Consider the following 72,089-nt stretch of genomic DNA (forward strand, 5'->3'; position numbering starts at 1 on the left):
TGTGCTCGATTTTATACCTGTCCGCAACGGGTGTGGCTGAAATAGCCGAATCCACTCATTTCAAGGGGCTTCCACACACACTCAAAAAATTTGGGGTCACTTAGAAATGTCCTTGTTTTTGAAAAAGCTATTTTTTTGTTATTAAAATAACAAATGGATCAGAAATACAGTGTAGACATCATTAACGTTGGAAATGACGATTGTAGCTAGAAACGGCTGATTTTGAATGGAATATCTACATAGGCGTAGAGGCCCATTATCACCAACCATCACTCCTGTGTTCTAATGGCACGTTGTGTTAGCTAATCCAATTGATCATTTTAAAAGGCTAATTGGTCATTAGAAAACCCTTTTGCAATTATGTTAGCACAGCTGAAAACTGTTCTGATTAAAGAAGCAATAAAACTGGCCTTCTTTAGACTAGTTGAGTATCTGGAGCATCAGCATGTAGGTTCCACTGGCTGTTCTTTTGCCCATCTTAATATTTTATTTTTATTGGCCAGTCTGAGATATATTTCTCTTTGCAACTCTGCCTAGAAGGCCAGCATCCCGGAGCTTAAATTTAAAGGTTGACAGTCTGCGTCTCTCATATGGATCGGCAGACCATTCCATAAGAAAGGAGCTCTATAGGAAAGAGCCATTCCTCCAGTTGTTTGCTTAGAAATTGTAGGAACAATGAGGCCTGCATCTATAACCGTAGAGTACGTGTATGTACGGCAGGACCAAATCTTAGCAAGTCAATGAAATGCTTTGTAAGTTAACAGGAAAACCATGAAATCAGCCTTAGCCATAACTGGAAGCCAGCGTAGATGCTAGTACTGGAGTAATATGACCACATTTGAGATTCTAGTCAAGATTTAGCAGGTGCATTTTGCACTGGCTTTAGTGCCTTATCCAGGTTTTAGAGTATTACAATCCATTATGATTTACACAAGTGTCCAAGGGAGCAGGCTAGGGCCTGGGTGACATGACTGAATCCTGTTAGACTGGTAACAATTACCCAGAGAATAAGTGACCCTGAAATCAGTCAGTGATTGAAGGCAAAAAAAAAAAAAAAAGCGTTGCCAGTGTATTTAGCAGTCGCAGGAATCGTTTCCCAGCTGAGTCTGAATCAGGCCTTGATGTATGCTGCCACCTGCTGGTCCACTAGATTACTACTTGGTGGAACCTTGATCTACCTACACTTCTGTTACTGGCAGCATAAGAAGTCATGATTGAAATTGAACATTCATGAGAGCTGTATGTAAGCTGTGCATGACAAGCAAAGTAGAAAGCAAGCAAAGTATTTATTCCACAAACATATATACAAAAATACACATGTATAACATTTGAGAGTTAACATTTAATGTGAAATGACAACTAAAATGTATAAAAACAATCCTTGATTTTCTCCATGTCCAGTTATGATGCGCAGCCACAGCACAGCACTTGATCATACTGTCCACTGTAGCTGAGGAGGATAAAGAGAAAACAATGAGTAACAGGCTAAATAAAGTGCAGGAGACATTAGATGCTCTGTGCTGCTTGCTTAAATCAAAATACTGCATACCATCATAGGTACCCTCATGGAAAGTTGTGCCTGTGTTGTCAGTGCACATGTACCAGTTATGCAGGGTTTTGCAGAGTCCAGTCTAGGGCTGGGTGATATGGCCGAAAAATCTGATTTAAATGTTTTTTTTTTACTTGTAGGCAATTCACTAGAGACTTACTAAATAAGCTCTCTTGTACAATTAAAGCTCAAATACAAGGCCTTTCAGACAGCAATAATCTAATGAATTCAAGGTGTGTGAAATTAAGCTAAATAAGCCTCACTAATCAATTTATTCTATCAAATTAGTTTAACCTGCTTTTTTGCAATAATCACTGATGTGGCTTTCAAGTCTATGAAAACACCCAGTTACAAATTTAAAAACAAAACCACGCATAATGCACATTCACTAATAATGACTAATTTATTGTAGCAGGCATAGAAAATTAACATGTCGCAATCTCAAGTACACGTGCTAGTTAGTAGCCAGCTAAACTTTATATTTCAAGTTTAACCAACTTGGATCTGTTTGCTAGCTAACGAGGCAGAACAGTTGAATTGTTATGAACACACGTCTCCAACGGAACAGCATGCTAGACTGTCCACTTTGTTCAGATGTAAAAATCAAGAGGCCTACCTTATTTCTCAGAATGAGAACGTGTTGCCAAATCCTTACAGTAGTGTTATGCTTATTGCACATTTATAAAACAGACTATACAGTATAACAGTCAGACTAAAATGCTGCTAGCGGTACAGCAATGTGACAAACTGAGCATTACATTTCCAGAATCAATGTTCATTGATACTCCTGTTTTAGTAATGTGTGCTCTGCGCGCAATTTGAGTAGTTGAGACAAACACGTATTGTTAGAAAGAAAATGTTCTATTACAGTAAAATAATGTCTCAATCTGTTTCGGTGTCCATGACCGATTGTTGGACCAAATCTCACGCAAATAGCGAATTGAAACCACTTGTCAGAGGGGAAGAGGTAACCTCTCAATTTTGTTAGTGTGAGTTGCAGGGGGAGGGGCTTGGTGTGTAAACAAAGGAAGAGGCGAAGCGAGAGGTTTCACTCGCCAAAATAAGCCCAATGCGTTTCTATGGGCTTATTTTGGACCTAAGCTTGTCACGTGCCTTTGGGACAACGGCTTTCATTGTTAGGGCGGAGACATGATCATCTCGTCATTATATACAGAACTCTGGTGTAAATGGGAAGGTGCACAGCACAGGAGTGAAGGCGGCGAGACCAAAAATACGAGAAGCCAATATAAAATGCATGAACATGAATTCAAAGAAACCTTGATTCTTGCGATACAGGCATTTTGGATATTGAGCAAAAACAAATTCAATATGTCGCCCAGCTCTAGTCCCGTCTGCCAGTCATCCTGCCAACCACAGGAATGCCTGGAATATTTGTGCCAGGCCGCAGGCGGGCAGTGCAGGTTCCGTTATATGACCATGCCGTTTATTGTTCTGCCCCTTTAGTACATCCTGACAAAGTGAGCTTCCTGTTGATTTCATTAGATTTGGCGTTGCCCACACGGTACCGTGTTGAGAATAAAGTCGAGAACTCCATATACCCTGGAAATCATTTACGACTTCCTGAGGTCATTACACTACGATAGCGAATTCGCAATAGATGCAGTGCTTGCCATTTTTACTCAACTCGGAGATGCTCCCTCTGACTCAAAAAAAGGACAAATTCAGTGGATGAAAGGAGAAGGGTGAGGAGTGTCACTTACTCGATGACGGTGCAGACAGAGCAGCAGGATCTGGAGCAGCTGGCACACTGCTGGATGCAGGAGGGGCAGGCTGGGCGGTCACACTGGGAGCACGGCCTCCTGGTGCCCTGGGCCTTCTGACACACACAGCACCCCACTGGAGCCAACGCTGAACCTGAGACAACCACACACAGACCATTCTGGAAATGTGTCAAACTATCCCAATTGTGGGCAAGTGTCAGTCTCATGTACTAAAGCACAGGTGTCAAACGCATTACAGAGAGCCAAGTATCTGTGGGTTCACACTCCCCTGTAAGGTCACAGATGAGCCTGAAAATCAGATCAACTGGTTGTATATAGGGCCGGGACAATACCAGTATCGCGGCAAGGAAACAAAACACAAAGTGGATTTAACTTCTTTAGGAAAAACAGCCCTAATGTTGAAACAAACATGTCATCCAGAGTTGCAAAAACTTATTTTACAACCCATGGCAAAATATTTACATACAGAACGTTTTTAAAGGACCCGGTCATCGGCGGTGTTCATTTTTTACATCCCAGAAAATGTTGCGATACTGGTATTGTCCCGGCCCTAGTTTAAGTCTTATTGGACACATTTTATTTTTTTAAACGCAACCAGCAGTTTGACACCCCTGTACTAAACAGTAATAATTTCCTGAAATGAAGTTGGAATGGCAATTCCAAGTTTGATAGTGGTTTCCCTTAAGCCCATTCTCAGATGTGGGTGAAAGGTTGCAGTTTACATGAGAAGCTCATTACCTTGAACAGGTGTAGTTCTCTGTAGTTTGCCATCCTGCCCAATCAGGGTCTGTCCCCTCAGGAGTGTCTGGCTCACATCAGGTTTCATACCTGACCCCGATGGCTGTATTGCTGAGCACTTCTCTGCATCTATATTCCAGATTTTCCCCATGACAGCTTTGGTACCATTGAAGAGCATGTCCTTTGTCTTTTCTGGAAGAGAGGTGCCGAGAGAGTAGTAACACATATTAGCGGTTTATTATTTTTATTTAACCTCTTGGGTAGGGGGCAGTATTTTCACGTCCGGATAAAAAAACGTTCCCGATTTAATCTGGTTATTACACCTGCCCAGAAACTAGAATATGCATATAAATTGTTTGATTTGGATAGAAAACACCCTAAAGTTTCTAAAATTGTTTGAATGGTGTCTGAGTATAACAGAACTCATATGGCAGGCCAAAACCTGAGAAGATTCTATACAGGAAGTGCCCTCTGACCATTTCTTGGCCTTCCATAGCCTCTTTATCGAAAACAGAGGATCTCTGCTGTAACGTGGCATTTTCTAAGGCTCCCATAGGCTCTCAGAAGGCGCCAGAACGGGGAATGATGACTCTGCAGTCCCTGGCTGAAAAACAGTAGCGCATTTGGGAAGTGGTCGATCTGAGCACAATAACACGGGAGCGTGCGTGCACGTGTAGACACCGTTTTCTTCTTTCAGTCTTTGAACGAAAACAACGTGTCCCGGTCGGAATATTATCGCTATTTTACGAGAAAAATCGCATAAAAATGGATTTTAAACAGCGTTTGACATGCTTCAAAGTACGGTAATGGAATATTTTGAAATTTGTCGTCACGACATGCGTCCGTGCGTCACCGTTCGGATAGGGACCTGAACGCACGGACAAAACAGAGGATATTTGAACATAACTATGGATTATTTTGAACCAAAACAACATTTGTGGTTGAAGTAGAAGTCCTGGGAGTGCATTCTGACGAAGAACAGCAAAGGTAATCCAATTTTTCTTATAGTAATTCTGAGTTTAGTGAACGCCAAACATGGTGGGTGTCAAATTAGCTAGCCCGTGATGGCGAGATATCTACTCAGAATATTGCAAAATGTGCTTTTGCCAAAAAGCCATTTTAAAATCTGACACCGCGATTGCATAAAGGAGTTCTGTATCTATAATTCTTAAAATAATTATGTTTTTTGTGAACGTTTATCGTGAGTAATTTAGTAAATTCACCGGAAGTTTTCGGTATGTTTGCTAGTTCTGAACGTCACATGCTAATGTAAAAAGCTGGTTTTTGATATAAATATGAACTTGATTGAACAAAACATGCATGTATTGTATAACATAATGTCCAAGGAGTGTCATCTGATGAAGATCAAAGGTTAGTGCTGCATTTAGCTGTGGTTTTGGTTTTTGTGACATTATATGCTAGCTTGAAAAATGGGTGTGTGATTATTTCTGGCTGGGTACTCTCCTGACATAATCTAATGTTTTGCTTTCGTTGTAAAGCCTTTTTGAAATCGGACAATGTGGTTAGATTAACAAGAGTCTTGTCTTTAAAAACGGTGTAAAATAGTCATATGTTGAGAAATTGAAGTAATAGCATTTCTAAGGTTTTTGAATAACGCGACGGGATTACACTGGCTGTTACGTAGGTGGGACGATTTGGTGCCACCTATCCTAGAGAGGTTAAGAGCAGTTGAACAAGCTAGTAATAGTGGTTGCAACAATTTCAGTGGAGGGCTTGGGAAAGCTGCTGCAGGGGGTGCTGAGATGTTGGCCGAGGTAGGGATAGCCAGGTGGAAAGCATGGCCAGCCGTAGAAGAAGGCTTACTGAAATTCGATTATCGTGGATTTATTGGTGGCGAAGGTGTTTCCTAGCCTCAGTGCAATGGACAGCTGAGGTGCGCTTATTCTCCATGGACTTTAGTGTCACAAAACATTTTGCAATTAGTGCTGCAGGAAACAAATTTCTATTTGAAAAAGCTAGCCTTTGCTTTCCTAACTGACTGTGTATATTGGTTCCTGACTTCCCTGAAAAGTTGCATATCGCGGGGACTATTAGAAGCTAGTGCAGTGGGCCACAGGATGTTTATGTGCTGGTCAAAGCAGTCAAGTCTGGAGAGAACCAAGGGCTATATCTGTTCTTAGTTCTACATTTTTTGAAAGGGGCATGCTTATTTAAGATGGTGAGGAAGGCACTTTTGAAGAACAACGAGGCATCCTCTCACGGGATGAGGTCAATATCCTTCCAGGATACCCGGGCCAGGTCGATTAGAAAGTGTTTTAGGGAGCGTTTGACAGTGATGAGGGGTGGTTGTTTGACCGCAGACCTATAACAGACACAAGCAATGAGGCAGTGATCGCTGAAATCCTGGTTGAAATCAGCAGAGGTGTATTTAGAGGGCAATTTGGTCAGGAGGATATCTATGACGGTGCCCATGTTTACGGATTTGGGGTTGTACCTGGTAGGTTCCTTGATAATTTGTGTGAGGTTGAGGGCATCTAGCTTAGATTGTAGGACGGCCAGGGTGTTAAGCATATCCCAGCTTAGGTCACCTAACAGTACGAACTCTGAAGATAGATGGGGGCAATCAATTCACATATGGTGTCCAGGGCACAGCTGGGAGCTGAGGGGGGTTCTATAACAAGCAGCAACAGTGAGGGACTTATTTCTGGAGAGATGGATTTTTTAAAGTAGTAGCTCTAACGGTTTGGGCATAGACCTGGATAGTAGGACAGAACTCTGCAGGCTAACTACGCCCCCCTTCAGCAGTTCTTATGTTTCACTGAGACGTGGCTGAACGAAGAAACTGACAATATAGAGCTGGCGGGATTTTCCAAGCACCGGCAGAAGAGAGATGCTACCTCTGGTAAGACGAGGGGTGGGGGTGTGTCTTTGTCAATAACAGCTGGTGCGCAATGTCTAATATTAAAGAAGTCTCAAGGTATTTCTCGCATGAGGTAGAGTACCTTATGATAAGCTATCGACCACATTATTCGTAGCCGTCTATGTTTTACCACCACAAAGCGAAGCTGGCACTAAGACCGCTCTCAACCAACTCTAAGGCCATAAAGCAAAGAAGAAAATGTTCACCCAGAAGCGGTTTCACCAAATTTTTACCAGCATGTCACATGCAACCAGGGGAAAAAAAATAATCCTAGACCACCTTTACTCCACAGAGATGCATACAAAATTCTCCCTCCATTTGGAAAATCTGACCATAATTCCATCCTCCCGATTCCTGCTTACAAGCAAAAACTAAAGCAAGAAGTACCAGCGACTTGCTCAATACGGAAGTGGTCAGATGACGCGGATGCTACACTACAGGACTGTTTTGCTAGCACAGACTGGAATACGTTCCGGGATTCATCCAATGGCATTGAGGAATAAACCACCCCAGTCAGTCACCAGCTTCATCAATAAGTGCATCGATGACGTCGTCCCCACATTGACTGTACATACATATCCCAACCAGAAGCCATGGATTACAGGCAACATCCGCATCAAGCTAAAGGCTACAGCTGCCGCTTTCAAGGAGCGGGACGAACCATCAAACAAGCAAAGCATCAATACAGGATTAAGACTGAATCCTACTACACCGGCTCTGACGTTCATCGGATGTGGCAGGGCTTGAAAACTATTACGGATTACAAAAGGGAAACCCAGATGCGAGCTGCCCAGTGACGTGAGACTACCAGACAAGCTAAATGCCTTTTATGCTCGCTTTGAGGCAAGCAACACTGAAACATGCACGAGCGCACCAGCTGTTCTGGATGACTGTGATAATTCTCTCGGTAGCCGATGTGAACAAAACCTTTAAAACAGGTAAACATTCAAAGCCGCTGGGCCAGACTGATTACCAGGACGTGTACTCAAAGCATGCGAACCAACTGTCAAGTGTCTTCAATGACATTTTCATCCTCTCCCTGACCGAGTCTGAAATACCTACATGTTTGAAGCGGACCACCCGAGTCCCTGTGCCCAAGGAAGCAAAGGTAACCTGCCTAAATGATTACCGCCCCGTGGCACTCCAGTCAGCCATGAAGTGCTTTGAAAGGCTGGTCATGGCTCATAACAGCATCCTCCCGGACACCCTAGACCCACTCCAATTCGCATACTGCCCCAACAGATGACGCAATCTCAATCGCACTCCACACTGCCCTTTCCCACCTGGACAAAAGGAACACCTATCTGAGAATGCTGCTCATTGACTACAGCTCAGTGTTCAACACCATAGTGCATAGAAAGCTCACCACTAAGCTAAGGACCCTGGGACTAATCACCTCCCTCTGCAACTGGATCCTGGACTTCCTGACGGGAAGCCCCCAGGTGGAAAGAGTAAGCAACATCTGCCACTCTGATCCTCAACACTGGGGCCCCACAGGGGTGTGTACTTAGTCCCCTCCTGTAGTCCCCTCCTCCTGTATTCCCTGTTCACCCACAACTGCGTGGCCAAACACGACTCCAACACCATCATTAAGTTTGCTGACGACACAGTGGTAGGCCTGATCACCAACAACGATGAGACGGCCTATAAGGAGGTGGTCAGAGAACTGGCAGTGTGGTGCCAGGACAACAACCTCTCCCTCAATGTGAGCAAGACAAAGGAGCGGATCATGGACTACAGGAAAAGGCGGGCCGAACAGGCCCCCATTAACATTGACGGGCTGCAGTGGAGCAGGTTGAGAGCTTCAAGTTCCTTGGTGTCGACGTCACTGAAATGTCATGGTCCAAACATACCAAGATAGTCGTGAAGAGGGCACGACAAAACCTTCTCCCCCCTCAGGAAACGGAAAAGATTTGGTATGGGGCCCCAGATCCTCAAAAAGGTTCTACAGCTGCACCATCGAGAGCATCCTGACTAGAGGTCGACCGATTATGATTTTTCAACGCCGATGCCGATTATTGGGGGGGGGGGCAAAAAAGCCGATACCGATTAAATCGGCCGATTTTATATTTCTTTGTAATAATGACAATTACAATACTGAATGAACACTAACTTAATATAATACATCAATAAAATCAATTTAGCCTCAAATAAATGAAACATGTTCAATTTGGTTTAAATAATGCAAAAACAAGGTGGAGAAGAAAGTAAAAGTGCAGTATGTGCCATGTAAAAAAAGCTAACGTTTAAGTTCCTTTCTCAGAACATGAGAACCTATGAAAGCTGGTGGTTCCTTTTAACATGAGTCTTCAATATTCCCAGGTAAGAAGTTTTAGGTTGTAGTTATTATACGACTATTTCTCTCTATACGATTTGTATTTCATATACCTTTGACTATTGGATGTTCTTATAGGCACTTTAGTATTGTCAGTGTAACAGTATAGCTTCCGTCCCTCTCCTTGCTCCTACCTGGGCTCGAACCAGGAACACATCGACAACAGCCACCCTCAAAGCAGCGTTACCCATGCAGAGCAAGGGAAACGACTACTCCAAGTCTCAGAGCGAGTGACGTTTGAAACGCTATTAGCGTGCACCCGCTAACTAGCTAGCCATTTCACATCAGTTACACCAGCCTAATCTTGGGAGTTGACAGGCTTGAAGTCATAAACAGCGCAATGCATTGCGAAGGGCTGCTGGCAAACGCACGAAAGTGCTGTTTTGAATGAATGCTTACGAGCCTGCTGGTGCCAACCACCGCTCAGTCAGACTGCTCTACCAAATCATAGACTTAATGATAATATAATAACACACAGAAATACGAGCCTTAGGTCATTAATATGGTCGAATCCGGAAACTCTCGAAAACAATTTTTTTATTTTTTCAGTGAAATACGGAACCGTTCTGCATTTTATCTAACGGGTGGCATCCCTAAGTCTAAATATTCCTGTTACATTGCACAACTTTCAATGTCATAATTACGTACAATTCTGGCAAATTAGTTCGCAACGAGCAAGGCGGCCCAAACTGTTGCATATACCATGACTCTGCGTGCAATGAACGCAAGAGAACTGACAATTTCACCTGGTTAATATTGCCCGCTAACCTGGATTTCTTTTAGCTAAATATGAAGGTTTAAAAATATACTTCTGTGTATTGATTTTAAGAAAGGCATAGATGTTTATGGTTAGGTACAGTCGTGCAACGATTGGCCCAAACTGCTGCATGTACCCTGACTGTTGCAGAGGTGACACATTTTCCCTAGTTAAAATAAATTAATGTTAGCAGGCAATATTAACTAAATATGCAGGTTTAAAAATATATACTTGTGTATTGATTTTAAGAAAGACATTGATGTTTATGGTTAGGTACACTTTGGAGCAACGACAGTCTTTTTTCGCGAATGCGCACCGATTATATGCAACGCAGGACAGGCTAGATAAACTAGTAATAGCAACCATGTGTAGTTAACTAGTGATTATGATTGATTGTTTTTTATAAGATAAGTTTAATGCTAGCTAGCAACTTACCGTGGCTTCTTACGGCATTCGCATAACAGGCAGGCTCCTCGTGGAGTGCAATGTAAAGCAGGTGGTTAGAGTGTTGGACTAGTTAACCGTAAGGTTGCAAGATTGAATCCTCAAGCTGACAAGGTAAAAATGTCGTTCTGCCCCTGAACAAGGCAGTTAACCCAACGTTCCTAGGCCGTCATTGAAAATAAGAATGTGTTTAACCGACTTGCCTAGTTTAAAAAATAAATTTAACATTTTTTAAACCGGTGGCCAAAAATACCGATTACCGATTGTTATGGAAACTTGAAATCGGCCCTGATTAATTTGCCATTCCGATTAATTGGTCGACCTCTAATCCTGACCTGTTGCATCATTGCCTGGTATGGCAACTGCTCGGCATCTGACCGTATGGCACTACAGAGGGTAGTGCGTACGGCCCAGTACATCACTGGGGCCAAGCTTCCTGCCATCCAGGACCTATATACTAGGCGGTGTCAGGAAAGCCCATACAATTGTCAGAGACTCCAGTCACCCAAGTCTTAGACTGTTCTCTGCTACCGCACGGCAAGCGGTACCGGAGTGCCAAGTCCAGGACCAAAAGGCTCCTCAAAAGATTCTACCCCCAAGCCATTAGACTGCAGAACAATTCATAATTTACATTACACAGCTGCTTCTCGTTGTTTATTTGTTACCTATGCATAGTCACTTCACCCCCACCTACATGTACAGATTACCTCAACTAGCCTGTACCCCTGCACACTGACTCAGTACCGGTGCCCCCTGTATATATCCTAGTTATTGTTATTACTACTTTTTATTTTAGCCTACTTGGTAAATATTTTCTTTTTGAACTGCACTGTTGGTTAAGGGCTTGTAAGTAAGCATTTCACGGTAAAGTCTAGACTTGTTGTATTCGGTGCATTTGGCAAATAAAGTTTGATAGGTGTAGACAAACGTTGACAGGACTTACTGAAGAGCTCTGACTCAACGTGGCACCATCATATGATGCCACCTTTTCAACAAGTCAGTTCGTCAAATCTCTGCCCTGCTAGAGCTTCCCCGGTCAACTGTAAGTGCAGTTATTGTGAAGTGGAAACACCTAAAGAGCAACAACTCAGTCGCGAAGTGGTAGGCCACGCAAGCACACAGAACAGGAGCGCTGAGGGCTGAAGTGCGTAAAAGTAGTCGGTCCTCAGTTTCACTCACTACCGAGTTCCATGCAGCTTCTGGAAGCAACGTTAAGACAATAACTGTTGGTCGGGAGCTTCATGAAATTGGTTTCCATGGCCGAGCAGCCGCATAAGCCTAAGATCACCATGCACAATGCCAAGCGTCGGCTGGAGTGGTGTAAAGCTTGCCGCCATTGGACTCTGGAGCAGTGGAAACGCGTTCTCACCATCTGGCAGTCCGATGGACAAATCTGAGTCTGTATTTATTATGGATCCCCATTAGCTGCTGCCAAGGAAGCAGCTATTGTTCCTGCGGTCCAACAAAATTAAGGCGGTCCATCAAAATTAAGGCAGTTAATAATCTTAAAAACATTCTAATACATTCACAACACTGTACCCTCAGGCCCCTACTCCACCACAGACAGTACAAAAATCCATGTGTACGTGTATAGTTTACGTTATCATGTGTATGCATGTCTCTGTTGCGTCAGTCCCCACTGTTCCATAAGGCGTTTTTAAATCTAAATTTTACTGTTTGCATCAGTTACTTGATGTGGAATAGAGTTCCATGTAGTCATAGCTCTGAGGTACTGTGTGCCTCCCATAGTCTGTTCTGGACTGAAGAGACCTCTTGTGGGGTATGCATGGGTGTCCGAGCTGTGCGCCAGTAGTTCAAAACAGACAGTGCAGTGCTTTCAACATGTCAATACAAGTAGTGATTAAGTCAATCTCTCCTCCACTTTAACCAGGAGAGACTGACATTCATATTAATATTAGCTCTGTGTACATCCAAGGTCCAGCCATGCTGCCCTGTTCTGAGACAATAGCAATTTTCCTAAATCCTTTGTGGCACCTGACCACACGACTGAACAGTAGTCCAGGTGCGACAAAACTAGGGCCGGTAGGACCTGCCTTGTTGATAGTGCTGTTAAGGTAGAGCAGTCCTTTATTAAGGACAGACTTGTCCCCATCTTAGCTACTGTTGTATCAACATGTTGACAATGACAATCCAGGATTACTCCAAGCAGTTTAGCCTCCCCAATTTGCTAAATTTCCAAATGTATTACAAGATGTAGTTAAGGTTTAAGTAAATGATTTGTCCCAAATACAATGCTTTTAGTTTTAAAAATATTTAGGACCAACTTATTCCTTGCCGCCCACTCTGAAACTAACTGCAACTCTTTGTTGAGTGTTGCAGTCATTTCAGTCGCTGACATGTAGAGCTTTTAGTCATCCGCATACATAGACACACTGGCTTTACTCAAAGCCTGTGGCATGTCATTAGTAGAGATTGAAACAAGTAATGGGCTTAGACAGCTGCCCTAGGGAATTCCTGATTATACCTGGACTATCAGGGAGGCTTCCATTAAAGAACACCTTCTGTTCTGTTAGACAGGTAACTCTTTATCCACAATATAGCAGGGGATGTAAAGTAGAGGTCAACCGATTAATCGGCATGGCCGATTTCAGGTTGTCATAGTCGGCAATCTGCATTTTTTGGACACCGATTACATTGCAATCCACGAGGAGACTGCGTGGCAGGCTGACCACCTGTTACTCGAGTGCAGCAAGGAACCAAGGTAAGTTGCTAGCTAGCATTAAACATCTTATATGAATAATTTTTTTTTTTTTTTTTAAATCACTAGTTAACTACACATGGTTGATGATATTACTAGTTTAACTAGCTTGTCCTGCGTTGCATATAATCAATGCAGTGCCTGTTCATTTATCGTCGAATCACAGCCTACTTCAACTTTGCCAAACGGGTGATGATTTAACAAAAGCGCATTCGCGAAGAAAGCACAATCATTGCACCAATGTACCTAACCATAAACATCAATGCCTTTCTTAAAAGCAATACACAAGTATATATATTTTTTAACTTCCATATTTAGTTAAGAAATTCATGTTAGCAGGCAATATTACCTAGGGAAATTGTGCCACTCCTCTTGCGTTCAGTGCAAGCAGAGTCTGGGTATATGCAGCAGTTTGGGCCACCTGGCTCATTGAACTGTGTGAAGACCATTTCTTCCTTACAAAGACTAATTAATTTTACAGAATTTGACATAATTATAACATTGAAGGTTGTGCAATATTTAGACTTATGGATACCACCCGTTTGATAAAATATGGAATGATTCCGTATTTCATTGAAAGAATAAACATTTTGTTTTCGAAATGATAGGTCATTAATATGGCCAAATCCGGAAACTAAGGCTCGTATTTCTGTGTGTTTATTATATTATAATTAAGTCTATGATTTGATATAGCAGTCTGACTGAGCGGTGGTAGGCAGCAGCAGGCTCATAAGCATTCATTCAAACAGCACTTTCCTGCGTTTGCCAGCAGCTCTTCGCAATGCTTGAAGCACAGCGCTGTTTATGACTTCAAGCCCATCAACTCCCGAAATTAGGCTGGCAATACTATAGTGCCTATAAGAACATCCAAAAGTATATGAAATACAAATGGTATAGAGAAATAGTCCTAAAATAACTACAACCTAAAACTTTTTACCTGGTAATATTGAAGACTCATGTTAAAAGGAACCACCAGCTTTCATATGTTCTCATGTTCTGAGCAAGGAACTTAATAGTTTGATTTTTTTTTACATGGCACAGGTTGCACTTTTACTTTCTCCAACACTGTTTTTGCATTATTTAAACATTAAATTATTTATTTGAGACTAAATTAATTTTATTTATGTATTATATTAAGTTAAAATAAAAATAAAGTGTTCATTCAGTATTGTTGTAATTGTCATTATTACAAATATATAAAAAATAAATAAAAAGACGATTAATCGGTATGGGCTTTTTTGGGTACTCCAATAATCGGTATCGGCGTTAAAAAATCATTAAAAATAATAATTAAACATAAAAAAATTTTTTTTAAAGTGTAAAGCCATAACACAAGTTTCCAGCAGCAGACTATGATCGATAATGTCAAAAGCCGCACTGAAGTCTAACTAAGCAGCTTCCACACTTTTTGTTTGACCGATGCCAGGAGAAGGTTCTGCCGGAATGCATAGTGCCCACTGTAAAGTTTGGTGGTGGTGGGGGGGGGGGGGCAACTTCATATTAATGCCCATGACATTGAATGAGATTTGACGAGCGGGTGACCACATACTGTTGGTCATTCTGTGTAACGGTCTTCTGACTAGGTGACAGAATACGACACCATAGTTAACTAGCTGCCAGGAAGCATGGCCAAATTCAAACGTCCCTCGTATTAGCTAGCTAACTACAGTACTGTGGCGCATGGGACATTCACCTAACGTTGTCTAGATTAAAGATTCACCCAGCTATTTGTTAGACTTGTTACTAGGTAGTGGCTACCTAGAAATAGCCACCAAAGGCATAAACTGCATGAAATGCCTGTCGTGGGTGGATTAGCTATATAGCTAACGTTACTATCAAGTAGCTAATCACTGGAAATGAATATTTGGCGTAGTTAACAGTGTGTAATCTAGCTAATCTAGCTAATACAGTTTTATCTGGTACAAACTAGCTAAACAACAGCAAACAGCGTAGGGCCAGCTAGCTAGCATTGCTAAGTTAGCGAATAGCTGAATAATTGGTTAGCTAGCCAGCAAACATTACCGTAGACCTCTTGTCTGTACGTGTTCCCAAATACGCCGTGATGATTCAACTCCTTTTGTCCAACGTGAATTTTATACTGTGATGAGAATGACTCAGCGAAAGGATACGCTCTTTTAGTCATTTCTGCAAAGAACAAGCGTCCAAAGTTGCTTGCTTCAACACAGAGAGGAAAAAAATACAGTTCTTATAGCCAGCTACCTCAGCGGAAAATACACTAGCGCGCTAACTAACCAATCCGATCTTGGACCTCTTTATCACATGACACTGAGCGTTTTCTCACTCAAGTGTCTCAAACCACAATCGCAAGTTTATGAATGTTAGTGATGCATTCTGTTACAATGTTTAAGAAAACTCACGTTTTAATATCACTACTAGCTACATACTATCATTCCTCAATGCCTAAAATGTAAAAATACCAAGTTATGTAGCTATCATATACGTTTTATTTTAAAGCTTCCAGTGAGGCAGCATCTCATTTACTCATGCTTTGTTAGGTCTTGCTTATGAAATTGTAGCTAGCAAAGACAAATCAAATTCCACATTAGCCTACTACAAAATGACTTGCATTAACAAGGATGACAATTATTTATCACACTCCTAAACGTGTGCAAACAAACAGCTGGTTGATACAAAATATGTGTAGTCTGCTGGTGTGATAAATGAGTAAAGACCGAAACAGTAGATGTAAGGCAGGTAAGGTTACACAGGAGGAAAAGTTATTGGATGTGTTTTTATCTTTCATGTTTGTTGTGTGGCACAAGGTAAGATTTACTCCTGGGTCAGTAATAGGACTTTCTGGCCGACATCATCACAAGGCAACTTACTGATGAGAAGCACTGCATAGATAGATGTAAAGTTACCAACATTAGCAGTCAACATTGTTTCAAAGCTACACAAATCTGTTGGCATAAGTTTTTTTTACCTAATATTAGACAGTTTGGGGGTTGCAAACATATGTCACATCATGCCACATCTTTGCGCATCCATCTTGGGGAGAGAGGAGGTAAACTCTCTAGAACATCTGGATCATGCACTCTCTGGACTTTCCTACACCGACCCACTTAACTGTAGAGAGAAATGACAAAGGACATTTCAAAAAACATGAACACATCCCCAAAACATTCGCACTAGACTTGTATCATCCTTGCAGAACTGGGTACTAGTTATGATATAGACAATAGTGCCCCCTACTGGCACATTTAAGCCATGTCCCTGGTACTCAGTTGGCTCTTCAGTTTCCTATATAGGGGTCAGTAATAGTATGCTGGACTATGGTATGGTTAAAACTGGGTCATGTTCAGTAGACATGCAACTGAAGAAAATGTTTTGAAATGGAGTGAAATGGAGGAGGTACTACTACTACAACCTATAGGCCTACATGTCCAATATGAAGGCTTTATTTTGTTATCAGTTTGGGTCAGCAGGAACACCCTGTATCCTAAATGTAACTTACTGGGTACTCCAATGTGGCTCTCCACAAAGCGGATGTAGTTCTGAGCCTTCTGGGGGAGATTATTCCACTTCCTGGCTGCAGACGTGTCACTCTTCCAGCCGGGGAAGGTCTCATACTCTACCTCCACTTTGTGCAACAGCTCCATGTCAGCTATGTGAGTGAAGGATGAAGATCATTATAAATCAGAGGAGAAATTAAATGTTTTTGTATAGATAATACTTCATGAATTCTATAAATGTCTATTTTACAGGGTAGGCCTAGTTTGGTACAGTACTTTTGAATCGAATTTAGAGAGCATACCTGGGAAATGGGGAATTCTTTTGCCATTGATTTTGTAGGCCATTCCTACTTTGATCTCATCCAGCACATCAAGGATGTCAAGTTTTGTCAAAGCAATTCTTTAAGGAAACAATGTTATTTGTTTAACACATTTCAGGAAAGAGATGAAAACTACTACATGAGTTACATTCAGAGTAGCAGTCACAGACAGATACAGCACATTGAACAAGGCAGATAAAGAAATAACAAATAAAATAACTTGCCTTTCGTGAACTAACACTCGCCCTTGACTTTTTTCTCCCCTACTAGCACTGACTTTGCTGATAGTTACTTTATTTAGGAAACATATACTTACTATGACTGAGATATGTGATTGTCCCACCTAGCTATCTTAAGATGAATGCACTAACTGTAAGTCTCACTGGATAAGAGTGTCTGCTAAATGACTAACATGTAGAATGTGAATGTAGTAAAGAGTAGGGTCAGATATTCAAAAAGAGTTAAGATTTGGCCGCCTGCTTTTCAGTCATATCCACTCACGCAGTGAAGCCATTGATCATGTGAGCGTATCTCAGGATGACCAGGTCCAGCCAGCCACAGCGACGTTTCCTGCCTGTGGTCACGCCCACCTCATGACCCCTTGTCTGCAGCAGCTCACCTGTTGCCTGCACAAAACACACTCCGTTATTTAGAATAGATCATTTGATTGATCAACAGTCAAATACTTCAGTGTTGTCCACTTATTGACACCAATCTTAATAGTTTTTATTACAAAAAAGTATTAAAAATAAACACTTGTGCGGTGGGGGAGATCTTTGTCGGCTATACTCAGCCTTGTCTTAGGGCAGTTAGTTAGTGGTCTGTTGATACAATGTTGGTGGTGTGGGGGCTGTGCTTTGGCAAAGTGGGTGGGGTAACATCCTGCTTGGTTGGCCCTGTCCAGAGGTAACTTTGGACGGAGCCACATTATCAGTCCCCAGTATCTATTCTGTAATAGTCTATCTGCAGGGGGCTAGGGTCAGTCTGTCCCATCTGTTTTAATTATCCTGTCTGATATGGTGTTCTGTGTGATCATAGGTATGCTCCCTCTATTTCTCTCTTTCTCTCTCTCCTCTCTTTCTCTCTCTCCTCTCTCTCTGTATCCCCTCCAGGAGGACCTGAGCCCTAGGACCATGCCTCAGAACTATCTGGCCTGACAACTCCTGGCTGTCCCCGTCCTCAGTCCACCTGGTTGTGCTGCTGATCTAGTTCATGCGGTTCTGCCTAGGGCTATGAAACCCTGACCTGTTCACCGACCTCTGAGTGCTCGGCTATGAAAAGCCAACTGACATTTACTCCTGACCTGTTGCACCCTCTATAACCACTGTGATTATTATTTGACCCTGCCGGTCATCTATGAACATTTGAACATCTTGAAGAACGATCTGGCCTTAATGACCATGTACCTTTACAAAAGGTTTCTATCTAGTTTTTCCTAGCCACTGTGCTTCTACATCTGCATTGCTTGCTCTTTGGGGTTTTAGACTGGGTATCTGTATAAGAGCTTTAAAAAATAAATGTGATTGATTTAATAAAAAGCTTAGTAAACCAATACATTTACAGTTGGAGTGAGGGATCAAGCTGAAACATGTTGACCAGAAACCCCATGGACAGTTCTCATGTTAGGTTACATAACCCCAGACCAGACAGTATATCTATCTTGAACCCTGACTCTAGCCTAAATTTAGGCTTTGAACATGTGATCAGCATGAGAGCTAAAGAGTGTTGTAACAGGCCTCTCACACAATCTGACAGCTGGCAACAGAGGCAGCGCCTTTTGATACCAGGCTTCCTACATGTGTGAGAGTCATATGATCTTAAACACTAGGCTTACTATACATATCCAACTCAACTTGTACCTCAAAAGAAAACAACATTTCCAAACAAACTGTATATATCAAACTACTAACCCTTCCTGTATGTAAATGCACTACACCTTCTTCACCTTCATGGCACAGGTGATAGTGCACTCTCTCACTCAAGGTCACCGGTTCAAGTCTTGCTATGGCTGTTCATCTTTAACATTGCAATAGAATCTCATTGAGAGAGTCAAGAATGTCCATATAGATGAATGAGCTCTTACATTGAGTTGTTCTGTTGGGAAGGCACCAATTCCCACCCTGGTGGTGTAGGCCTTTGATACACCATACACTTCACCAATATTCAGAGGAGGGATGCCAAGACCAGTGCATGCCCCACCAACGGTGCAGTTTGATGAGGTCACAAAAGGATATGTGCCTAAAGGGAAGAGAGAAAGTGGGAAATAAACATACATAGAGATGAGTTGTCCATTTAACCATCACACTTTCTTGTCCATCTTATCATTGGCACGATCCTCAATGTAAGATCAAAACGTTATTTGTTTGTGAATAAAGGCCCACGTTGGAGCTTAGGAGTGTGCGGGCTCTATTTATTTTTTATAACAGTCCGCAATGGGACCATAACATTTCTTACCAAAGTCAATGTCGAGGAGGGCAGCGTTGGCCCCTTCCACCAGAATTTTCTTTGGGGGTCCATGAAGAGCCTCGTACATGTAGTAGACTCCATCCCGAACCATCGGCCGCAACCTCTCTCCATACTCCTGCACAATACAAGACAACAAGAAGTCTCATAGATCTAATATATCTGTAGCCCATGACTATTCATTCAGTGGGGATTTACCATATACCTTCAGTTTTTTCAGCTGACTTTCAGTATCAACTGTCAGGGATGAGTACATGGACTGGTACTGTTCGACAAGGTTCTTGAATCTGAAAGAAACCCCCAAATCATCTCAATCTCTATTACCTTTCACTTTAGTGGGTCAATTTAGTTCAAGAGTAAAGTCTTGAGACAGCTACAACCATATACTGTTGGACTCTCAAAATGTTTATTGTATGTCAGGTTTAGATGATTATATTGTGTTTGTCTGTCAGTAAGCATACTTGGTAGAGAACTCCTTGAAGTCTCCCAGCAGGTCACAGACACGCAGTCCTATGCGAGATGCCTTGCTGGCATAGGTGGGTCCAATGCCTTTCTTGGTTGTTCCAATTCTGTCATGAGAAAAACACACCTGTTTTAGTTGAGGGGATTACAAAGTAGCATTTGCAATTTTCCATCAGCTGTGAAAGTGATTGACTGAAGTCCTGGGATTTCTATTGACAGTGGGCCATTGTACTCTCTACCGTTATGTAAGCAACCATTGCCTTCCCTTACATCTTTCCCTCTGTTGCTTGTCTCTGGGTCTCCTGAATTCCATCCACAACCTGATGGAAATCAAACACTGTTGAAAGATAAAAGCAAAATAAATGTCATCCTTTCTCTAACCACAATACACAAATATACACTGAGTATACCAAACATTAGGAACACCTTCTAATATTGAGTTGCAAAATACAGAAATCATCCCTGTATGATTAATTTTGTATTTTTCAAAATTCAGCATCGTATGATGCAAAATGCATCATATGGGGATGATTTCTGTATTTTTTTAAGTTATATATCTTGGAAACTTGATTGGTGACAAGCAAAACATTTTGCTTGTCACCCTCTGAATGGCACACAAACATGATCCATGTCGCAATTGTCTCAAGGCTTAAAAATCCTTCTTTAACCTGTCTCCTCCCCTTTATCTACATTGATTGAAGTGGATTCAACAAGTGACATCAATAAGGGATCATATCTTTTACCTGGATTCACCTAGTCAGTCTATCTCATGGAAAGAGCAGGTGTTCTTAATGTTTTGTGAACTTAGTACATTATGCAGATAAAAATATCACATATTCTGTATACATCTTCGCTTCATTTGTGAAACCAGAAAAATACACACATACCAAGGTGAGCTCTGTCAGAGACTATTAGTCTCTTCTCCCAGCCTTTGAGACCTGGTCAGAGAATGGAGAAAAAAAGTACTGTAATGGTTTCCACGTCACTTGACAACTACAGCATTGACTGTTATTCTAAAAATATTTAATTTACCTTTCTTCTCATTGTTCTCTGCCTCCTCAAACAAACCTGGTAGGTGTATGACTACGCCATTACCTACAAGGGAACATATGCTAGATAAGAACATACTGACCATTGCCAACTGGAATTAGTGGAAATGGGGATAAAGAGTAGAGAAACACTCACCAATGACACATATACTTTTGGGGTTGATAATTCCACTGGGGAGAAGGTGGAAGTCATACTCTTTGCCTTCCACAACCACTGTGTGGCCTGCATTGTTACCGCCCTAGAAGATCAAAACAAGATTGTGTTTAGCAAACCTCCAACTGTCACCAAAGTCAAGCAGCTTGATTTCACCAAAGGACAGTTATTGGTTTGATTTATGGCTGTTTTGCGTAAAGGGTGAGCAGAACATGGACATAAAACTGTCAGGACATACACTGGCCATACATCCAGAGCAAATGTAGAATCTTATTTTAGTCAGTGTGTAATAGAGTCTAAGCCCCCTCCTTGTCACCAAGCTACCCCCTACCAACTATTTTAACAGACTTGGCTGCCAGACCCTACACTCCATGCACCCCGGCTAAAACCTGGCCTTCTAAATGTCAAGTCACACTGGGAATGTGACCCTGCACCAGCCCAGTGGGTGGGGCTGGCTGAAGAAGTACGCAGAGTGCACAGTGCTGTGACCTACTGTCAATGGAGAGTACAACACAACAATTGTGTAATGGACTTTACACTGTTAGTCTCCCAATAAATGATTTATGAGCAAGTTTTGTTTTTCTTTGCCGGTCAAAGAGAAACTTTGATCTTAAGAAACTTTGCCTAAGTGTCATTATTGACATCATCTTCATTAAGGTGGTCAAGCTCTATATAGTAGAATAGTTTATGACACCCTCTTTATGATATCAATAACCCTTTGTAATTCTATGAGTATTGATCTAATTGTGCTCTAATGCTTCCCTCCCCCAGCAGTACTGTGTGAATTTAGCTTTTTGCCATATGTTGGTACTTCGGTCTATTTGAGCATTTTACTGTATAGGTCTTCAGATAGATACAATTTAGTGATGTGTGAGGTATGAATCCCCAGTTGAGAGAATATGCTTGTAATGATCATGTTGTAAGAAGAGACAAATAACCAGTCAGTAGCATTCCAATTTGAAAAGTTTAATTTAAACTCCAGTCAAGTCAATAAATACAAATTCAGTTGAAATTGAAGAACGGGTAATAGTCCACCAAGGAATTTTTTAATTCTTAAAACAATTCAATCTAAACTAATTTCCTGCAATGATAAAATAGAAAACAAAATGGAACTTTATTGATCCTAAATTCCCTTATAACCTCGAGGACATCACATAACAGAACATTTAGGGAAAAAAATGTTCTATTTCAACCATTTTCCAATGCCTGCCCCACACCTGTCAAACTGTAGTACAATAGGCTACAGTGACAGTCACTGATTCCGATGTGTTGGAACACGATTTGCTAAAGACGCACCATGAATTTTACAGTAACCATGCTTATAATTCAATGACATGATGATATAACTTTTGTCAGTTCAAGTATGTGAACGTTGCATTAATATCGTATCATAATACACACGATATTACCTGACATCTGCAAACAAGGTCAGACTCAGTCGCCAATAAATCGACGACTTTTCCTTTGCCTTCATCTCCCCATTGCGCACCGAGCACTACTGTCACTTTGTTCCCTGTGTCGTTCCGTGGCCGCTTCAGCCCTTGGGTTGGGTTGGAGGGTGGATTTGTATAACTCTTGTGGTCTTTTGCTGACCAGCTAAACGACATGATGTTGCTTATGCTGTCCGTCTGAAACAGACTACAATGTTTCCAAGAGTAGCATTGCCATATCAATGTCTCCGTGATGTCAGGACGCACGGACCGCAGTAGGCATTACTATTAGTCCAAACAGTTGTTTCTATTGGACACATTCAGGTAGGTCCCTCCCCGTTTCGTTCTGTTAGCTTCCGTTCAAGAAACGTTTTGCAACAGATTCGGCGTAATGAATTCCCCCCGATCTCTCAAGTCCACATGTCAATATAAAACTTGTTTGATGCCAATAAAAATAAAGGCAAATATAATTATTCCGTTGGTGGGCAGTTAGACACTTTTTGGGCAGTTAGGTAGACTACAATGCTTATATGAAATTCATAACTGGCACTCTAATCTTTCGAAATGGTAGGATCAATTGTAGACCTAAATTGGCACTCCACATGAAAAAGGTTGCCGACCCCGGCTTTACGAAGCCACACTTGTGGAACGGCGCGTAGGCCCACAGTGTACCATGACACAGTCATTGTCTCCTGAGCTTCCCACCAACATTGTCTCATTGTACTGCTTTCAGAGATGTTCATCATAATGTGTGTGCACAACTCATTTTTGCATTTGCCCTTCTGCATTATTCACACGAAAAAGACATATATGTGTTATTTTGCCGATTTTAATATTTTCTTTTTATTGGCCAGTCTGAGATATGGCTTTTTCTTTGCAACTCTGCCTAGAAGGCCACCATCCCAGAGTCATCTCTTCGCTGATGACGTTAAGACTGGTGTTTTGCGGATACTATTTAATGAAGCTGCCAGGTAAGCTAGTTGAGAACAAGTTCTCATTTACAACTGCGACCTGGCCAAGATAAAGCAAAGCAGTGCGACAGAAACAACAACACAACAACAACATGGAATAAACAAGCATACAGTCAGTAACATAATAGAAAAAAAGAAAGTCTATATACAATGTGTGCAAATGGCATGAGGAGGTAAGGCAATAAATAGGCCATAGTAGCAAAGTAATTACAATTTAGCAGATTAACTCTGGAGTGATAGATGAGCAGATGATGATGAGCAGATGATGGTGTGTAAGTAGTGATACTGGTGTGCAAAAGACCAGCAAAGTAAATAAAAACAATATGGGGATGAGGTAGGTAGATTGGGTGGGCTATTTACAGATGGACTATGTACAGCTGCAGCGATCGGTTAGCTGCTCAGATAGCTGATGTTTAAAGTTAGTGAGGGAAAAGTAAGTCTCCAGCTTCAGCGATTTTTGCAATTCGTTCCAGTCACTGGCAGCAGAGAATTGGAAGGAAAGGCGGCCAAAGTAGGTGTTGGCTTTGGGGATGACCAGTGAGATATACCTGCTGGAACGTGTGCTACGGGTGGGTGTTGTTATCGTGACCAGTGAGCTGAGATAAGGCGGAGCTTTACCTAGCATAGACTTAAAGATGACCTGGAGCCAGTGGGTCTGGTGACAAATATGTAGCGAGGGCCAGCCGACTAGAGCATACAGGTCGCAGTAGTGGGTGGTATAAGGCGCTTTGGTAACAAAACGGATGGCACTGTGATAGACTACATCCAATTTGCTGAGCAGAGTATTGGAAGCTATTTTGTAGATGACATCGCCGAAGTCGAGGATCGGTAGGGTTGTCACGTCCTGACCATGGTAAGCTGTTATTTTCTATGGTAGAGTAGGTCAGGGTGTGACAGGGGGGTTTATTCTATGTGTTCTATTTCTATGTTCTTAGGTTCTAGTTTTTATTTTCTATGTTGGTTTGTTTGGGATGATCTCCAATTAGAGACAGCCGGTCCTCGTTGTCTTTAATTGGAGATCATACTTAAGTAGGGGTTTTTCTTCCTGGGTTTTGTGGGTGAATATTTTTGAGTAGTGTTTGTTTCTTCTCTGCGTCATGGTTTGTTTTGTCTATTCAGTTATTTGATGTATTGCATAGTTTCACAGAGTAAATAAAAATGTGGAACTACACACACACGCTGCACCTTGGTCCTCTCCTTTTGACAAGCGTGACAAGGATAGTCAGTTTTACTAGGGTAAGTTTGGCGGCGTGAGAGGAGGCTTTGTTGCGAAATAGAAAGCTGATTCTAGATTTGATTTTGGATTGGAGATGTTTGCTATGAGTCTGGAAGGAGAGTTTACAGTCTAGCCAAGACACCTAGGTATTTGTAGTTGTCCACGTATTCTAGTCTAAAGAAGTCCAGTTTTATTGCTTCTTTAATCAGGACAACAGTTTTCAGCTGTGCTAACATAATTGCAAAAGGGTTTTCTAATGACCAATTAGCCTTTTAAAATGATCAACTTGGATTAGCTAACACAACATGTCATTGGAACACAGGAGTGATAGTTGCTGACAATGGGCATCTGTACGCCTATGTAGATATTCCATAAAAAAAATCAGCCATTTCCAGCTACAATAGTCATTTACGACATTAACAATGTCTACACTGTATTTCTGATCAATTTGATGTTATTTAAATGGACAAAAAAATGAGCTTTTCTTTTAAAAACAAGGACATTTCTAAGTGACCCAAACTTTTGAACGGTAGTGTGTGTGTATATATAGTACCAGTCAAACGTTTGGACACACCTACTTATTCCACACTATGAAATAACACAAATGGAATCATGTAGTAACCAACAAAGTGTTAAACAAATCAAAATATATTTTAGTAGACACCCTTTAAAAGCCACCCTTTGCCTTGATGACAGCTTTGCACACTCTTGGCATTCTCTCAACCAGTTTCAACTGGAATGCTTTCCCAACAGTCTTGAAGGAGTTCCCACATATGCTGAGCACGTTTTGGCTGTTTTTCCTTCACTCTGCAGTCCAACTCATCCCAAACCAGGTCACTCCATCACTCTCCTTGTCAAATAGCCCTTACACAGGCTGGAGGTGTGTTAGGTCATTGTCCTGTTGAAAACAAATGATAGTCCAACTAAGTGCAAACCAGATTGGATGGTGTATTGCTGCAGAATGCTGTGGTAGCCATGCTGGTTAAGTGTGCCTTGAATTCTAAATAAATCACTGACAGTGTCATCAGCAAAGCACCATCACACCTCCTCCTCCATGCTTCACGGTGGGAACTACACATGCAGAGATTATCCGTTCACCTACTCTGCGTCTCACAAAGACACAGTGGTTGGAACCAAAAATCTCAAATTTGGACTCTTCCGACCAAAGGACAGATTTCCACCAGTCTAATGTCCATTGCTCATGTTTCTTGGCCCAAGCAAGTCCCTTCTTCTTATTGGTGTCCTTTAGTAGTGGTTTCTTTGCAGCAATTTGACCATGGAGGCCTTATTCACACAATCTCCTCTGAACAGTTGATGTTGAGATGTGTCTGTTACTTGAACTCTGTGAAGCATTTATTTGTGCTGAAATTTCTGAGGCTGGTAACTCTAACTTATTCTCTGCAGCAGAGGTAACTCTGGGACTTCCTTTCCTGTGGCAGTCCTCAAGAGAGACAGTTTCATCATAGCACTTTATGGTTTTTGCAACTGCACTTGAAGACATGTTCCGGATTACCTGAACCTTATGTCTTAAAGTAATGATGGACTGTCATTTCTCTTTACTTATTTGAGCTGTACTTGCCATAATATGAACTTGTTTTTTTACCAAATAGGGCTATCTTCTGTGTACCACCCCTACCTTGTCACAACACAACTGATTGTCTCAAATGCATTAAGAAGGAAAGAAATTCCACAAATTATATCTTAACAAGACACGCCTGTTAATTGAAATGCATTCCATGTGACTACCTCATGAAGCTGGTTGAGAGAATGTCGAGAGCGTGCAAAGCTGTCATCAAGGCAAAGGGTGGCTACTTTGAAGAATCTCAAATATAACAAATATTTTGTAACACTTTTTTGGTTACTAGATGATTCCATATGTGTTCTTTCATAGTTTTGTTGTCTTCACTATTATTCTTCAGTGTAGAAAATAGTAAAAAAATAAATAAATGATTAGGTGTGTCCAAACTTTTTACTGGTCCTGTATATATTATTTTGCATTCCCTCACTAAGCTAACTACCTTCACAACCAAGAGGACATAGACAAACAGCCTTAGGTAAGTGTCCTTTTGTGTTGTAATTTCACATTTGGAAGGTGCATTGAAACTATTAGCATGATTATATCATTTCTAGCACAGCCAGCTAGCTACCTAGCAAGCTATATGAATGATGAACTAAAATTAGCTACTCTTGAGGGGATCACTATTGTAGGTAGTTATGAATAGCGATAACTTGATAATAATGGCAAAGTTGTTTCCTACAAAACATTTGCCTATTTTAGCAATGTCATCATATGTCCATGCCCCTATAGTGTAATTTAGATGAAACAGTCATTAGCCTCCGTCTATCATGACTTTTGGGCACCACTATGGCGCCGCGGGCAGAAGGCGTCTTGAAAACGTTCATAACAATGGCATGACGTGACCCAGTGACGGAAGTGCGAGCTATGAATAGCAACATTTGTCTAATTTCCCCAGCTTTCAAACTGTGTCTGTCTGTCTGTCTGTCTGTAGGAGTTCCTACTGGAGGAGTGGTTGTGGCCTTGGAGGGCAACTTTACTGGAGCACATGTGGGTGCTCATTGTCATGGAGTTAATCTATAACAGCTGATACAAGTAGGTATCCCATGTTAGCTAATATGCCTGTGCTAGCTAGCTAGCTGGAACATATGGATTTACAGTACTAACTCATATTTCATTAATGTACATGGTTCACTTTGACCCAAGAGAACACTCCAGACTAAGACTTTTTAAAAGAGGTGGAGGCCGGTGGGAGGAGCTATAGGAGGACAGGCTCATTTTTATGCTGAAATGGAATTAATGGTATGGAGTCAAACATATGGTTTCCATATGTTTGATGTTTTTGATACCGTTCCATTCCAGCCATTACAACGAGGGCGTTCTCCTATACCTCCTCCCACCAGCCACCACTGTGCAAAAGTTAAGATACTATTATATGGACAGAGTCGACCTGATCCTAGATCAGCACTCCTACTCTGATGGTAAATTCTCTCTCTCACTCATCCTTTCTAGAACTTTTTTCACCCACTGTTCTATGATAAGTAGATGTGGGTGAGTGGACATACACATCTGGGACTAGCCTAGCCACAGATGTTCTTCTCGGCAAGGAGTATTTTGACACCCAATCACCATGAAATATGCTTTATTCTGCATTCAACACTTCTATTGCAGGAGAGCTGAGCACCTATCATATCCTCTGCTGTCCTTCACCCCTCGGTGCAGTCTGCTGACCATCGCTGGGGCCATGAAAAAGTCTGTCAACCGAAGTAGGAGCCAAGTTTATCACCATGCAACACTCTACCGAGGTAGACTATGCTTTGAGTAGCAACTGACTGACTGACTGACAGTCAGGCAGGCAGAGACACACTCAAATTTGACTTGACATTATATTGACAGAACTTTACTCAGAGATACCCCCACTCTAATTCATCTCCACCCTAGGTTCCAGGTGATCTCCCGTCTTCTTCATAGTGGCCTCAGCTGGACTCCACTGCATAACCTCTTGGTCAGCTGGAAACCCACCGCATAACCTCTAGCCAGGTGAATCAAGAGCTTCAGCAGAGACGGAAGAGGAAGCGAGACATCCTGGCGTTCCTATGTCACTGCCTTATCCGCTTGTTGCCCTAGCACAGTGTTTCCCTACTCCAGTCCTCCATCAGTACACATTTGTATTGTAGCGCCAGACAAGCACATCTGATTCAACTTGTCAACTAATCATCAAGCCCTTGAGTTGAATGAGGTGTGTTTGTCCGGGGGCTACAATGAAAATGTGTACGGTTAGGGGTACTTGAAGACCGGAGTTGGTAAACAACGAGGGAGTTCTATTAACCTGAGCCGCGGTGCACTGGTCTATGACCCACGACGTGAAAGGGAAAAAGCGGTGAGGGAGGAGTGCCCTTCTCAAATCTAACAGTAATTTGTGCCACTCTGTCATGTTGTCGACAAGGCAGCAAGGAGCATCTTTCAGAAACACATTTTTTCCCATAAAATATGTTTCAATTTTCAAACTAGTTGCTTTCATTGTGATTGCAGATAATGCGTTTTTATCAAAAGCAATCACTTTCACATGTGAAAACACAGTCCTACTCATTACTCCATGTGCTTAGTCTAGCCTACAGTAGGCTATCTCTTTTCACCCGCTGCAAACTGCTCCCACTGGGGCAACCCAGGCCAATAATCGAATCCCTGCTCACATTTTAAGCCGCGCCCACCCATACTTGTGACCTGTTGGGAGAGTTGTCCATCTGAACAATTTCTTGTTCCCCTTTTTGAAGTTACCAATCGAGTCCGTCAATAATCCCAGACCTAGTCACTGCTGTTGCCTAGTTCTGGGTTTCCGAGACTACCTGGCTGGTGGCTTGCACTCTTAATCAATACTTTAAATAGATTGAATGACAAAGCAATAAGTTAATTTACATTTCATAATCATAACAAATACCTTAGCGAAGCCACCATCACACCGAGGATGTGGAGTGATGCTTGGGGCAAGAACTACAAAAACAACAATAACCGACAACCCTGAATGCAAGGCAAACTATGTTAGGATGGATGACTATGAGCTAGCTCCAACCAGAGCGCCGCAGTGCAGACATTTGCAGTTTGGACAGACAGATGATTCTTGGACCCAAGCAACATGGATACGCACCTGCTCCCCGCACTGACCTAACAGAGGTGCTCGACCCTAAACACATGTGGACTGACTACAGGTTATAACGAGGCAGAGAGCGTGAACTGCAAGGCGAGAGACAGACCGTAGTTAAAGGGATACTTTGGGATTTTGGCAATGTGGCCTTTTATCTACTTCCCCAGAGTCAGATGAACTCAGCTGTTATAGATGTTCAAATAATCTATAGTGTAAAAATAAGGGAATTTTCTTTTATTTTCAACATATATCATTCATTTATTTCAAAAGTGACAGTAGGTTTGCTGGGATTGAGGCTGTGCAGAGACCACAGACAGTAGTAGCCTCACGGAGCATAACAGGCTGCATGGGAACGTGTTCATGACTCAGCCTCTTGGTCGGCTACAAATCAACCTGGCCAGGGAACAATGGCAGCTTTTCAGTTGATTTCAATATCTTTAAGAACTCAAAATCATCCAAAAGGAAGAAACAACATGCTGATATCTTCTTGGAGGAATCAATTTAGTCCAATATAACGTAGACCTAGTCCATTGCAATGTGCACAAACCATGTATGGGGAAAAAACAAAAAAAATCATCTCAACATTTCCTTCCCTTTTGACTTCCTTTTCCTGGAATCGCCTAGGGAGAGGACAGACTGAAATTAATAGATTGCAGTAATCAAATGACATACCAATGACTTTAAAATAGTTTGCCGATAATATCCCAACATTTGTAGTTACTATTGCATTTGATGGATCAGAAAGAGGCTTGGCAGGGGTGAGAATGGACTTTTATTATGTTTCTTATGCCATTTCATTTCCAAAATACTCATAGTGCTACTGGTTGCATCAGTCTCTAGATCATTAAAGCACTAAATTAATTTAAATTAAGACATCTTTCAGCAAACACAGACTTACAAAAGGACACAGTTTACAGGAAGCACAAAAAAAAGTAATTGTATTAGTAGTTTAAATAATCCATTTAGCTGTTTAGGTTGTTGTGAGGTTGGGCAGTTCAACAACATATAGGTATGGAGGTACAGGAAACAAAGACAGAAAAACTCCTTCAAAAAAATTACACACAGAGCAGAAGTGCTAAGCAAGGTCTTCCCGCTGAGGTATGACATCGAAGTGTACTTGGATATAAATGATAAATGTTCAACTGTGGCGTTTATGAGGTGTCAGTTTGAGCTTAAGTAAGTCTTGTCAAGATAAGATTCAGGCTGACAAAAGGGCATAAAGTAGCAGCCAAGATGCCAGACAAAGTGGTTTATCTTGAGTTATTACAATTTGATTACCAGGGATTTTATAGATTTTTACTGAAGAGGACAGTGTTAATAGCAAGACAAGACACAATCAGATTAAACCAGATCCCCGGTTAGACCGACGCTCGTCTGTTAATTGAAATCATGGCTTGGTGCTGATGCGTTGATAAAAATGTCCCTGCTTGCACCAGTTAGTTTTCCATCCAGTCGTTTGACCTACCTCACTGCAACACACACCCCTTTTTACATTTAGGGTGTCCCTTTCCAGTGTTACCTTGTGTTTTAGAGAGTAAAAAAAACAAAAAAAAACACAAAAAACAAACTACTTGATGATCATGAAAGGACTCAATGCGATGTAAATGGGAGGCTTTTAAGAATGTTTTCCAAAAACAGTACATTCATGCTAAAACTTAAGTTTTAAAAACAGCACCAAATGATCAGACACTATATAAAACGTAAAATGCAATAAAACCACATAAAAAAAGGGGACAACATCTCCCTTTCATACACGTCAGGAGACCACAGTTCCAAACATCTTTATTAGAATGAATGAATACATTACCTTCATTACTCTTATTTTTGTTTCTTCTAAAGAGCTTCTGCTGTTTTTTATCCTCTGGTGTTAGGGGTCCCGACTCAAAAGAAGGCAGAGCTTCAGATACCAATGAGAGCAGATCTTTAGAGTCCACTCCATCGTGCACATCGTAAGCCAGTACGCTTTGCGCCGCACTGACCAAACACTTGTTGCCATTGGTGTCTCGGTGTCCATTAGTTACACCCTCATCCTGTGCCACCATCTTCACCATCATGTCATCCCCAGTCTCATCTGGTCTAACAGTCTTTACCATCATGCTGCTCCTCTTACCTTCAACGTCATCTTGGCCAATGGTTTTTCCCATTAGCTTGCTCTCTATAATCATGTCCATATCAGTGACAGCCATTGTGCAGGCTCCATTAAGTTGACCCTCTCCATTGCTCTGTGAGCACTCAGGCATCAAGTCCTCCGTCACCAGGCCACTGTTGACATTCTGGTTGATTTCAGCCAGGTCTGTGAAGGTAGAGGGACTTGGGGTGTTATTTAGGACATCCATTCCTAGTATCGCCAGAGGTGACGAATTGTCTGTGGGGAGGGTTGGCAGAGGCTCCCCTCCATCCTGGGGTTCAGCTGGGAGCCGGTTAGTCTTTGACAACGCTGTTTTTTTTGGGTATTTTTCTTTGGGTTTGCTGGGGCATTCGTTCACTCCTTCTCTTGGTGCCCTCTCCTCTGCCTGGGGTTGGGTGGGAATGGGAGTACTGGAGGCTTCTGAGACCGAGGCTTCGACATCTTCTTTTACAGGCTTGACACTTGATCCTGCAGGTGAGAGAGGTTCTGTTAATGCTTGAAGAGCAGGTCTACTGTACCAGGCATTCCTAACATTCCATCATTCTTAATTAAGCAGGCAATGTTTAAATCTGGCAAGTGCTGTTAAATAAAATACACAAAGAAGCACAACCAAGCACACATTCTTGATGAAATTAAGCAAGTGTAATTGGTAGTGGCTGCAATAAAGCTAAAATGTAAGCACAGAGGATTATTTAAAAAGTAATAGATCAATAATACTCTTAGCAAAAGATGTTTCTTTAATTTACAATTTGTAGAAACTGAGAATAGAAAGGTTCAGAACTTTTGTGAAACATCACGGCACAGTTGAAAAATATGAATCAAAACTAGATGGTGGTCAGAGATAGAGTGGAGGGGCTGAGGGTAGCTGAAGGGACTAAAAGCAAAACAACTATTGTAAAATATACTGGGTCTGTAAAATGTATATAGTATGTATAAGCTGGAAGTAGAAGCCTAAGTGTTGTTGTCCATTAGTTTACTCCAATTAGGGGAGGTATGGTAGGGTTAGGGGAAAATATATGGGAGACTGGAAATGAAGCTGGCAATTACATTGATGGAAGCCACAATCCATCCTCAATATTAAAGCTAATCTTCCCCCTTAATATACAGTACCAGTCAAACGTTGACACTCATTCAAGGGCTTCTTTATTTGTACTATTTTCTACATTGTAGAATAATAGTGAAAACATCAAACTATGAAATAACACATATGGAATCATGTAGTAACCAAAGAAGTATTAAACAAATAAAAATATATTTTATATTTGCGATTCTTCAAAGTAGCCACCCTTTGCCATGATGGCATTCTCTCAACCAGATTCATGAGGTAGTCACCTGGAACACATTTCAATTAACAGGTGTGCCTTAATTTCTGGAATTGTTTTCCTTCTTAATGCGTTTGAGCCAATCAGTTGTGTTGTGACAAGGTAGGGGTGGTATACAGAAGATAGCACTATTTGGTAAAAGACCAAGTCCATATTATGACAAGAACAGTTTAAATAAGCAAAGAGAAATGACAGACCATCACTTTAAGACATGAAGGTCAGTCAATGCGGAAAATTGCAGTCGCAGAAACCATCAAGCGCTATGATGAAACTGGCTGTCATGAGGACCGCCACAGGAAAGGAAGACTCAGAGTTACCTCTGCTGTAGAGGATAAGGTCATTAAAAGTTAACGGCACCTCAGATTGCAGCCCAAATAAATGCTTCATGAAGTTCAAGTAACAGACATCTCAACATCAACTGTTCAGAGGAGACTGCGTGAATCAGGCCCTCATGGTCAAATTGCTGCAAATAAACCACTACTAAAAGGACCAATAAGAAGAAGGGACTTGCTTGGGCCAAGAAACATGAGCAATGGACATTAGACTGGTGGAAATCTGTCCTTTGGTCTGAGGAGTCCAAATTTGAGATTTTTGGTTCTAACCGCCTTATCTTTGTGAGACGTAGAGTAGGTGAATGGATGATCTCCGCATGTGTATTTCCCGCCGTAAAGCATGGAGGAGGAGGTGTTATGGTGTGGGGGTGCTTTGCTGCTGACACTGTCAGTGATTTATTTAGAATTCAAGGCACACTCAACCAGCATGGCTACCACAGCATTCTGCAGCGATACGCCATCCCATCTGGTTTGCGCTTAGTGGGACTATCATTTGTTTTTCAACAGGACAATAACCCAACACACCTCCAGGCTGTGTAAGGGCTATTTGACCAAGAAGGAGTGTGACGGAGTGCTGCATCAAATGACCTGGCCTCCACAATCACCCAACCTTACCCCAATTGAGATGGTTTGGGATGAGTTGGAGCGCAGAGTGAAGAAAAAGCAGCCAACAAGTGCCCAGCATATGTGGGAACTCCTTCAAGACTGTTGGAAAAGCATTCCAGGTGAAGCTGGTTGAGAGAATGCCAAGAGTGTGCAAAGCTGTCATCAAGGCAAAGGGTGGCTACTTTGAAGAATCTCAAATATATTTTGATTTGTTTAATACTTCTTTGGTTACTAGATGATTCCATGTGTGTTATTTCATAGTTATGATGTCTTCACTATTATTCTACAATGTAGAAAATAGTAAAAATAAAGAATTGAATGAGTAGGTGTTTCCAAACTTTTGACTGGTACAATATATATATATATATATATATATATAATATATCGGCGAAGCCTGGTTATGGTTGAGTATAGGAGTGAAGCTGGAGACAGGACAGGGTAAGAGTCATCTTGTCCTTACCGGGCTGGCCCGTATCCCTATTCATTTCACAAGAGAGGGGGCTATCCGTTTCGCACCTGGGCCGGGTCTTCCTGAGATGAAAGCCTTTCCGGATATCATTAAGGAGGTGGTCGATAATACAGCCATCGTCCTGTGGCGGGGGTCCTTTCCGGACTGGTGACAGAGGATAGAGAAAAAGATGTATTAAGATACCACATGGCAGGCTACTCTATCGTCTTAGTGGGAATACAAAACATAGACTCCTGACAGACAGGAGATATGGACCATCAGAAGAACTCACTTATTTTTCCATTCTCCCCCTTCTGTCTCTTGGATTCCTCCTCCTCAAGCTGCTTCTTCCTTTTCTCCGCCTTCACAGCCTGCTCTTTTCTGCTCTTGTTTTCCTGTGGAAGTACATAGAACATTGGGAAAGAGGATTTGAGGCAACTTCATAACCAAACCTCTGTTTTCAATGTACTAGTGATGGAAATATGCATTATTAACATTTATCCGTCTATTAGTGATGTGCTCCTCTGACCTTTAAGGCTTTGATGAAAAGCCCCCTGAAGGTCTTAATGGCGCCGAAGAGCTCTTCCAGGGAGAGTTGGTTTGCATCCTCACACAGGTAGAGGGCCAGGTCACCCTTCTTCCTCACAATCTCTGCAAACCGCTTTTCCAAATCCAGGCAGGCCTCCAGGTTTTCCTTGGGGAGAGAAACGAGGTTGAACCATTGCCTTTTAAAGAACGCTAGTGTATAGTTGACCTCCAAAAGAGTTTAAAAAAAGTCATTATTGGGAGGCAACCACAATAGAATACAATTCACTGGTTTCATACCTCAATGACCTTTTCAAACTGCTCCTTTACATCGTCCACAGAGTTGGTGACTTTCTTTGCCGCTTCTTTCAGTCGTTTTAGTAAGGCACCGGCTTCCGCCTGAATGGAGTCAAGGTTAACTCTGATGGATAAAAGTCAATATTTATAAATGTTAATGTAATTTAATCATTTGTTTATCAATTGCAGAGCTCATAATAACAATTGTTTGAATAAAAAGGGTTTTATACCCAGCTGCCTTTTCACAAATCTCAATGTCGTCAGGAAGGTTCAACAGCTCTGGGTGGTTCAGCTCTGCCTCCTGTAAACAAGTCATGAGTTTATTTATGATTTCCAACTTTGATTTGATTGTCCATGTGAAGTATGTTTGGTTTCTGTGAGGAGCACTGACCAAAGTTGTTTTTATCCTCAGAAAAGCACTAAAGCGCTATAATTTATAATAGGGTTACCTCCAGAATGTGATGGAGCAGGGTAATGCGGCTCTTGTTGGCCTTAGTCTCAGTCAGCTTCAGCAGAGAGCTGATCTTAAAGCCCTCAGCATTCCCTGTGTGACTTCCCTGTGAGCAAGCAGAGAGTCAGGAGTTAGAGCTTTTCAGACTGCATAAGTGTTACATGTTTACGGGTGAGTGGAATGTCATCCTTCATCGGTGGGGTTTAACGATTGTTGACATTCAATATTAATGGTACATTACCACTACCAACTGGACTGGAGTATAAATCCATTATACTTTGTGATGCAAAAAGGGGAAAAAGGAAAAAACAAATTAGCCTGCCAACTAACCCTACATTCATTAAAAACCCACCACCCCTTTCCACCATTTTGATTGACGGTCTGGGAGAACGGGACACTCCCATTCAACACTCCCTGTAACTCTTCTGCAGTAAAACCTCGTAAACCTAAGTACTTCTGTGCAGCTGCCACAACAGAACCTATTTTCTGTGATTTACGTTCCATTTCAGCATTACACTTGATAACCATGGCAATGAACACCAAAAAGCCAACCTTTCTGAAGCACATTTAATTCGTAGGCCTATCATTCTGTACTGGCAAAGGTCTACTACCCACTGGGAGCCTCTTATCATCCCTCAACATTGACCCATCTTCCTCTACTTTATTCACTGCCTCAGGATACGACACCTTCAGTACAACTGACTGACCATCTCAACCTGTCTCTCTCATACCGGACACTTCTGATCCTCAGCAACATGGGCACCTCGATAGTTAACACATACCTTTTTTTCACCAATACTACACATTCCTTAGTCCCATGCCCTCCTGCACACATCTAGGAATCTCCCTACCTACTGCAAAATGACCATAAGCTTGGCACCTGAAACACTTGTGGGTTCGGCACAAAAGCTATTACAGGTTAACTGATATCCTAACATTACTTTGTCAGGTAGGAATGCCATCATTTGGAGAGTCCTTACTTACATAGTTGAGGAAGTTTCCCACATCAAGGATGAGCCTGCAGAAACTAGGCATGAGAGTGCTCATTCTGAGACCTGAGGAGACCACATTTTTTTTAATGAAACATTCTACGCAAAACAATACACTTTTAGTCATTTTGAAAAATCAACACTTGAGTAGTTAAAACATTTCCAGCACAAAGCAACAATTTGTTCTACATAGAACAGCATATAATAGTTACCACTCTTGACAATTCTAACAATTCTTAATAATAACCCTTACTGTGTCCTCTGCTAGCTTACAAAAATATGCAATGGATTCATAAGGTAATCATTGTAACATGAGTGTTTCGTACTTAGTGTTTTTACTTAAAGTACTACTTAAGTCATTTTTTGGGTTCTGCATTTTACTTTACTACTTATATTTGACAACTTTTACTTCACTACATTCCTAAAGAAAATAATGTACTTTTTATTCCATACATTTTCCCTGACACCCAAAAGTACTTGTTACATTTTGAATGCTTAGCAGGACAGAAAAATTGTCCAATTGACGCACTTATCAAGAGAACATCCCTGGTCATCCCTACTGCCTCTGATCTGGCGGACTCACTAAACACATGTTTCGTTTGTAAATTATGTCTGAGTGTTGGAGTGTGCCCCTGGCTATCTGTAAAAAAAAAAAAAAAAAAAACGCCACCGCCTGGTTTGCTTAATATAAGGAATGTTTTACTATAGATCCTTACGTATATCTTATAAATGAAATGTACATTTGATACTTAAGTACATTTAAAACCAAATACTTTTTCTCAAGTAGTATTTTACTGGGTGACTTTCACATTAGTCATTTTCTATAAAAGGTATCTTTTCTTTTACTCAAGTATGACAATTGTGTACTTTTTCCACCACTGGTGTTCATACAGGAAAGTTGCTGTTGACTTACACTGGCATGCTAATTCAACCACCTCTGCTTTGGGCTTGAGCATGTCCAGTACTGAGGTGGTCTCCTCACACAGCAACATACAGTCTATCCTCAGCTGGTAACTGTGGGTAGACACGAGAGCGAGGACACGAGAGCGAGGATACGAAGTAGGGATGGTATGGCAGGGAAGAGAGATACCATTGGGAATTAAGAAAGACAAGTCAAGGAAGTGCCAAACAAAAACAGACACCAGATTCCGTTAACTATCACAGCCAGAGATTCTTCTCTACATACAGTATCCAGTGAGGTGGCAGGAATTATGAAAATGAGAAAAGGAACAGCAGTTACCATGGTACAGCCAGGAGAGAGATGTAGAATCGGTCTACATTGGCCAACTTAAATTTTTCTCCTTGGAAGGATTTCAGGTTATCTATCTAAATTGAGACAGAAAAGGGAGGCTCTTTAGTCAGACCACCATGTTTGCTGTATTAATAAAGGTGATTTGCAAACATTGTGAAAGTCTATCTGGTACCTACAGTACCTCATGTTTCTCAGGTAAGAGTTTAATAAGCTGCTTCAAGACCTCCACATCGAACTTAGAGCGATCCCCACTCTGAATCAACACCACAAACTCATCATGAGAGCTAGATAGAGAAGCATGGAGAAAAAAGTCAGCTCAATGGGGTAAAAACATTGAAATCAATACTGACTTAATGACAAATTACTTTACCATTTGAATTGCTTAAGAAATATGTTCAAATTCAAGTTCTTCTTTGCATCAATAAAGGAGATCTGTAGAGAGAAGAGGGGAATATACATTTTGTTAGGGAGGTTGTTTTAGGATTCATAATGAGCCATGTTTTGGTGTGCTCCAGATACAAGAGCTGTAATGAGTGTTGACCAGTGCACCTCTTTAGGCTCCTTCTTGACAGGAGCAGCTGCCCCTTTGTCTTTGTGTTCGGTCACTGGGAGACAGAACAGCTGTTCAATGCTGGAGTAGTTGGGCTCCAGAGGAGCATCTTTCTGAGCTGAAGTCCACATGGAATGACCATCTGTGTGTATGTTAAAGGAGGGAGAGAATAACCACAACACATCTGGAATTACCTCACAAAAAAATCCAACCAGACAATCTTTTCCCCTCCTACATAGAGCAGACTGCCTCTATAAACACAGGGGAGGATCATTGAAGAGAGATGCCAAGGTTTTCCACTCACCAGTGACAGCTCTGAGTTTCTGCCAATTGAGCTTCTTCATCCTCAGGGTGGGGCAACGGCCTGCCTTGGAGGCAGCAGTAGAGACACACCCCAGGGACTGGCTACTCTGGGCCACCACAATGCCACCTATGCCAGGGGGAGGTGGTGGTGGAGGCGGCAGGCCTGGCATACCGGGCAAGGGTGGGGGTGGTGGAGGTCCTCCACCGCCCATTCCTGATGGGGGAGGTAGGGGTGGAGGAGTGCATCCTGGGGAAATCTGCATCCTGGGTAGAGGAGTTGGTGGTGGGGGTACTCCACCTCCAATGTGTTGTAATGGTGGAGTGGGGGGTGGAGGAGGGGGAGGTGGGCACTGAAGGGGACCTGGTCCCATCATATTGGGATATAAGGAAGGTGGAGGGGGTAGTGCAGGAGAGGACACATTTGTGGAGCATTTGGTCAGTCTTTCTTGGTCGTCGTCCACCATATCGGTCTGAACAGCCTTATCAATCTTCTTGGGTGGCAGACCATCCACAGCATCGACACCAGCTGTCCTGCGCTTTGAGAACACCAGGCGTTGCATAATAATCTCACGAGAGTCCATATGAGCTGGAGCACAGAATCACACACAAACACTCAAATCTACTGAACTTTGTTGATATGTAACCAAGACAAACATTTTTCCGACGCACTCTGTTCACCCAGACTGCAGTCCTCTGCCCATAACTCTCTTAGGGGATAGCCTATTGAACTATTGAATGTGTCAGGAGCGTGATGACTCACAGTCTTGATTCAGCAGAATGGCCCGGTTAGTGATGGCCTCCAGGGCTTGCCAGATGTCAGCCCTCTCGGGCCCCAGCAGCAGCAGGGCTTGTAGGATGGACAGCAGCTGGCGGGACGACGGAGAACTGCTCACCTTGAGGTAGACCAACACACATCCAAACCTTATTTTGAGTGCACTTATAATTTTGTTGTTTACGGAACTAGCCATGAGTAGGTGACATGCAGTGTTATGGCAGTGCAGCTGACAGCTCTGCTCACTTTGTTGAAGAGGGTGATGAACACCTCCTGGTGACTGCTCATGTCTATGCCTCCATAGACCCTCAGCAGCTCCTCCTCATCCTCAGACATGGCCTCTTCAAACGCCTCACACTGAATGATCAAGTCCTCATCCTCCTCATCTCTGTCTCACACACACAATTAAAAAGGGCCTATTGAGCAAGTAGCCTGTTTAATGTTTATTTCCCACTTGCACATCAAATCAACAAAATTATTGACAAATGTGCAGGTAACAAAGGTTTTGTTTACCATTTCACTCAAACTATATTGTACTTGACCAATGCATGGGCATTTCTTATCTGCACATGACAAAAAAGTCACAATGAAACGAGGAAGTAAGTCAAGGCACTCACCTCAATTTGGGCAGTATATCAAGTAATTGTAATCCTATAAAACAGAAACACTGCATTTAATAAAGACAGTCACAAAAACAATGATCCAACTCCCAATTGATCAGTTTCCTACTTTAAAGTAGGTTATTAAAAAGTTGGAACACTGCGGAATATGATCTGGAATCAGCGAGTGAAGTCAATTGCAGGTGAGCGATTAGGACATAATTATGGTGCGTTCAAGACAACTTGGAAATCTTCGACCTCAGACTTCAGTGCGTTCAAGACAACTGGGAACTCGAGTTGGATGACCAGCGTTCAAAACAATTTTTCCCAGTCGGAGCTCATTTTTTTCCAACCCACTAAAGTCGAAAGTCTGATATTTCTGAGTTCCGAGTTCCCAGTTGTTTTGAGCGTGGCATACAAGTCGAAAACTCAGGCATCATATCAGAGCTTTGACTTCTGCTGCGTTCATAACCAAGTGGAAGGTGGGAATTTACCAGTTGTGAATTCGTAAATACCAGTTGGATGCATTCATATGGTTTGAATTCATTGAGAAACACTGATTGGCTAATGGCCAACAAGCTGTGTAAACCATAAACTAAAAGTACAGCTATCATGCTTGTAAACAAATTATAGTGTTCAAAAATGATATTAATAGATTGCATTTTATAAATAATGTTTTGTTGCTGCATTTAACTGCCAGAAATGCTGTTATCGAGGTAATTTCCTTATTAGGTGAGGTCAGAGGTCAGCATCTGGGAGAAATGGGAACTCAGGATGATAGACGACTTTCCCACCAGTAATTATCAGTTGGAGGTCGTTCAAAGGAATTTTTCCCAGTCGTATGTGGTAAATTCCCCTTCCCGCTTGGTTACTAATGCACCATTCTCTTACCTGAAGATCAATGACTTCTCGATTTCTCTCAGTCTGAGCTCGCTTTTTCGAGTTCCCAGTTGTTTTGAACGCACCAAAAATGTATTTGCAGTAGAGTGGTGATGTGGAACGACTTCGAATAGGCTACATTTACAGAATTAAAAAAAAATCTAAAATGTATTGCAATGTATTACCGTGAATAGCAAATTCACAAAGAAAGGGAATGGCGACTTGACTTCCGACAAGCTTTTGTTAGACTGCAGCCAGTAGGCCATTATAAAAAGGTAGGCATAAATCAAAGCCTGTTCATAGAGAATAGCCTACTTTGGCCCAAGATAATGGCGCTTTCAAGACAACTGGGAATTTGAAAAAAAGGTTCAATCATGATGTAAGTGATCTTTAGGTTGACGCGCTAGAAAGATGCCCGAGTTTCTGACATGGAATTTCGAGTTGGATGACCTTTCGGAGCTAGTTTTTTCCCTGAGTTCCCAGTTGTCTTGAACGCACTGAAGTCAGAAGTCGGAGATTTCCAAGTTCTGAGTGGTGAGTTCTGAGTTGTTTTGAACGCGGCATTAGACCGCTTTGGAATGCTCTTAGACTTCTTATTATTAATTAAATAAATAATCAGAGGTCTAATATTGGGAAAGACAATACTGTAAAATGTCAAGAACCATAATATTATGCATAGCATGCATGTTTATCAAATTTTGATAGGCCTATGCCCATATTTCTTCAACAAATTCAGCACACAAATCTACAGCATACTGTAGATAGGCCTAATCCTTGATTTCCCCTTCATTAAAACACATATTTTTCAAAAACAAAAAATATTCATGAAACACCATCTATGCCAGACACAAATGCATAATTGTATCCCTGAATATGAGGTTTGCACAAGATTCAGTTGCTTGGGGACAGATTGAGGACAGGCATATACAGTAGCTAGAAGGACCCAGTAACATACACTACATGACAAAAAGAACGTGGACACCTGCTTGTTGAACATCTCATTCCAAAATCATGGGCATTAATATGGAGTTGGTCCCCCCTTTGCTGCTATAACAGCCTCCACTCTTCTGGGAAGGCTCTCCACTAGATGTTGGAACATTGCTGTGGGGACTTGCTACCATTCAGCCACAAGAGCATTAGTGAGGTCGGGCACTAATGTTGGGCGATTAGGCCTGGCTCACAGTCAGCATTCCAATTCATCCCAAAGGTTTTTGATGAGGTTGAGGTCAGGGCTCTGTGCAGGCCAGTCAAGTTCTTCCACACTGATCTCGACAAGCCATTTCTGTATGGACCTCACTTTGTGCATGGGGCATTGTCATGCTGAAACAGGAAAAGGTCTTCCCCAAACTGTTGCCACAAAGTTGGAAGCACGGAATCGTCTTGAATGTCATTGTATGCTGTAGCGTTCAGATTTCCCTTCACAGGAACTAAGGGGCCAGGCCCGAACCATTAAAGAGGAGTGGGATAACATTCCACAGGCCACAATCAACAGCCTGATCAACTCTATGCGAAGGAGATGTGTTGCGCTGCATGAGGCAAATGGTGGTCACACCAGATACTAATTGGTTTTCTGATCCACGCCCGTACCTTTTTAAGGTATCTGTCACCAAGAGATGCATATACGTGTTCCAAGTCATGTGAAATCCTTAGCTTAGGGCCTTATGAATATATTTCAATTATAACTCAGTAAAATCTTTTAAATTGTTGCTTGTTGCGTTTTATAGTTTTGTTCAGTATACATTTTCTCATTAACAATGTGCCACTGTGTGACCTTGCAGATGAACTGAATCTCTGCCAAGTGGCTGAGTAATGAAGATAAACAATGCGCTGTACCAATAAACTCCTTGCGCATCTTGTCTCTCTGTTGCAGGTCGTCTGTCCCAAAGATGATGGCGTTGATGACACTGAGGAGGGTGACCATGTAGGGCACGTTGTCTGTGGCCTGCAGCTCGTTCATGATCACACTGAAGCGATACAGCTGGGTCTTCACACCCTGCGGGACAAATGACCACATTAGACATACTGTATATCATTCACTCACACTGTGGGAGGACAGCCCCCCCCCCCCATACATGGAATGGTTTAATATTGGTCAAAAAGTTACATTAATCAATGTATTGACAACTATGGATGTAACTAGATAACATAATTAAGTTACTTAGGCAGTCTAACATCTGTACACTAGAAGGCAGTGGTTATTCAGTAATGTATGGAATGAATAAAAATTACTTTAATTATCCTATTTAATGAGATTCTTTTGAGCTGAACTAGCATGTAACATTTTTTTTTGTCATATCTGATTTCAGTCAGCTTTCATCAAAATCACACACATTGTTATGTGTACTTTCCCCCCAGAATTGTTTTTCTCTCATCTTCCTTCCTAAATCACAATCAGGCAACTTATCCTGTAGGTGAATGGTATATATTTCCATAGCCTCTGTCTATTAGGGACAGCTTGTCTGGCTGTATGGCACTTGCCTTGTAATGGTCCAGGGCATCCAGGGCCAGACGGTACCCATCAGAGGAGAACATGCTCAGGGCAGCAAGCAGCTCAAACACCTGCTTCTTCACCATGGTATTGGACGTGTCCAAGGCTGTGGTAAGACATTGTCACAGTCAGTGTACACATAGGGTGTATTCATTATGCTAACCGTGTTGCAAAACATTTTGTCTGTTGCAAAATGTTTTGCAACAGAAACCATTTACTCGAAATGGAAAATGTTTTTCATTGAAAATTTCTATTGGACAAATTCAGGTAGGTCCCTCCCTGTTTCGTTCCGTTTTCGCTGTTTGGTTCTGTTTGGTTTGATTTCAGTTGCAAGATGTAATAAATACAACCATGGTCATGATCCTCATATTACATCCTGCCTCTTTCTTTCTCCCTTGTCTGGTGTCCTCTAGAATGTTATGGCTTATTTTAAGGAAACGTGACGTGAACTTTGCCCCTTTTCTGAAAATGTTTTTTTGTTTGTGATAAGTGTGTCAGTGTACGTGAAGATGTTGCAATGCACTGTCTCTCCACACAGTGTCTCACTCCATACACTTTGTCTGACATAACAGACTATATCTGACCTGAAATGTTCCATGTTGCCATTGTACTCCTAAATCTACAACTGAATAAAAATTCTTACGGATTATGTATGTGCATTTATGCTCACTAAGGCCTTTATATTATATATACAGTACCAGTCAAATGTTTGGACACACCTACTCATTCAATTCTTTATTTTGACCATTTTCTACATTGTAGAATAGTAGTGAAGACATCAACACTATGAAATAACACATATGAAATCATGTAGTAACCAAAAAAGTGTTAAACAAATGAAAATATATTTTATATTTGAGATTCTTCAAAGTAGCCACCCTTTGCCTTGTTCCAGGTAGTCACTTTTAAAGAACTTTTAAAGTTTCTTCAAGTGCAGTCGCAAAAACCATCAAGCGCTATGATGAAATTGGCTCTCATGAGGACCGTCACATGAAAGGAAGACCCAGAGTTACCTCTGCTGCAGAGGATAAGTTCATTAGAGTAACCAGCCCAAATAAATGCTTCACAGAGTTCAAATATCAGACACATCTCAACATCAACTGTTCAGAGGAGACTGTGTGAATCAGGCCTTCATAGTCAAATTGCTGCAAAGAAACCACTACTAAAGGACACCAATAAGAAGAAGAGACTTGTTTGGGCCAAGAAACATGAGCAATGAACATTAGACCAGTGGAAATCTGTCCTTTGGTCTGAGGAGTCCAAATTTGAGATTTTTGGTTCCGACCGCTGTGAGAAGCAGAGTAGGTGAACGAACTTTGCTGGTGACACTGTCGGTGATTTATTTAGAATTCAAGGCGCACTTAACCAGCATGGCTACCACAGCATTCTGCAGCGATATGCAATCCCATCTGGTTTGTGCTTAGTGGGACTATCATTTGTTTTTCAATAGCACAATGACCCAACACACCTCCAGCCTGTGTAAGTGCTATTGAACAAGAAGAAGAGCGATGGAGTGCTGCATCAGATGACCTGGCCTCCACAATCACCCAACCTCAACCCAACTGAGATGGTTTGGGATGAGTTGGACCACAGAGTGAAGGAAAAGCAGTCAACTAGTGCTCAGCAGATGTGGGAACTCCTTCAAGACTGTTGGAAAAGCATTCCAGGTGAAGCTGGTTGAGAGAATGCCAAGAGTGTGCAAACCTGGATGGCATACCAGTGGAAGTATACCAACATTTTTTTGATATACTCAGAGGACCAATATTAGCAAGTTTTAACCACTCCTATATAAACGGTAGATTATCGGACACGCAACAAGAACGTCTGATTTCATTATTACTGAAACAGGATACAAGTGGTATATATAAAGATCCAGCCCATTTAAAAAATTGGAGGCCTCTTAAACTTCAGTGTTGTGATGGAAAAATTCTAGCCAAATGCTTGGCAAATAGAATTAAAAAGGTTTTGTCAGATATTATTAATTCTAATCAGACAGGTTTTTTACACGGACGATACATTGGAGATCATTTAAGACGAGTACTGGAAACAATAGAATACTATGAATTATCGGGGAAACCAGGCATGGTTTTCATAGCTGATTTTGAAAAGGCTTTTGATGAAGTACGACTGGAGTTTATATATACAGTTGAAGTCGGAAGTATACATACACTTATGTTAAAACTTGTTTTTCAACCTCGTGCGAGAAGTGCAAATCAATCCCAGAACAACAGCAAAGGACCTTGTGAAGATGCTGGAGGAAACAGGTACAAAAGTATCTATATCCACAGTAAAACAAGTCCTATATCGACATAACCTGAAAGGTCGCTCAGCAAGGAAGAAGCCACTGCTCCAAAACCGCCATAAAAAAGCCAGACTACGGTTTGCAACTGAACATGGGGACAAAGATCGTACTTTTTGGAGAAATGTCCTCTGGTCTGATGAAACAAAAATAGAACTGTTTGGCCATAATGACCATCGTTATGTTTGGAGGAAAAACCGGGAGACTTGCAAGCCGAAGAACACCATCCCAGCCGTGAAGCACGGGGCTGGCAGCATCATGTTGTGGGGGTGCTTTGCTGCAGGAGGGACTGGTGGACTTCACAAAATAGATGGCATCATGAGGGAGGAAAATTATGTGGATATATTGAAGCAACATCTCAAGACATCAGTCAGGAAGTTAAAGCTTGGTCACAACTGGGTCTTCCAAATGGACAATGAACCCAAGCATACTTCCAAAGTTGTGGCAAAATGGCTTAAGGACAACAAAGTAAATGTATTGGAGTGGCCATCACAAAGCCCTGACCTCAATCCCATAGAAAATTTGTGGGCAGAACTGAAAAAGCGCATGCGAGAAAGGAGGCCTACAAGCCTGACCCAGTTACACCAGCTCTGTTAGGAGGAATGGGCCAAAATTCACCCAACTTATTGTGGGAAGCTTGTGGAAGGCTACCTGAAACGTTTGACCCAAGTTAAACAATTTAAAGGCAATGACACCAAATACTAATTGAGTGTATGTAAACTTCTGACCCACTGGGAATGTGATGAAAGAAATAAAAGCTGAAATAAATCATTCTCTCTACTATTATTCTGACATTTCACATTCTTAAAATAAAGTGGTGATCCTAACTACCCTAAGACAGGGAATTTTTACTCTGATTATATGTCAGGAATTGTGAAAAACCGAGTTTAAATGTATTTGGCTAAGGTGTATTTAAACTTCCGACTTCAACTCTATATGTGTAAATGTCTGAATGCTTATGTGTATATATATATATATATATATATATATATATATATATATATATATATATATATATATATATATATTTACAAAAAAATGTATATGTTGGATAGGAAATGATGCAGACAATTACATTGATGGAAGCAACAATCTATCAGCAATATTAAAGCTGATCCACCCCCTAAAAAAATAAAAAAATAAATATTACAAATAACAACAAAAAAGAGTGCAAACCTGTCATCAAGGCAAAGGGTGGCTACTTTGAAGAATCTCAAATATAAACTGTATTTTCATTTGTTTAACACTTTTTTTGGTTACTACATGAATCCATATGTGTTATTTCATAGTTTCTTCACCACTATTCTACAAATGTAGAAATTAGTCAAATAAAGAAATACCTTGAGTGAGTAGGTGTGTCCAAACTTTTGACTGGCCCTGTATATACACTACCGTTCAAAAGTTTCCTCGTTTTTGAAAGAAAAGCAATTTTTTGGTCCATTAAAATAACATGAAATTGATCAGAAATACAGTGTAGCCATTGTTAATGTTGTAATGACCTTTGTTGCTAGAAACAGCTGATTTTTAATGGAATATCTACATAGGCGTACAGAGGCCCATTATCACCAACCATCACTCCTGTGTTCCAATGGCACGTTATGTTAGCTAATCCAAGTTGATCATTTTAAAAGGCAAATTGGTCATTAGAAAGCCTTTTGCAATTATGTTAGCACAGCTGAAAACTGTTGTTCTGATTAAAGAAGGAATACAACTGGCCTTCTTTAGACTAGTTAAGTATCTGGAGCATCAGCATTTGTGGGTTCGATTACAGGCTCAAAATGGCCAGAAACAAAGATTTTTTCTGAAACTCGTCAGTTCTGAGAAATGAAGGCTATTCCATGCGAGAAATTGCCAAGAAACTGAAGATCTCGTACAACGCTGTGCACTACTGAACAAGAGGACAAGTACATTAGAGTGTCTAGTTTGAGAAACAGACGCCTCACAAGTCCTTAACTGGCAGCTTCATTAAATAGTACCCGCAAAACACCAGTCTCAACGTCAACAGTGAAGAGGCGACTCCGGGATGCTGGCCTTCTAGGCAGAGTTGCAAAGAAAAAGCCATATCTCAGACTGGCGAATAAAAAGAAAAGATCAAGATGGGCAAAAGAACAGACACTGGTCACCAGATCTCAGCCCTATTGAGCTGTTGTGGGAGCAGCTTGACCATATGGTACGTAAGACGTGCCCATCAAGCCAATCCCACTTGTGGGAGGTGATTCAGGAAGCATGGGGTGAAATCTCTTCAGATTACCTCAAAACTTGACAACTAGAATGCCAAAGGTCTGCAAGGCTGTAATTGCTGCAAAAGGAGGATTCTTTGATGAAGCAAAGTTTGAAGGACACAATTATTATTTCAATTAAAAATCATTATTTCTAACCTTGTCAACGTCTTGACTATATTTCCTATTAATTTTGCAACTCATTTCATGTACGTTTTCATAGAAAACAAGGACATTTCTAAGTGACACCAAACTTTTGAACTAACACAACGTGCCATATATACTGTATATATATATATATATTTTGTTTTTTGTTTTTTTGTTTTGTGCACACATACTTGATATCCTGTCTCATAAGCCCATACGGGCTGGGCACCAATTGGTGTACGACGCGGAAATAAAATAACTAAATCATCAGTGGAACACATTTTTAAACACTGCATTTCTCATTCCTAGGTGCTGTAGAACCTTGGGAGAGTTTGCGGATGTAGCCCTCATTCTCCACGATAAAGTGGATCCCAGCCGAGGAGTTCATGACGGCCCGGACACAGCTGACACAGGTAAGCTGCAGCAGGGCATCTGTGATGCGGGAGCAGCCCCTCCCAGATAGCCTGTCCAGGGCCTCCAGCAGCAGGTCCAGCCCACTCAGCTCCAGGAACTGGACCATCCAGGACTCCTCGCTGCCCTCCAGACGACGCTTCAGCCCAGAGTAGTTGACCACGCTGGGCACCTGGAGCATGCGGATGCACAGCTCTGGGTCGGCACTCTCCAGGTTGGCCTCCAGCTGGGTGTCTGAGTCCTGGGAGGAGCCCAGATGGCCCCTCACCGCCGCCCACTTCCTCTTCCCGTCCGACTTCACTGACATGGTGATGGAGAGGGTCTGTGGAGGGAAGTTAAGGTAGTTTAATTAATTAAGGGGGCAAGAGGTTCAGTTCAGCATCATAGTGAACATAAACCTGTTTACTATAAAGTGCTGAAAAGGGTGGAAAGTGAATTTTCTTTTGCCGTTCATGGTCAAACTGTTATTGGCATGGTTTTGTGCAAACAAGCCATTAACTATTTGACCTGCAGATGGACTTTTGCATAAATATGCAGGACAACTAGTCCCCATTAGAATAGTTTCAGGGCGTTCCTGTCTAAAGGATGCAGGCCTTTATCACAACATAGCACATTCATAAGAAATGACAGCTCTGCACATTGTGGGACAAGTGAATGATATGTCAGCAGTCCTGTCGTCATTAGTCCTGCCAAACATCCAAACTTAATCCTGTAGTGAAAGGGAAGCGACTCGCTGTCAGCTAATCAACAGCAAACACGAAGACAGGCATGACAAAGACAGTGCATATTTATGGGAGATATTATTCTGTGTATATACTCTATTTTCAATTACATCCAACCGTAAACAAGGTTTTGAGTAATAGTATCACTGTGAAGAGAAAAATACCACCCAGGATATTAATAAGCTCATCTGATCTTTGACCGTGAGTGGCTGGCATTGGCACAAATGCACACATTTTGATCACACAAGTGACCTTTTCTGGGACAGACCCAGAACACTGCTCCCTCACAGTACCCTGCACCACTACCACATACGCACAACATCTCTTGTAATGTGTAACCAGCAGAGGAGGCTGGTAAGAGGAGGACGGCTCATAATAATGAATAGAATGGAATGAATGAAACCAGGCGTTGGGTGTGTTTGAGACCATTACATTTATTCCGTTCCAGGCATTACTATGAGCCCATCCTCCCCATTTAAAGTGCCACCAGCCACCACTGGTAATCGGTGTATGCAAGTGCCCACACTGACTGGGTAGGGATTGAGTCTAAAAAAGGGAGAAATTCCCAGAAATCTAGAAATACTTCATCTGTAGTTGCAAAGTGTGACGTGTGATGATCTAGCAATCTAATGAACAAAAGTAGAGGTAGAATTTTCCTCCCAAAATGCCTTTAATTATATCACACTTGCCAAGACTAACCTAAACAAGATGGTATTGGAGAGGATAAATATAAACAACCAAATTGCAGCTCTGCACGCAGCTCTGCAACACATGGCCTTAGCTAAGGAATCTGGGCTATGTAAATAATGTTTCTGTGTTGAGTTTAATGTAAAAGGCTCTCATGAACACTCTACGCAAAATAACAAAAGGGTAAAAACACTGGGTACTGATGATAAGATTCCCCCACAGTGGGAATTTAGATGGAACTCAAGTCAACTCTGAAATGCAAGAAACTGTAAACTCCTACAATTTGGATTTCCATTCAGTTCTCAAGTTGCCTATAATTCAACAGGCAAAAAAAGGAGCTGTTCTATTCCAGACACGTTCGTGGCGTGGCTGATTCTCTCCGACTTGGGCTGCCAGTGTGACAATGTTACCGTGGCAGCCAGGCCCTTTCACAACAGGCCTTCTCATCCTCCGTCAAAAAGCTCTGTTCATTAGCTACAGAATGAGTGGAATGTCTCCTGTTTCACTGGCTGCTTTCTGATATCTAATGATATTTATACTCAAGCATATGAACACCTTACAAGGATCTACAATCTATTCAACTGTACAAAGTGATGTACAGTAGGGTCCATGGTAAATAGAAGGGTCATTTCACCAATTCTGTGCCTTTTGAGTAGTGTAACTTCGTGATTTTTAAAATTTTATTTCACCAAATGTTACCATTCTGTCATAAAGAGCACATGTTCAATAAAAAAAAACACATTTTCCCGTCTCAGTAAGTGCCTATTAAGTGCCAAATAAAGTAACAGGGTTGATGACTTAAATCATCCACAAATCCCCTTGTGACAGGGGGAATCGAAGAATGTATTATTCTTTTATTTTATTTTTATGCTGCTGCAGTGGATAGTGGCCATTTTACGGGCTCCTGACCAATTCTGCTATTTCATTTTTTAATGCTAATCTTAACTTTTTTTGTACATAATGTCTCCGCCATCACTTCCTATGACCCAAAACGACTTCTGGACATCAGAACAGTGATCACTAACCTCGATTTGGATGAAGATTTCCACTTCAACGAGTCGGATGCTCTGGACGTTATGCTTACTCCAGACCAAGCTCTAATCCCCGGGACTTGAAAGAGGAGGCGGCAGTGAAAAAGAGGCCGGTGAGGCGGTCTCCTAACGAGATTAGTTCGGCAAACAAATAGACCGCCATTGCCCTGTGTTCTGTTGTCGAATGTACAGTCACTGGAGAACAAACTGGATGAACTCCGTTCGAGACAATCCTATCAATGGGACCTGAAGAACTGTAATATTATATGTTTCTCTTGGCTGCACAAGGACATGGATAAAATATATCTTGCGGGTTTCTCCATGCATTGTCTAGACCAGACGGCAGCCTCGGGTAGGTAAGCATAATGGGGAGGGGGTGTGTCTCTTTGTCAACAGCAGCTGGTGCACAATCTCTAATGTTAAGGAAGACTTGAGCTTTGCTCGCCTGAGGGAGAATACCTCATGATAAGCTGCAGACCATATTACTCACCAATTTTTCGTAGCTGTCTATTTACCACCACAAACCGATGCTGGAACTAAGACCACACTCAATGAGCTGTATAGGACCATAAATAAACAAGAAAATGCGCATCCAGTGGCGACGCTTCTCATGGCCGGTGATTTTAATGCAGGGAAACTAAAATCCGTTTTACATCATTTTTACCAGCATGTCAGCATGACCTTTACTCCACACACAGAAATGCATAAAAGGCTCTCCCTCACCCTCCATATGGCGAATCTGACCATAACTCTATCCTCCTGATGCCTACTTAAATGCAAAACAGGAAGTACCAGTGACACGCTCAATTCGGAAGTGGTCTGATGAAGTGGATGCTAAGCTACAGGACTATTTCACTAGCACAGACTGGAATATGTTCCGGGATTCATCCAATAACATTGAGGAGTTTACCATATCAGTCACCTGCTTCATTAATGAGTGCATCGACAACATCTTGCCCACAGTGACCATACTTACATATCCAAACCTGAATCCATGAATAACAGACAACATCTGCACTGAGCTAAAGGCTAGAGCTTCCGCTTTCAAGCCATGGGACATTAATCTGGACGCTTATAAGAAATCCCGCTACGACCTCCGACGAGCCATCAAACAGGCAATGTGTCAATACAAGGTTAAGATCAAATCCTACTATGCCAGCTCTGACACTCGTCGGATATGGCAGGATTGCAAACTATCACGGATTACAAAGGAAAACCCAGCCACGAGCTGCCCAGTGACACGAGCCTACCAGACGAGCTAAATACCTTCTATGCTCTCTGAGGCAAGCAACACTGAACAATGCATGAGAGCACCAGCTGTTCCGGACGACTGTGTGATCTCACTCTCTGTAGCCAATGTGAGTAATACCTTTAAACAGGTTAACATTTACCGCGGGGACAGATGGATTACCAGGACGCGTACTCAAAGCATATGCTGATCAGCTGGCAAGTGTCTTCACTGACATTTTCAAACTGTCCCTGACCCAGTCTGTAATAACTACATGTTTCAAGCAGACTACCATGGTCCATGTGCCTAAGAACACCAAGGTAACATGTCTAAATTATTATCGCCCAGTAGCACTCACATCTGTAGCCACTGTTGGGTTATGAGAATATGAAATATACTTATTCATGTCACTGAGGGAGTGCTTAGGTTTAGAGGGTCTACACCAGAAGTTAATGGTTATCTGTAGGAGGAAGGTATATAGTGTGTGCAATTATGCTTGGAATTTGCTGAGTGCATGGAAGCTATCACATGTGGTAGGCATTGATAAGGGGAGAGAGCCATAGATTAGTGATGAAGGGGGGTCGAGGTCAGGTCAGGTCACATTAAGGGAGAAAGAAAAGTTTATGGCCCATAGTATTTGCCAGCACCATACCACCCTGCATCCCACTACTGGCTTTCTTCTGAAGCTAAGCAGTGTTGGTCCTGGTCAGTCCCTGGATGAGAGACCAGATGCTGCTGGAAGTAGTATTGCAGGGCCTGTAGGAGGCACTCTTTCCTCTGGTCTAAACAATATCCCAATGCCCCAGGGCTGTGATTGGGGACACTGCCCTGTGTAGGGTGCCGTCTTTCGGATGGGACGTTAAACGGGCGCCCTGACTCTCTGAGGTCATTAAAGATCCTGTGTCACTTATTGTAAGAGTAGGGGTGTTAACCCCAGTGTCCTGGTTAAATTCCCAATCTGTCCATCATGGTCACCTAATAATCCCCAGTTTCCAATTGGCTCATTCATCCCCCTCCTCTCCCCTGTAACTATTCCCCAGGTCGTTGCTGCAAATGAGAACTTGTTCTCAGTCAACATACCTGGTAAAATAACGGATAAATAAAAATAAAAGTATTTAGTGTCCTGCCGAGCAGTAAAGATACAATGTTTGTGCAGATGTGTAGGAGGAGATTCAGCCTAGGAGGAAGGGTTAAATATCAGTGCTTGTGTCTAATGCAGCTGTGTTGACCCTATGGGATGAATAAACTTGGTCTAAAGCTTTCATAGTGTCTGTTGAGTTTTACTCTGAGAATTAGAACCTAACACCACGAAATGCTTTGAAAGTCTGATCATGGCTCACATCAACACCATCATCCCAGACACCCTGGACCCACTCCAATTTGCATACCGCCCCAACAGATCCATAGATGACACAATCTCTATTGCACTCCACACTGCCCTCTCCAACCTGGATAAAAGGAATACCTATGTGAGAATGTTGTTCATTGACTACAGCTCAGCGTTCAACACGACACTGCCCTCCAAGCTCACTAAGCTCAGGACCCTGGGACTGAACATCTCCCTCTGCAACTGGATCCAGGACTTCCTGACGGGCCGCCCCCAGGTGGTCAGGCTAAGCAACAACACATCCGCCACAATGACTCTCAACACGGGTGCCCCTCAGGGGTGTGTGCTTAGTCCCCTCCTGTACTCCCTGTTCACCCACGACTGTGTGGCTGCGTATGACTCCAACACCATCATTAAGTTTGGATGAGAAAGCCTTTAGGGGAGGAGGTCTTCCATTCAGATTTATAGAATTGTCCATGTGGTCTATAATAAAGGGCACTTCATTTAATATAACAGGCTTTTAAAATTCAATATTTGTGCACAATTTCTACTTAAAATATCAAATGAACGCAAAAGGCACTCGTTTCTTGGAATGACCCAGAATGTTTTAGTCTAGGTGAATTCCACAACATCAGTCATGAACACAGTCATGGACACATGAGAAATCCATGAACATCATGTAGGGTTTCCTAGATAAGTCAGCAGGACTTTCCAACATGGGTCAGGCAGTTTTCAGTAGGAACTAGGAAGGGAAGGAATTTCCTGAGACAGGAAACACAAGAAAAACATGCTGCCACAACAAGATTTGGTGTTCCTCTTTTTAAAATGTTGTTCCTCACACAATGCTGACCTGACCTCAGTTAGAGAAAGAGCTTATGTTTATAAACATACATCTGGACCAGTTGTGGGTAATCTAGATAAAAAGGGAGAAAGGGGCATTCTTTTTTAGCTTGTTGCTTCTGCACATTCTTAATGCTCAGTGACAGCTCCCACATAGCCACACTCACATTGGCTTACTCACTGCAGGTCAGGAATACCCCCCTGTGGCTCAGTTGGTAGAGCATGGTGTTTGCAACGCGTGTTTGCAATGCCAGCATGGTGTGTGCAACGCCAGGGTTGTGGGTTTGATTCCCATGGGGGGCCAGTACAAAAAAATGCATGAAATGAAATGAATGTATTCACTACTGTAAGTCGCTCTGGATAAGAGCGTCTGCTAAATGACTAAAATGTAAATGTAAAATGTACTCAAGGGAAGCAGCCTACATTAAAACAACCCACTATTCTACTGTAAAAACTAAGTGCTATTGTATAATAAAAGATTATCCCTATTGATTTCCTTGTAAGCACTCAGCTCACGCATACAGCATAGAAAAATATGTCTGTATTTTCAAAGGAAAGATTCAAACAATCTATGACTTTGTTCTTATCACTTTGAGTGCAGGGGGCTGTTGTGTAAGCCAAACAGAAGAAAGTAAATAAACTACAACATGGCTGGGGTAAGAATAGAGCCACATGAAGCCCAGTTTTTATGGAATTTATCGTATTTGTTGTCACTGGAATGCCAGACTTGACCATGAGTGACAGACCCAGGTTGTCTCAGTTCTGTCTCAGAGCAAACATTGCTGCCTACAGTTTAGTTGACTGTCGTGTTTCCATAATGCAGACTTAATCCACCAGAAAAACTCATTCCAAAATATATAACTCTAAAAGATCAAGCTGGATTGCCTGGAATTATCCTTTGATGCTCTATGTTGTTTGAGCATCTCCAATCAGCCTACTCAACATAACTGTATCTGTGACTTATTTGCCCCCCCCCCAAAAAAAATTATGTGTTGGCGATGTCCATCTCCTCACTTGCACTACTGAGAGTATTAATGAGCGATTTCACATCTGGTATTAATTTTCTAGAACTAGTAGCCTGTAATAAATTTCTCACTATCTTCATTGATGATGCGAATTTGAAGAGGTTGAATTTAAACCTTGTTCATGTTATTGACTTCAATGTTAAGACCTGTGAGTTCAGAGCAGATGTCTGAAAGGAGGAGTAACAATCGTCAATAATTATTGATGAGCTAATAGCGCAGGCGATGTGTTGATAAAACTTTGGTAGCGTTTTCCTCAGATTTGCTTTATTAAAGTCCCCAAGCTACAATAAATATGGATGGTCTCAGGATATGCGGTTTCCAGTTTGCAGAAAGTCCAGTGTAGTTTCTTGAGATCCATCGCGGTGTCGGAGTGAGGGGAAAGATACACGGCCGTGACGATAACCCGAAAATAATTATCTGTTATGGCAATGCCTTACAGTGGGAATTTGAGATGATTACTACAAGTTTAATTATCTGGCTAGACTAACTACCAATCTTAAAGCTGTTAGCTGACATGGCTGATTAATTCAGTGACTGACAAAACATGAGAGAAACTGCTGATCCACAAGGAAATGTAATTCTATATTTATTTATATTATTTTGGTCAGGGGCCCCCCTTATGCCTGGATCGGGCCATGATGGTTATAATGATGACTTTGAGCATGCCTTGCCTTGAACAATAAATTCATAGAGGTGCATACAACATTCCTGAGATCATGCTTGCATGAAAGGGCCATCAGAGAGTGATGTTAATAAGCAGAGCCTTATATAAACAGGGCTGAGGTTTCCAACTGAACTTGGACAGTGTATCCCGACCTGGTTACTGTTAAACAGTGCAATGCACAAGCATGATTTTATTAGCTGGATGTGAATATGTTAAAAATGCATCATAGGCTATATGTAGACCACATCTGTCTGTGTTTCTGTCAAAAGGGACCAACGGACTCCATTGATGTAACTTGACCTGCATCACCCACAAGCAGTCCTCGTGTCTTTGGGAAACACTAAGGGGATGTTTGACAATTTCCAAAATGCATTATGTCAGGATATTCACTCTTGTAATAATCTGTTAAAAATAAATAAGAGATAATGGGGGATGTGATTTCCATTAGATGAATTGCCATCTGTTAAATAATGATCAATACAGGTAGGCTAGACTTATGTCAGTAATATTACTCTTTGGAACAGATGTGAAAATGTGTTTCTGGTTGATAATCAAGTGAAGTAAGTACTCTAGTGCTACGGATTCCAATGTTGCGCACTGTCTTTATTTTGCGCTCTCGACGGCTCCCATTTTCATGGTGTCACAAGGGAACATAACGGGAAAACCTATCACCGGCTTATAATGTCGAATTCAGATCATGTATCATTTAGATTGCCTACTGGAACGATTGGCTTCAAAAATTCACTTCGTTGTCTGAAGTTCTCATAAATAGCCCACCGATGCGCTAAAAGACAATTCCCTTTAAATCGCGCGTTTCCAGCTGCGCTGCTTACCTGATCTTATGCCAAAATAACCACTTGAAGAATCGCGTCCTCCGATTGCGGACAACGTATCTTTCCCGCTTCCAAGCGCCTTTTTCTTTCGTGCTTTACCAGGATACCTCTGTACAATGTATGTAGAGGTTAAGTGGAGAATGAGTGGGGATGGTTAGGGGAATTTCAGTTTGGTCGTGGACTTCATCGTTTACACATGAGTGCAATGTGACGACGCTGCAGGCACAACTGGCTGGCCCCTCCCACGCCCTGAACTCAGCTAGCCCAGCTGGACACCACGCTGTACTGTGTCATGGGGTTTTAAGATAGGCAGACCTCACACAAATGTAGAGTGCTTGGTCATTGTTATTACACAAGTGGAATAGAGACAAAAACAACCTTATACCAACAATTATTATTATTACTTAGAAAATAACATAATCTTGGTATAAATTATCTGTGAACTCCAGAAAGCTTCCCATGCTTCTTTTCATCTCTTCGAAGTTACTGTGATTCTATTTGATCTAAAAGTCTCACTAAACTTGGTCCAAGCTCACATATGTTGCGGTGGAAGAAAGGCTAGATCAGGTGGCTGCCTTGCTCTTGCCTTTAGTTTGCCTCCTGCCCCTCCTATCGACATGGGTACACTTTCCTGAAAACAATGACACTATACTTTGCTTAAACCTATTTGTGGTGACTTCAAAATGAGGGGTGTTGTTGAAAGCAAAGTCATCAGACATTGGATCATCTCGAACCAATCAGAGTATTAAAGCCAATTACGATAAAACATTATTTTTTTTTAACTTGTTATGTGTGTTCTGGCTCTGGCCCAACCCATCGGTTTCTGGGACCAGATGGTCTAGAATGGTTTTCCATTCTGGTTTTCCATTCTAGAAATCGTTGGGGAGGTACTCAGATCCAGACTCATTGCAGAGAACAAACTAACTTCCGTGGCGTGGCATATGCGTGGCATAGCGTTTGGCCAAATGTTTGGCCTAGTGTTTGGCCAGAGCAAGGAGTTCGGGTAGCCAGGCAATTGGATTTAAGGACTGACCATCCATAAGATTAAAATACAAATGTTCACCATGTTTTAAAGCTACATAGCGTTTGTGTACCATTACATTGTTAACAAACAACAGTGTAAAAAAAAGCTTATTTTGGGGTTGGATGGGGTATGACATTCGAACTAAGGTCATCAGGCATTTATAAGTTCTATTCTTTAAGAATCAATGGGTATATATAATTAATTTTAAAAGTCTGAAAATTGACGTAGGAATTGCAGATGGACCCTTTAAAGATTAGAATATTCCAATGCAGTTAGCCAAAAAAGATGATGAGATAGGTCACACATATATCTTCCAGGGTTTCTATAAACCACATGAGGTTGGTGGCACCTTAATTGGGGAGGACAGGCTCGTTCGTGGTAATGGCTGGAGCGAAATAAGTGAAATGGTATTAAATACATCAAACTCATGGTTTCCTAGTGTTTAATGCCATTCCATGTGCGCCGTTCCAGACATTATTATGAGCCGTCCTCCCTTTAGCAGCCTCCCCTGCTATAAACAGATATCCCACATTTCTGGTTAGTCCATAACTTGTTTCCTGCTTGTAGCAGGGCACGTTTACAGCAACACAATCTCACACTCAATTTGTGTAAATATGTACAAAAAGTATTTCAGCAGATTTTGTGCGTTTTTGTTTGGCTTAATTCGTGTGAAAATACACACAATTTTGTGCGACTTAATTCGTAGAAAAAGACTTAATTCATAGGAAAATACATTTTGGGAGCAATCTTCAGAACAATCTTTTGAAAGTTATTGGATCAATGCATTTTGGGCAATGGTGTTCTACACTGCCTTTTTTTGTGTCCCACATTTATTTATATCAAAAATAAAGATGTTAACAAGCCAATATTGTTAATGTCGTGGAATATTTTAATCAAGTGAAAAGAATTTGCCATTTCTTCCTCGAAAACAATCCTGTCTCGGAGCTCTACGGACAATTCCTTCTACCTCATGGTTTGGTTTTTGCTCTGACATGCACTGTCAACTGTGGGACATTATATAGCCTTTCCAAATCATGTCCAATCCATTGAATTTACCACAGGTGGACTCCAATCAAGTTGTAGAAACATCTTAAGGACAATCGATGGAAACAGGATGCACCTGAAATACATTTTGAGTCTCATAGCAAAGGGTCTGAATACTTATGTAAATAAGGTATTTCTGTTTTTTTTTTTTTTTATATATTTGCTAAAATTTATAAAAACCTGTTTTCCCTTTATCATTATGGGATATGTAGATTGATATGTAAAAAAATGTGGAAAATGTCAAGGGGTCCGAATACTTTCCGAATGCACTATATATCAAATAATCTGACAATGATCCACATCATATGTAACTATTAATAATGTAACTATTGCTAATCACGGATGCAAACCAGTTATATGAATCATTGTTGATCCATCCTGTTCTGATCTAATGATATGGATGTAGGATTTTCTATGGCCTAGAATTGAGGCCTTTCACAGACATGAAGGATGAAGCTAGGCCACTCTTGGTTCTTATTGGCGAAGACTGAACTCAAGTTAAGGGTTATATGTTAGACTCTCCGATACCACTTTGCCCAACATGCTATACCCCAGAGGTGGTAAATAAACCCTTTTTAAGTTGATATGACTTGTATCATTATTATATAGCTGTGAAACCCATTGCCAAATGGCCTTAGACCAAACATTTCTTACTGGAAATTGCTGCTGACATTGAACATAGCTTAGGGTTAGGGTATTTAATTCATTTCAGACTCTCCTATAGCACTATTCCCAACAACATAGGTTGCAAATAAACCCTTTTTAAGCTGATATAACTTGTATCATTATTATAGGGCTGTGAAACCCATAGCTGAATAGCTTCAGACTGAGCACTTCTCACCATTTATTTATGGTGAGCAATTACTGTTTTATAACAGGTAGTGTCCATTTATTTACAGTAGTGTGTTGATTAATTATTGCTTTCTTCTGTGGAAATACAGAATATGTATAAAAATGCCAAATATACCAAAAGCTCATAATCATTACTGAAACATGCAAACTACAAACAATGAACCAGTTAAAGATAATGAATACATGACAACTAGACAACTAGATACAACTAGGGTTGTATAAAAATAAGAATTTGTTCTTAACCGACTTGCCTAGTTAAATAAAGGTAAAAAAAGATATATATAAAAAGAAAATATAAATATTTTCTTAAAAATAATTGATAACAAAGTCAACATACACATAACCCCCGAACCACATAAAACAAATACCCCCTGCCACGTCCTGACCAAACTACAATAACAAATAACCCCTATTACTGGTCAGGACGTGACACGTTGTAAAAAATTGTTCCGAAGTTTGCCCTCCCCCAAATTAAGTCACACAAAAATGTGTGTCTTTTCACATGACTTAAGCAACACAAAAATGCACAAAAACACACAAAATCCACTGAAACTGTCACACCCTGATCTGTTTCACCTGTCCATGTGATTGTCTCCACCCCCCTTCCCGGTGTCGCCCATCTTCCCCATTATCCCCTGTGTATTTATACCTGTGTTTTCTGTTGGTCCGTTGCCAGTTCGGCTTGTTTGTCAAGTCAATCAGCGTTTTTGTTATCAGCTCCTGCTTTTCCCAGTCTCTCTTTTTCTCGCCCTCCTGGTTTTGACCCTTGCCTGTCCTGTCCTGCCTGACCACGCTGCCTGCCCTTGACCCTGACCCTGCCTGCCGACCTGTACCTTTTCCCCACCTCTGGATTGTTGACCTGCCTGCCGACCTGTACCTTTGCCCCACCTCTGGTTTACTGACCCCTGCCTGCCTTGACCTGTCTATTGCCTGTTGTCTGTTGGAATATTAAACCATTGTCAATTCGACGTGTCTGCATCTGGGTCTTACCTTGATTCCTGAAAGTACAAACTGGCCATGACTGACCCAGCAGACCCGGGCCAGCTGCGCAAAGCCATCTCCACCCAGGGAGCCACCATCGGTAGGCACAAGGAATTGCTTCGTGGCCTTGTGGAGGGGGTCCAAACGTTGGCAGAACACCGTGACAGGGCGTTGGACAGTTTGCTGGAGAAATTCCACGGGTTGTCTGGTAGGCTGCCTACCATGGTGGTGACCCCACAGCTCCTCAGTTGCTAGCAGCGCCGTCTCATCTCAATGGAGAGCCGAACACCTGTCGGGCGTTCCAAGCACCGTTCCAGCCCTTGTCTTTGAGCTTCAGCCCTCCTCCTTCCCCTCGGATCGCTCCAAGATAGCCTACCTCATCACGCTGATGTCCGGGAGGGCTTTCACCTGGGCCAACAGCCAGCCATATGTGCTAGTCTGGAGGGGTTCGTGGGAGAAGTGAGGAAGGTTTTTGATGCTCTGGGCGAGAGGCCACCCTGAAGTTAATCCAGAGGCACTGTTCGACATGTTCCTGCACAGCGTCTTGGAGGAGGTCAAGGACTAGCGTGCTGCCCAGGAGTTACCTAAGGAGCTTGATTCCCTCATCGCTTTGACCATCCGTATCGATGGGCGATAACGGGAACGACGGAGGGAGAGGGAATTGGATTTCGCTCGTATGCCCAGGGATCTCACCTTGCCTCTGAGTCATCCCAGAAGCTCCCGATGGTCTCGCTGCCGAGAGAACCTGAGACTTCCTAGCCTGCCCCATGAGCTGCTGAAGATGGCCGAGCCACCACTTCCTAAGCCACTAGGCAGAGCTGGGCTGTCACCAGCAGAATTTTTTATTTTACCCTTATTTAACTAAGCAAGTCAGTTAAGAACAAATTCTTATTTTCAATGACGGTGGGTTAACTGCCTTGTTCAGGGGCAGAACGACAGATTTGTACCTTGTCAGCTCGGCGATTCGAACTTGCAACCTTTCGGTTACTAGTCCAACGCTCTAACCACTAGGCTACTGTAAGGGCTGTCTTCAGGAATGTACCAAAATGCAACTTATGTGTGACTCCCAATCAGCCACAACCCTCTACAGCTGTGCCTGATTGGAAGTCACACGGCCAAAATCAACGAAACAATCAAAAACACACACTCTCTTCTGCCACGTCCTGACCCAACTACACCCTCTACTGGTCAGGACGTGACAGCTACGCTGCCGCCAAAACAGGATTGCGGGACTCTTGTCTGTATTGCGGGACTCTTGGTCATTTCGTGTCCTCTTGTCCTTTAAAAAAAACAGGCTCACCGGTAGGAGCGAGTACTCTGGTGGGCCATATGGAGAACGTTCCTGCTTCCCTTGCTCACACTCCTTTTCATGCCATTCTGCTGTGGGGAGACCAGTACAAATCTCTCTGGGTTCTCATTGACTCTGGGGCTGATGAGAGCTTTTTGGATGCTACCCTGGCGTCCGAGCTAAACATCCTCACTCAGCCCCTCTCCATTCCCATGGACGTTAGAGTGCTGGACGGGCGCTCTATAGGCCGAGTCACCCACAACACCACTTCCATCAACCTACGTGTGTCAGGGAACCACAGCGAGGCTATCCAGTTCCTGCTCATCAAGTCCCCTCTGATTCCCGTGGTATTGGGATTCTCCTGGCTCCATCGACACAATCCCCTCATTAACTGGTCTACTGGTGCCATCATGGGCTGGAGCCCGTTCTGCCAAACCCATTGCCTGAAGTCAACACAACCTGCCCCGGAACATCTTCCTGGGGGCTCAGAAGGTGCCCCGGACCTCTCCGCCATTCCCGCTGAGTACCAGGACCTCCGAGAGGTGTTCAGCATGGCCTGGGCCGCTTCGCTCATGCTGCACCAACCTTATGACTGCGGGATTGACCTTCTCCCTAGCACGACTCCGCCCCAGGGACGACTGTACTCTCTGTCGGGACCAGAGACCAAGGCGATGGAGGACTCCCTTCCTGCAGTATTCATCCGTTCTTCTTCTTCTTCCACCGGCGCCTGTGCATTGACTACGGGGTCTCAACGACATAACGGTGAAGAACCGCTACCCGCTACCACTCATCTCCTCGGCCTTCGAGCCACTCCAGGGGGCCACCGTGTTTTCCAAGCTGGATCTTTGGAATGCCTACCACCTGGTGCAGATACGGGATGGGGATGAGTGGAAGACCGCCTTCAACACGGCCAGCGGTCACTACGAGTATCTGGTCATGCCATTTGGCCTTACCATTTGGCCTGTGTTCCAGGCCCTGGTCAATGATGTTCTCCATGACATGTTGAACCGGTTCGTCTTTGTCTACATAGATGACATCCTCATCTTCTCCCGTTCCACCCAAGAACATGGGCTCCACATCCAACAGGTTCTCCAACGCATCCTGGAGGACCAACTATTTGTAAAAGCAGAGAAGTGCGAGTTCCATCGTTCCACCATCCCTTTTCTAGGTTTCATCATCGCCGCAGGGAGTGTGAAGATGGCATTGGAGGAATGGAGGCACTGGCTGGAGGGGGTGGAACACCCATTCATCGTGTGGACTGACCACAAGAACCTGGAGTATCTCCGCACCGCAAAGCGCCTCAACTCCAGGCAAGCCAGCTGGGCCCTGCTGTACACACGGTTTAACTTCTCCCTCTCGTACCGGCCGGGATCCAAGAATGTCAAGCCGGATGCACTGTCCCGCCGCTATAGCCCCATGGGTACCACCCCGGAGCCTGAGACCATCCTTCCCACCTCGTGCCTGGTGACGGCACTCAACTGGGGTATAGGGAAACAGGTCCGGGAGGCGCAGTGGTCCCAGCCAAACCCTGGGGGGCCCCTGATAATCAGATGTTTGTCCATGACGCTGTCCGCTCTGCGGTCCTGAAGTTGGCCAATTCCTCCAGGCTGCCTGCCACCCGGGCTCCCGTCGGACCCTGGCCTTCGTGCGACAATGCTTTTGGTGGCCTACAATGATTCCGGATGTCACCGCATTTGTCTCCGCCTGCACGGTCTGTGCTCAGAATAAGAGTCACTGGCAAGCTCCGGCTGGTCTTCTGCAACCACTGCCTGTCCCTCACTGTCCCTGGTCCCACATATCCCCCCGTCTGAGGGCAACACACCATCCTGACTGTGGTCGACCGGTTTTCCAAGGCCGCTCACTTCATTCCTCTCCCCAAACTACCCTCAGCCAAGGAGATGGCCCAGCTCATGGTGCAGCACATCTTCCAGATCCATGGACTGCCCGTGGACATGTTCTCCGACCAGGGGCCTTAGTTCTCGTCCTGGTTCTGGAAGGCATTCTGCACCCTCATTGGGTCGTCGGCCAGCCTGTCCTCTGGGTTCCACCCCTAGTCCAATGGCCAGTCGGAGCGAGCCAACCAGGATTTTGAGACTACTCTGCACTGCCGGTCTCCGCCAACCCCATCTCCTGGAGCCGGCATGGGCCTCTCCATTTGAGGGTTCCCTGCGGTATCAGCCCCCGCTCTTCCCCGAGCAGGAGGAAGAGGTCGGCGTACCTTCTTCCCAGATGTTTGTCCGCCGCTGTCGTCGTACCTGGAGGAGAGCCTGGTCGGCTCTCCTCAAGACCTCCTCCAGGTATCGACGACAAACGAATCGCCATCGTACCCTGGCTCCCCGGTATCATCTCGGGCAGAAGGTATGGCTATCCACCCGGGATCTGCCCTCCGGGTGGAATCCCGCAAACTCTCCCCCCATTTCCCATCGCCAAGATTATTAGCCCCTCTGCTGTTCATCTTCTGTTGCCCCGTACTCTTCGTATACATCCCACGTGTCCAGTGTCAAACCTATGTCTCACAGCCCTTTGTCTCCTGTTTCAAGGCCCACCCCTCTCCCCAGTCTCATTGACAGTCAACCGGCTTACACGGTCTACTGAAGGTTCGACCTTGGGGCAGGGGGTTCCAGTACCTGGTTGACTGGGAGGGTTATGGCCCAGAGGAGAGGTGCTGGGTCCCTGCCAGGTACATCCTGGACCCAGGCCTCATCGCGGATTTTCAACGCTGACACCCCGGTCAACCAGGTATGCGCCAGGTAGGACGCCAGGTGGCGCCCCTAGAGGGGGTGGTACTGTCACACCCTGATCTGTTTCACCTGTCCTTGTGATTGTCTCCACCCTCCTCCAGGTGTCGCCCATCTTTTCTGTGTATTTATACCTTTGCTCTCTGTTTGTCTGACAGTTCGGCTTGTTTGTCAAGTCAACCAGAGTTTTTGTTATCAGCTCCTGCTTTTCCCAATCTCTCTTTTTCTCACCCTCCTGGTTTTGACCCTTGACTGTCCTGACTCTGAGCCCACCTGCCTGACCACTCTGCCTGCCGACCTTTACCTTTGCCCCACCTCTGGATTGTTGACCTCTGCCTACCCTGAGCCTGCTTGCCTACCTATACCTTTGCCCCACCTCTGGTTTACTGACCCCTGCCTGCCCTGACTTGTCAATTGCCTGCCCCTGTTGGAATATTAAACCAATTCGACGTTTTTGCATCTTGGTATTACCTTACCATATTTGCACGAATTGAGTGTTGCAACATTTTACAGCAATCTTTTCTATAAGTCACATGATTTCATGAGAAAAAAATGGTGTGTGTGTAATGCAAGTCAAGGTGTCCTGGATGAATGTCAACAAGATGCATAATCAGCATTGTTAAAATAACTTTTTTAGTGAGGCTAAATCGGACCAAACTAGTTCATGCCCTAAAAGCAGACAATGTTCAAATGTAGTCCATGAAGAGGTATTAGGATTACTGTATGTGCACAGGTATTCTGCTGTACATTTTCAAACTGCATGAACTACACATTTGGTCAAAATTTAAGACCGAAATCAGGCTTTGTAGTATCCGTTTTATCTTGTGACCTGGTTCAATTATCTTCCGTTTCAGAGAAAATGGAGGGTCACATTTGAAGTAACTACAAAATCCAGGTAAAAACCAAGGCAAACAGCAGTGAAGTTACAATGCAAAATTACTGCACTCAGGCTTTGTTCCACCGTGTTTGACTGCAGCTCGCCATGTTATTCTATCGGGCTCCGAGTTCAGGCGATCCCGATCACGACACACACCGTCACACACTACATGAGAAAGACAGTGATCCAGTTATCACCAGATAAACAAGTTACAGCCCAGCAGAGAAATGATGGTTGAACTCATATTGAAAAGCAAATACCCAGATAATGGTAAGAAATATGGCAAACAAAATATGTAAAAACTAGCTAGTCAAATATTTCTTAAAAGTATAAACATTCTCCGTGATGAAATAATTCTTACCTAATGGGGGAAAGGCTTGAAAGTTACTTAAATACAACATTCAAAACATGAAATCATAACTACATAAAAAAACATGAAATACAGTTGGAATGTAGTTAGAACTTTGTTTCCATCAAATAATTTACAAATACAAGAAAGTTTGATCAACACATTTAGATTGTAGACACTGCATTTTGCTTTTGCATTACCCATATATTAATTTAAGGTCATACAATAGCAGAGTGCAGTAACAGTACTTTAGGGGTCATAGGTCAGATCGGTGGTCATGGTTGATATGCATAAAAATGACTTCATAATAATATATTACATCAGTGTATCATTTATCTACCTACACCATACTTGGCAGGACAGCAAAAAACTTTTAAAACATTTTTCGCAGTTTCACTATTTGTATAGTTACTGCTCTTTGCCTTTCTAGGGCAGTATAGGCCTACACTACGAGCTGAATAATTAATGAATTTTAATGCATTCATAATCAAGGCAGATGGTCATATAGACTATGGTAGGCCTACAGTAAACAGTTAGGTTGAAAGAAAGACAGTGGGGCTCATCACAATACAATGCCTGAGGCTAGTGATGCCCAGCTCGCTACCTGGATAGACACGAACAGAGGCTCTTGCATTTAAATACACATGATACGGAATCAGATCAAATCAACTTTAATTTGTCATGTGCCGAATACAGCAGGTTTAGACCTTACCGTGAAATGTTTACTTATAAGCCCTAAACCAACAATGCCGTTTTAAGAAAAATAAGAGTTAAGAAAATATTTACTAAATAAACTGAAGTGACATGCTATTAGGTACTATACTATTAGGTTACAATTTCTCCTACATTAATTCTGTCATCTTCAGAAAGTTGGAGTGGATTTTCAGTCCATTACTACAAGACTGGGTTTTAAACTATTCACTCGATGTTTCTAAGAATTACATGTTAACTTTGAAGAGCATCCCTTGGGATTTTGAGTCTGAAAGAAGACTGCCAACATTTTCCCAAGGATGTTCCAAATTATGTTCTGAAGTGTTTGAGGGTGTATGTTTGGGGTCTGTTCCAGAAAATGAGAGGTTATTGAAATGACTCTAACATGTCAGGACTAGTTCCTATTACACTAGCCCATATTAGACTCCTCTTATCACCTCTCAGCCACTCAGGAAATGCTGCAACAATGGGATTTACAGGAAAATGGCTGCATTATCTTCCCCTGCAAGTCCACATCTGGATATACAAAAGTGAAACCAGAGCATATTACGCCATAATAAACCATATGAAATGTTCATGAATGTTGTCACCTTACAGTGAAATGCTTACTTACAAGGCCTTAACTAAAAAAGTGTTAAGAAAGTATTTACTGAAATAAACTGAAGTAAAAAATAAAAATATATAATTAACAAATAATTATGGAGCAACAATAAAATAACAATAGCGAGTCTATATATGGGGGTACTGGTACAGAGTCAATGTGCGGGGGCATCGGTTAGTTGAGGTAATTGAGGTAATATGTATACTACCGTTAAAAAGCGTGGGGTCACTTAGAAATGTCCTTGTTTTTGAAAGAAAAGCACATTTCTTTGGTCATTTTTTTCCCATTTTTTGTCCAGCTTCATTAAATAGTACCCGCAAAACACCAGTTTCAATGTCAACAGTGAAGAGGCAACTCCGGGATGCTGGCCTTCTAGGCAGTTAGAAAACCATGCAACTGCATGCCCCAAAAGACCAAAGCTCGACAATCTCTGCCTCATTATAACATGATCAACTGTATCAAAAGCCTTAGCAAGATCAATAAAAAGAGACACAGTGCTGTGTTCCTCCTGAAGCCTGATTGGTACAATGATAAAATAGAGTAATATAATTAAAAACTCTTTTAGCTGTTCACTAACAAGGGTTTCAAGTATTTTTGCCAGGGGTGAGTGCTTTGAGATTGGCCTATAATTATTTAAAAGTGTTGGATCCCCCCTTTTTAAAAGAGGTAGGACAAATGCTGATTTTCAGATCTTTGGAATTTCATTATATTCCAGGGTTAGATTGAACAGACATGTAAGTCGTTCAGCTATGAAATCAGCTGCCAGTTTTAAAAAGCAGGGATCAAGAAGATCAGTACCTGCAGGCTTTATTTGATCTAAGGATTTTGGGCTTTATGTACCTCCTGCACTGAGAATGGCAAAAAGCTAAACGTTTGACCAGCTTTCACTGGTTCATCCACACAGGGTTGTACAGAGACAGAGGACACTGAATCAAACAGCCTACCAGATGATACAAAGTGCTCATTGAAACAATTCAGCATTTCAGTTTTGTCATATACAGCAACTGTCACGTCCTGACCAGTAGAGGGTGTAGTTGGGTCAGGACGTGGCAGAAGAGAAGTGTGTGTTTTGATTGTTTCGTTTATTTTGGCAGTGTGACTTCCAATCAGGCACAGCTGTAGAGGGTTGTGGCTGATTGGGAGTCACACATAAGTAGCCTACTTTTCCTTTGGGGGTTGTGGGTAATTGTTCTTGTTACAGTGTTTGCACCTGACAGGACTGTGTTGGCTGTCAGTTTATTGTTTTTGTAATTGTATAGTGTTCCGTTTCATTAAATATATCATGAACACTAACTCCGCTGCATTTTGGTCCAGTCTCTCGAAAGGCAGCCGTTACAGAATTACCCACCAAACCAGGACCAAGCAGCGAAGGAGGAAGGAGCAACAGGAGTACAGCCTGATGGACTCGTGGACATGGGAACAAATCCTGGACGGAGAGGGACCATGGACTCAGGCTGGGGATTATCGCCTCCCGCAGTGGGAGATTGAAGCGGCGAGAGCGGAGAGGCGATATTACGAGGAGAGAGAGCGCAACGAGCTCGAGAGGCAGCCCCAATAATTTTTTTTTGGGGGGGGGCACACGGGACAGGTCGGAACCAGAGCCAGCCGGGTTGACATTGGAGGTGAGCGAGGGGTACGAGGCAGAGACTGTGACGGAGTTAATGGGGAAATTAAAGGAGAGAGAGAGATGAGAGAGCTGCTAGTTTGGTGCATAAGGCACGGCATTCGCCCTACGGAGCGTGTCGTGGAAATGATGTCACCTGAAGCAGCTCTCCATACTCGGCCTGAGGTGCGTGCTGGTTGTCTGGTGAAGACTGTGCCTGCGCCCAGAAACAGGCCTCCTGCATGTCTTCCCAGCCCTGCACGTCCTTTGCCTACGCCCAGAACCAGGCATCCTGCATGTCTTCCCATCCTGGTCAAGCCCGTGCCTCCTTCACTGACCAGTCCTCCAGTGGGTCTCCCTATCCTGGTCAAGCCCGTGCCTCCTCCACGGACCAGTCCTACAGTGGGTCTCCTCATCCTGGTCAAGCCCGTGCCTCCTCCTCGGACCAGTCCTCCAGTGGGTCTTCCCATCCTGGTTCGTCCTGTGCCTCCTCCAAGGACCAGTCCTCCGGTGGATCCCTCCACCCTGGTCTCTCCTGTGCCGCCTCCTCAGACCAGGCCTCCAGGGGGTCTCCCCAGCCTGGTGAGTCCAGGGCCTGCACCCAGAGCCAGGCCTCCCTCATGTCTCCCCAGCCTGGTGAATCCTGAGCCGGATCTGCCAGAGTGGCCCGCCTGTCCTCCGGCCCAGCCCGAATGGCCCGCCTGTCCTCCGGCCCAGCCCGAGTGGCCCGCCTGTCCTCCGGCCCAGCCCGAGTGGCCCGCCTGTCCTCCGGCCCAGCCTGAGTGGCCCGCCTGTCCTCCGGCCCAGCCCGAGTGGCCCGCCTGTCCTCCGGCGCAGCCCGAGTGGCCCGCCTGTCCTCCGGCGCAGCCAGAGTCACCCGCCTGTCCTCCGGCGCAGCCCGAGTCGCCCGCCTGTCCTCCGGCGCAGCCCGAGTCGCCCGCCTGTCCTCCGGCGCAGCCAGAGTCGCCCGCCTGTCCTCCGGCGCAGCCAGAGTCGCCCGCCTGTCCTCCGGCGCAGCCAGAGTCGCCCGCCTGTCCTCCGGCGCAGCCAGAGTCGACCGCCTGTCCTCCGGCGCAGCCAGAGTCGCCGGGCGCAACCAGGGTCGCCCACCAGTCCTCCGGGCCAGCCCGAGTGGCCCGCCTGTCCTCCGGCGCAGCCCGAGTGGCCCGCCTGTCCTCCGGCGCAGCCAGAGTCGCCCGCCTGTCCTCCGGCGCAGCCCGAGTCGCCCGCCTGTCCTCCGGCGCAGCCCGAGTCGCCCGCCTGTCCTCCGGCGCAGCCCGAGTGGCCCGCCTGTCCTCCGGCGCAGCCCGAGTCGCCCTCCTGTCCTCCGGCGCAGCCCAAGTGGCCCGCCTGTCCTCCGGCGCAGCCAGAGTCGTCCGCCTGTCCTCCGGCGCAGCCAGAGTCGCCCGCCTGTCCTCCGGCGCAGCCAGAGTCGCCGGGCGCAACCAGGGTCGCCCACCAGTCCTCCGGCGCGGCCAGGGGCGCAACTTAAGTGGGCGACGCCAAGGGTACAGCGGAGGCCACGTCCCGCACCTGATCCACCTCCAGGTTAGGTGGGTTGGGGAGGGGAGGGGGGGGGTGTAGCACAGTGCCGTCGTTGACGGCAGCCCCCCCCCCCTCCCTTATTGTTTAGGGGGATTTTTTTTTCTTCAGTGTAGGTGCATTCGGGGTATGCACCTTTGGGGGGGGGGGGGGGGGGGTACTGTCACGTCCTGACCAGTAGAGGGTGTAGTTGGGTCAGGACGTGGCAGAAGAGAAGTGTGTGTTTTGATTGTTTCGTTTATTTTGGCCGTGTGACTTCCAATCAGTCACAGCTGTAGAGGGTTGTGGCTGATTGGGAGTCACACATAAGTAGCCTACTTTTCCTTTGGGGGTTGTGGGTAATTGTTCTTGTTACAGTGTTTGCACCTGACAGGACTGTGTTGGCTGTCAGTTTATTGTTTTTGTAATTGTATAGTGTTCCGTTTCATTAAATATATCATGAACACTAACTCCGCTGCATTTTGGTCCAGTCTCTCGAAAGGCAGCCGTTACAGCAACAGTGTCCTTCAGTACACATGACGGTAATTAATTAACATTACTGTTACCAGACAGACTTAATAGCCTTCCAAAACATTCTAGGGTCATTCAGGTTATCAGTGGTAACAGACATAAAATATTCAGACTTTGCCTTCCTGAGAAGAAAATAACACTTGTTTCGTAACTGCCTAAAAAGAAGCCAATCAGCATCAGAACATGAGTTCCTTGCTTTAGCCCAGGCTAGACTACGTTTATGAATACTACTATGGTGTTGAACGCTGAGCTGTAGTCAATGAATAGCATTCTCACATAGGTGTTCCTTTTGTCCAGGTGGGAAAGGGCAGTGTGAAGTGCAATAGAGATTGCATCATCTGTGGATCTGTTGGGGCGGTATGCAAATTGGAGTGGGTCAAGGGTTTCTGGGATAATGGTGTTGATGTGAACCATGACCAGCCTTTCAAAGCACTTCAGGGCTACAGATGTGAGAGCTACGGGTCGGTAGTCATTTAGGCAGGTTACCTTGGTGTTCTTGGGCACAGGGACTAGGGTTGCAAAGGGTCGGAAACTTTCGGGTAAATTTCCAGAATCTTTCTAGAAATTTTACATGGGAAGTTAAGCCTGGGAATTTGGTTAATTTTGCTTAAATTCATCAAAAACTTTAGCTTATAACAGTGAACCTTTTTTTTGTGGGATAAACATAAGGCAATTCTAGGTCTTGTGGCATATTTTGGTTAAACTATATCCAATTAAAATTGGAATTGCAACCCTCTGCATGCACAGTGCATTCTTCCATCACATGTACAGCTGATTCTCAAGATCTTGCACACTAATGAGAAGCTATTGAGCCCACACTACTACACTGTCTGAGCCAAGGACTACATTATTTCTGGTAAGTTTTGATTACAATACTGGGTGGGGTGAATATATTTTATATGACATACTTTATTTTTTGTTAACTAGTAAATAGTAGCCTACAGCAAAGTGTGTTTAAATCATTTCTAACTTCTTAACAATTTCTACTAGTTAATTTTTGCTACCATGTGGGTTTTAGCTTGCTTGAGCCTGCTAACTGAGTGTTAATTCAAATGTTTCCATACATGTTCATTTTAAAACATTTATCTTACAAAGGAGTTGTTTAATCTAACTGCTTAACTATTTATCTGTACATGGAATTGTATGTTTTTTTACACATTTCTTTCCAATCTTTACAGGAAAATGCCACGGGCACTATCTGATGTGTGAACACATTTCACTGCAGCTAATGTAG

At 43.0% G+C, this 72,089-nt stretch overlaps 3 protein-coding genes across 8 annotated transcripts; all 3 read right to left on the reverse strand.

Annotated features, from left to right (window-relative positions):
- Positions 1-1,267: 1,267 nt before the first annotated feature.
- On the reverse strand, positions 1,268-15,344 carry siva1 (SIVA1, apoptosis-inducing factor). Its single transcript, NM_001141207.3, is given in 4 exon segments — positions 1,268-1,450; positions 3,271-3,424; positions 4,030-4,221; positions 15,188-15,344. Coding segments are annotated over 4 exon segments (516 nt in total). The 5' UTR covers positions 15,309-15,344; the 3' UTR covers positions 1,268-1,401.
- Positions 15,345-15,612: 268 nt separating this feature from the next.
- adss1 (adenylosuccinate synthase 1) lies at positions 15,613-22,712 on the reverse strand. The gene is made up of 13 exons (NM_001139706.1): positions 22,496-22,712; positions 21,069-21,171; positions 20,916-20,978; positions 20,771-20,821; positions 20,154-20,220; positions 19,883-19,990; positions 19,627-19,708; positions 19,413-19,539; positions 19,042-19,196; positions 17,460-17,584; positions 16,941-17,038; positions 16,641-16,790; positions 15,613-16,252 (listed from the first exon to the last, which is right to left on the reverse strand). Exons 1-13 carry the CDS (start codon positions 22,691-22,693, stop codon positions 16,200-16,202), a joined length of 1,380 nt encoding a protein of 459 aa, NP_001133178.1. The 5' UTR covers positions 22,694-22,712; the 3' UTR covers positions 15,613-16,199.
- A 6,868-nt stretch (positions 22,713-29,580) lies between these two features.
- On the reverse strand, positions 29,581-56,969 carry inf2 (inverted formin 2). Of its 6 annotated transcripts, XM_045715571.2 has the most exons (23): positions 56,736-56,967; positions 48,289-48,700; positions 43,293-43,408; positions 42,648-42,807; positions 39,954-39,987; positions 39,583-39,724; positions 39,325-39,457; positions 38,566-39,150; positions 38,261-38,403; positions 38,082-38,143; positions 37,893-37,995; positions 37,700-37,785; positions 37,373-37,473; positions 36,455-36,525; positions 35,469-35,576; positions 35,250-35,320; positions 35,023-35,143; positions 34,727-34,891; positions 34,490-34,592; positions 34,210-34,362; positions 31,169-31,957; positions 30,827-30,880; positions 29,581-29,981 (listed from the first exon to the last, which is right to left on the reverse strand). In XM_045715571.2, exons 2-22 carry the CDS (start codon positions 48,683-48,685, stop codon positions 30,828-30,830), a joined length of 3,696 nt encoding a protein of 1,231 aa, XP_045571527.1. In that variant the 5' UTR covers positions 48,686-48,700; positions 56,736-56,967; the 3' UTR covers positions 29,581-29,981; position 30,827. The 6 variants fall into 6 exon arrangements, 5 of the variants coding, with proteins under 5 accessions (XP_045571527.1, XP_045571531.1, XP_014021727.2 ...); XR_006769249.2 differs by having other exon boundaries at positions 30,827-31,957; XM_045715575.2 differs by lacking the exon at positions 30,827-30,880.
- Between the last annotated feature and the right edge of the window lie 15,120 nt (positions 56,970-72,089).

This window comes from Salmo salar, chromosome 01, assembly GCF_965601325.2.
Source record: "Salmo salar chromosome 01, fSalSal1, whole genome shotgun sequence".
NCBI lineage: Eukaryota > Metazoa > Chordata > Actinopteri > Salmoniformes > Salmonidae > Salmo > Salmo salar.

Excerpts from the sequence above, each read along its gene's own strand:
- adss1 (NM_001139706.1), bottom strand. The coding sequence starts at position 22,693 with ATGTCGTTTAGCTGGTCAGCAAAAGACCACAAGAGTTATACAAATCCA. Across the intron at positions 19,709-19,882 it reads TTCAAGGAGTTCTCTACCAA|ATTCAAGAACCTTGTCGAAC; the intron begins GTATGCTTACTG and ends GGTTTCTTTCAG. Across the intron at positions 17,585-19,041 it reads TCCCAACAGAACAACTCAAT|GCAACAGGTGAGCTGCTGCA; the intron begins GTAAGAGCTCAT and ends TGTTTTGTGCAG.
- inf2 (XM_014166252.3), bottom strand. The coding sequence starts at position 48,685 with ATGTCAGTGAAGTCGGACGGGAAGAGGAAGTGGGCGGCGGTGAGGGGC. Across the intron at positions 38,144-38,260 it reads TCAAGAAGGAGCCTAAAGAG|ATCTCCTTTATTGATGCAAA; the intron begins GTGCACTGGTCA and ends TTCTCTCTACAG. Across the intron at positions 34,363-34,489 it reads GGGGGAGAATGGAAAAATAA|TCCGGAAAGGACCCCCGCCA; the intron begins GTGAGTTCTTCT and ends CTCTGTCACCAG.